This window comes from Sylvia atricapilla, chromosome 4 (assembly GCF_009819655.1).
Source record: "Sylvia atricapilla isolate bSylAtr1 chromosome 4, bSylAtr1.pri, whole genome shotgun sequence".
Taxonomy (NCBI): domain Eukaryota; kingdom Metazoa; phylum Chordata; class Aves; order Passeriformes; family Sylviidae; genus Sylvia; species Sylvia atricapilla.
In genome coordinates, this window is record NC_089143.1 from 56,657,718 (window position 1) to 56,718,665 (window position 60,948).

The 60,948-nt window shown below is 42.4% G+C and overlaps 1 protein-coding gene across 1 annotated transcript; it reads left to right on the top strand.

The window, feature by feature from the left end:
* Positions 1-33,256: 33,256 nt before the first annotated feature.
* On the top strand, positions 33,257-59,667 carry RASGEF1B (RasGEF domain family member 1B). Its single transcript, XM_066317962.1, has 14 exons — positions 33,257-33,341; positions 44,673-44,855; positions 46,316-46,438; positions 47,202-47,339; positions 49,899-50,114; positions 50,214-50,288; positions 52,084-52,179; positions 52,732-52,834; positions 53,533-53,612; positions 54,004-54,099; positions 55,522-55,617; positions 56,829-56,952; positions 57,592-57,664; positions 58,465-59,667. Exons 2-14 carry the CDS (start codon positions 44,679-44,681, stop codon positions 58,487-58,489), a joined length of 1,422 nt encoding a protein of 473 aa, XP_066174059.1. The 5' UTR covers positions 33,257-33,341; positions 44,673-44,678; the 3' UTR covers positions 58,490-59,667.
* The last annotated feature ends 1,281 nt before the right edge of the window (positions 59,668-60,948 follow it).

The following is a 60,948-nucleotide window of genomic DNA, read 5'->3' on the forward strand; positions in this document are numbered from 1 at the left end:
AAGATGCTTATAGAGTAGGAATATTACAATCCTCTGCAGGTAAAAGTATGTATTCCAACCAAATGCGTGGTTACAATAATTACATATGGATCATAAAAGCTGGAGTAGAGTGATGCAAAAAAAAAAAAAAAAAAAAAAAAAAAAGACTTCACAGTGGTCCTAAGCCTTTGTGGTTTTCCAGATTGTCTACTGAGAGCTAGCTGTGCTCAACATATTGAGGGGAAATAAAGCAGAAGATTTTTAATTACACTCTTACTTAACATATTCATATCAGAAACAATTAGTTTCGTGACAATGCTTCATGATTTTTAATCCAGGCCACAGTGACACTGTGGCATCTTTCCAGAAACAGCTCTAGACATGTGAATTTTCTTTAGATTTCTTAAGGTAGTAGCATTGCTGTTGTGTTGTTTCCTCACATGAATACCTTTAGTCTTTTGTCTTTCAAGACTCTTTGCAGGCTTATGTCTGTTAGTTATAGCAACTTCTTGCTGCTTGCTAGAATACTCAGAAAACCTTTAGCAAGGCTGAGACTTTTCTATTTTAAGGAGTAGCTTTGAATTTTTGTTTATGTGCCCAGTTTCACCCTCTCAGAATCTGTTTAATCAACAGATAGAGGATTTTTTTTCCTGAATGTAAACAGTTTGAACCACATGAATAAACATTCTTAAACGGGTACTTTCATTAGTTTTAATATACCTAAGAACTTCAAGTATATTTAGTTTAAAACAAACATGCTGCAGTGCATCATCCTATAAAAAGATGTTGTTCAATGAAAATCACAGAAGTTTATCCTTCTCCTCCCAGAGCCATCCCCAAGGTTGTGCTTTTCCAGTATTCATCCTAGTTGCAAGAAACAGGGTTCTGGAAAATGCACACAAGAAATAAAGTACCTATTACAGCTGCCTTTCTTCTTTTTCTGTGATGGGATGGACACTGCAAGAGAGACCTTTTCTCTTTCAAAGGTGAATTAAACACTTCCTTCATATATTTGTCTTAGGCTCTCTTTCAAGGAACGTTTGGGGAGGCAAATAAGAAAGAAATAAACTAGCACAAACCAAAGTGTGATCTTTCAGGGTGTCATTGTCATTTAGGGATTGGCTTAGATAGTTTGTGAGAAAGATGGAGCTTTTTAGTGCTGTGGGGTCCCAAGATCCTGGAGGGTCTCAAGCTGTAAACCCATTTTCATTTCACTGATAACTGTCTAACTAGGTTTTTATCACCTATTTAGAGCCAAAGAAGAATGCTGGGGCTATTTGTAGATCAATTGGTTAATGGTTGATTAATTGATTTGTTTTATTTTAAACTGTCGTAACTGCTCTCTTTGAGCAAGTATCTGACCAAGGATTTAATATATTAATTCTGAGAATCCTGAAATCCCAGGAAAGGCCCAAACCCAGAACAGTTTCTACTTTTTCTGCAATTCTGTCTTGTGTTCTGCAGTTCTGCAATTCTCTCTTCTGACTTGTGTTTTCCTCCAGACCTGTATGATTAATGGTTGGAAGAGCTACTTTTTTAATGTGTAATGCCAAAGCTGCCTTTGCCTTGTTTTTTGCACTCTCTGCAGTGAGTGCCTCCACTTTGCAGTATTTACTTAGAGCAGTGTTGAAAAGCAGATCATCTGGAGCTGATATAAACTGAAGCACTCCGAGGGCACAAAATGTGTGGGCAGCTTCTTCTGCAAGGAAATAATTCTCCCCATCTGTGGTTTTGTTTACAAGAGGATTCTAAATATACTCTCATCTCCTGTTGATGATAGGAATAAGCCTTTTCCTGCATTATGGAGTTAGAAATCTGTTTTTGCGGAGTACACTGGGAGCAGGGTCACAGTCAGACTCAGGCTACCCATTTAATAATGATCTGATGCTATCACTGAGATCCTGAGAAGAAGAGTTGTAGTAAATGAAGTTACTCCCTTCTGGGTAGGATATAATGTGGCTTCCACAAGGAGACACAATTGTTAGGGATCAATCAACCCCAAAACCTCTGTTTACTCTGCCATGGGTTCAGCCACATTACCCTGAGAGAAATTAGTTATTCTTTTTGCCTCTGTAGTCTTTCTGCAAGATTTCGTTCAAGTTGATTTCTGCAGATTTGGAGCAAGGGTCAGCAGACCCCATATTTCTCCAGTGCCAGGATCTTTATCAGCACATAAAATAGGCAGATCTCATTCTATTGCTTACTGAAGTGTCTTTTAGGATGCAACGATCAGAGGGTTCTGTGTCAGCTCAATGCGTTTGAAATGTATATTCTACATTTCCTTAGTGGAACAGTAGGAAATCCACAGAAGAGGAGATTTAGTTCCCAGGATCACAGATGGGTAAAATTGCAAAGGAACACTGGAGGACATCTAGTCCAATGTCCCTGGTCAAGCAGGGTCCCCTCGAGTGTGTGACTTGGGATTGTGTCCGGAAGGATTTTGAATATTTTCAGGGAAGGAGACTCCACAACCTTTCTGGGCAGCCTGTTCCAGTGCTCAATCACCCTCACAGTAAAGTTCTTCCTCATAGTCAGATCTACTTTCTGAAGTAAAAAATGGAGAAAAAGAATGTGATAGAGACTAGGAACAGATTTTTAGAAACTCTAAACCTGCAACACAGGCAGGGGAAGGTACAAGTATTTGAGGAGAAACTGCCGAACAAGCAGGAAAAAAGGAGGGTTTCCTCTCTGCAAAGTATTTCAAAGTACATTTCACACTCTCCTTGCCCAGGTCTCAACAGCTATACCAGAAGATTCTGAGTAAAAAAGGACAGGAGGAATATTGCATGTGATAGCAGAATTCGAGAAGCTATTTTCTACTACTTTCACGTGGTTTTAATCATCAAGTTTTGTCACCATTTTTCTGTTCTACCATTTGGAGTGGAAGAGGTTTATGTTATCTTAGTGCAAGACAACTCAGTGCCAAACCTTATTAAAAACAGCATGTTGGGTTAGAGTAATGAAAGAGAAAAGACTTCCCAAATATCAGATGAAAAGCAGTAAGCTGGATCTGGAGATGCTTTAGTGAGGAAAAGAGGAACAAACTAGTGGCATCAAAACAGAGAATTTTGGCTTACATAAGTATATTTTGGTATGATGGACCAAATAAAAGGAGAACCAGATGATAAAGAAGCAGCAACTAGAATGGTGTTAAATAAAATTCAATGGAGATATTTTCAAATTGCAGAACAAATTTTTCATGCGTAAGAAAAAGAGAAATTACTTTGGCCAAACAGAAATGAGTTCAGTTTTCAAATGTCATGGTTTGACTTTGCTTCTTATATAACATTTCCTCACATATTGCGTTTCAAAAGATTTTATTGAAGTAATAGGTGAAGTGTTCTATAGACGATTTTCTCCTGTGTTTACAAAGGGACAGAAGAGTTCATCTGCTATTATTAATTTATATTACTGAGTTATACTGAAGGTTTTGAACCAAAATGCAATTAAAGCTGCAGAAGAAGCTGAGGTGGCTGTTTGTGTGGTAGCCAGAAGACATTAATGTCCTCATTGATTTTTTTTTTATTCTTTTAGTTTTGAATTGTAGCAAGTTTTCTTTTTTTATGGTGTTATGTAAGATGAATGTGTCACTTTGTCTGTTTTCCAGTCTGCATGCGGTGCGACTCATTTTTAGGACTGTTCTCAGACATAAATATCCCAGTGCTGGTTAATCCTTTTTTATAGGGTGGCAAGGATGTCGCTGGTCCAAATCACAGTGTCTTCAATGAGGTGGATATTTTTCCTCTGCCTGTTTTGGTTCTGGATTTTAACACACATCTGTTTCCAGGGTGCTTTCCCAGATCCCCCGTGCAGCAAAGATAAACAGAGGCTCTCCATCATGTGTGTGTAGTGCTGTGGAAGTGCACAGCTGCTCCACAGACCCCCTGTCTGACACTGTCCATTTAGGAACCTGCTTGATTGTCAGGGGCTGTAAAGGCAGTTTGCTCCTTATTATCAAGCAATTAAAACTCAGCTTTTATGTTAGAGGGTTAATGCTTTTGACTTCTCTGAACTGATGTGGGACACAAATTGATCAGGTGAACGAGTGAAGCCAGTGTAACTGGCTGGTTTGCATGTGACCCTTAGAGAAAATAAGACAGCTTTTAATTCTAAGGGCATGAGGGAAGTCTCTCTCTGTCCTGGGAATTTAATAGCATATATCCTAAAAGGAGTTAATAATCTGTAATTCAGGAGGATACTGGCACAGCCTAATGATAAACTGGACAGACTGGTGGGCATTCAGTATTTCTGCTTTAGCAAGAAAGGTGTGAATTTTGTTATTCTACTAATAGCAAGGCAAAATGGACTTGAGTCTCAGCCAGCATTTCTCTTCTGCCTACCATTTATCCTCCTGTAGAAGTAACTGCTCCATCATTCCACAACCCAGGCAGAGGGAGGCAAGCAGGCTCCTCTGTGCTACTCAGCCAAGAACAGCCTGACCTTGAGAGGCTGGAGAAGTCAAATATCACTGCAGTGTCAAAGCTAACATGTCATTTGACCTTGGGTGTCAACTTGATGCAAAAGAAATGTGACTGGAGTGACCCTGGAGCAGTAGTTGGCTGTCACTGATGCAAATGTGCTGGTCCCCTTGAGAGCTGCAGCCTGGAAGAACTGCTAATTTAGAGAGTATTATGGGCAGCTCTCAGGCTAGGACTGAAGTCTTGCCCAACTGTGGTTAAAAAAAAGGGCAAATTATCAGAAAAACTCCCGTGTTCCTCATATGATTGCTGAGATGAACCGGTGAATAGAAACACCATTCAGCAGGAAAAAAAAAGGCCCATGGAGAGTTATCCTTTGTTTTTCCATAAAAAGGGCATCTGCATTCAGCAGAAAGTCACTTACGCAACAAAAAAGAGTTAGAATAAATTTGTCTCCATCCACTGGAAAATGAAGAAATAATGGGGGAAAGTTGTGGAGAAAACTCTGTCATACAGAGACAGAAAAATTCCCATTTACAAAAACAGGGTGGCTTTCTTCTTGCCAGGGGATTGTCCAGCCCCACTGTCCTGTAAGGTCCATTGCTTCTCTTGGCTCATTAATCTCAAAAGGAAACTATTAGTTACTAATTTTCAGAGATTCCACTTCCTTTTCTCAGTTTTGTGTGGCTCCTGTGTGTCAATATCCTCATTAGTATCAGCCTTAGCCCTTTCTAGAGATGTTTTTTCTCTCTCTTCACTTCTGTGCCCCTCAGGCTTGGTGGTGGAGGTGGCATTGTTCAGAATTTGTGTTGTGAAGCATCTGGTACCAGGCACCCACACCACGCTCTTTAAAGACTGAGAAGATGGTGTGCTTCAACAAAATAATATTTTTGGTACATGAGGCAAAGAATGACAAATCTGTGCATTATTCTCCCTGTTTTGTTGGTCAGGAGTTAAGTCAGTGGGGTGAAATTTGCTGAGAATTCACTGCAGGTGCTCTCATTTCACAAGCAGATTGGTGACTGCAGGGCCGACCTTCCTAACATCCCCTCAGATCCACCTGAGGGAAAAAAAAGCCCCCAAACTTATTAGACCTTTTCAAGAAGTCTCTCTATTTCAGCTCCCAGGCAGGAGGCTCTGTCACCATAGGAGGGGGACTAACATGGCAGAATATCACAGCAGTCTCAGAAAAAAATTGACTTGAAAAACAAAATGGTAAAAATACCATACAAAGCTCTCAGGATGCAGCCCAAATGGGACTGTCAGCACTAATTTCATTTTGCCCTCCAATTTCTTTATTCTGAATGTGCTCCAAGCAAGCAGCTTTGGTGAAGTTACTGCACCCATTTGGCTCCACTTAGATGATTTTTTTTTTAAATTCTCAGTAGAAAAACTTCAGGTTTCCTGAGAGCAAAAGTATCTGTTGTGGTGTTGTCTTTGAGTATTAACTCCTCCGTCTTCTTTATCATCTTGTTGTTCTGTGCTAAGTATAAAGTCAAATCAAAGCACATCCGCAATGCCTTCATGGCATTACACGTTTCATGAATGGGGTGGTACCCAGCAGGAACAGAGCTGCTTCTGAAATAGACTGCTCCTGAGCAGCCACCTGGGAAAAGCCACATCAGCCCCCTGGCCTAAAGGGCTGCTCTTTCTTGGCCAAAGACAGGATTTGGCGGTTAGATGAGGAACTGGCCCTGCTGGCAAATCTTGCTCCCTGATGGTGCTACCAGGAAAATGTCTTTAGTGTTACTGATTATTGATATTGGGCAACCCTTGTCCTTTTGAGCACTGGCAGATATGGAAACACAGCCACAGTGTAGGAATAAAATAAGAAAAAAATAATTCTCATCTGATTAGGTAAGCTTTCAGACTAATTACACAAACTGTGTGCCTTTAGGTAAAGATAGGACCATGTCAAAATTCCCTTGACACCAGAAATGTGAATCCCCCTGGCCCAGAAGGGTAAGTTTTGGTTGGGTGATTTTGTTTTCTGAGTTAAGGGTGGCACAGCTACTCAGCTGATTGAGCTGAGGAGGTACAGTGTATTTACAGCATGTCTACTGGAAAAGAATGACATTTCTGGGTTTTCTTCCTTTCTTTTCTCTGTAGGTCTTTCTGCAGATAGGATAATAACTATCATTTCTTCTGAGAAATCCCCTTCCCATAATTTTTACTATTATTTTTGCAATTATTTCTCGGGTGTTCAGAGATTTTCCAAACAACCTGGTTTGGCTCATTGAAGTGAGGGGCAAAGCTCCAGCCTGCTCTGGAGGAAATGTCCCCTTCTGAGCCACCCTGGCGATGTGTCTGGGTGGTCTGGCAGGGTCCTTCCGGCCCTGGAAGTGCCCTGGGCAACCCAGCTTGTGTTCAGCCTTCCCATGGCACAGTGCAGTCTTTTATCCCACTCATTTGAGGCTGGAACCTACAGGGAGATGATTTAGCTCTATAACCTTGCAGTTGTTACTGTGAGTTTATTAACCTGGCATGGAACCTCCTGATAAGAGCTGCCTTACAGTCAATAAACAGCAAATTGACCAAGACTCTGAAGGAGAATTCTGAATTTTGTTCAGAAATTATGGTATTTAATGACACAGGTAGAAGAAGCTGCAAAGTCTCCTGAGTGCTCAATGTCAGGATGTGCTTTTAACTCCTCAGATTTTGGTAATACCATTTAAATTGACTTCTAGCATATGTCATTCTCTCTGAAAGGTCTCTGAAAATTTTGACTTGAAGAGCCCAAAGCCTAATGTGTTTCTAAATAACTCCTTCAGGGATTAAAGAAGCATGGGGTCTTCCTGATAATTTTTTTTTTTTTTAATAATAGTTCCTGGTGCCTGCTTAGTGAAAAATGCTATAATGCAGCAAGCAGCTCTGAATACTGGCACAGCTGGTGCCTGGTTTCTGTTTTTCCACAGCATGAGGCTGTTACAGCCTCTTGTGAGTAAACTTAAGTGCACTGGCTGTATCAGTTGGTTGTATTATTAGCCAAGGGCTACTCTTTGCCCTGGATACTTACAGAGCCAAGTAAATACATTGCAAAAGGAGGCATTGCCCAGAACTCCTAATGGAAGTGCATTTGCAATGTGCTTTTTCACTGAACAAATGCTGTTGTAACAGGATTTTAGAGCACCTTCACTCAGCACACTGGAGTGACATAAGATGCACAAAGGGCAGTGGTGTTTGAGGAGGAGGAGATGAGCATTGGAGTATTTGCCAGTTTGTTCTGCTACAGAAACAGGTCCCAGGGGACCTCTGTGTCTCAGCTTGAATCTCTGTAAGAACTTGTATGTGACTCAAGGAGTGCATGGCATCTAAATTTTAAGGTGATCCCTGCTATGGATAGGGACACCACATGATGTTGAGGAAATAAGAGAAATGCTGCAAACAGGCTGGGGCAACTCAGCTCGTGCTGGAATAGCGAGCAGGGGGATGTTCACCTCCTAAGGCAAACTCCATACAGCACATTGTATATTGCCAAAGAATTCCTTTGGGCCTCAGGATTTCAGCACACCTCTGAAGGCTTGGCTGCCTCTGTGGAAGCATTTTTCTTTGTGTGTCTCCAGCAGTACCAGCTACCCACCAGGGCTGTGCTGTTGCCACGATGCCGTGTCCAGCTATTCCTTAACTGTTCTGAAATGCAGAATTTCAGGAGCTTTCAGGCAGCCTAACACACAGATTTAATTCAGAGCTTTACCCTCGAGTGCTGTTTTGATGTCAGCAGTAACCTTGCAATGATGTCTATTCAAACTGGCACAAATAAAACTCAAAAGTGTTTTCTGCCTTTACTTAGGATCAGGAATATTGATTATTATGACATTGGCTTGTTGATTCCCTGTTTTCAATTTTAAACTTAAAAAAACCAACACTCCATTGCAAACCAGACATCTGTGGGGTATTAAAATACCCAAACAAGACATACAAGCAAAAATATACAAACTCAGAGCTGTGTTCCTTCAACATAATCCCTCAGTGGAAAGATTGATGTTTGAGGTAGATCTGAGCTTTCATGTACAATCTTGGAAAAAGCAGCATAGAAAACAGAGTAGCAATAATTGCCACTTAGGAACACTTAAAAGGAAGTAGGAGCACAGTGGCAAATGTTCCTCTTCATTTCTCAGGGACTTTGTGGAGGTTTTATTTCTGAGTTTGCATCATGTGAATTCCCAGTAACTGGGCTTCATTCTGCAAACCCTTTCAAAACAAAGCTCAGCTGAAACTTCTTATTTTCATCCTTTTTGTGGTTTGATCATATGAAGTTAACATATTTCCCACGGTTTCTGGCCAAAAACATTGATCTAAGGTTCATCTGAAACTCAGTGAAAGTTCACATGTAATTGGGGGTGGATTTTGAGGTGATTGCATTCAATCTGTACTGAATTTTGAGGTTACAACAGAAGTACAGTGTATAGTGGAAAACACCTTTTTTTTTTTTTTTTTTTTTTTTTTTTTTTAGTTTATTAAATTCCCTGTCTAGTTCCTAGGCGTTTAATTTGACATTTAACTGGAATTTTCTGCTTGGAAATAATAACGAAATACTATTGTGGTACCATCTCCTATCATCCCTTGAGTAAGAAGAAGGAAAGGGGAAACCAAAATCTTGTTCCACAAGTATTCCTTCTCTCTGAGTAGTGACAAAGGGCATCTCAATTTTACTACTCAACTTCTCTGCCTGATTCCACGGCTTTGGCTCTGGTGCTCATCTAATCCTTTAAACAGCTCGTTCACTCTGCTTGGGTTCTTTTTTTTTTTTTTTTTTTTTTTTTTAAGGAAAAACAAAGTGAAAAAGTGGAGTTTGAGAGAGTAAGAGGTAGAAATTTCTGGGTAAGTAAACACTGTCAGCCTGCAATTTAACAGACTCAGTGTAAATGTCCTAATTGAATAAATGCTTTTAGCTGAAGGCTGTGTTTTGACTGAAACCAAATGAAATTGGAACTGATTGCTTTAAGATGACAAAGGGTTTAAGAAGACTGACCCGCCTCTAGTGATCTTTTCAGGATCTTGATTACCTCTAATTCAGGAATGCCTGTAGTAGTCATGTTACTTTTCACTTCTAATCAGACCCTGAAGACCAGAATGTGCCTTTGGTTCATTGTCAGTTGCATGCTTCTGGTAAGGAACTACTGAAAAAAAATGGAAAAAGGAAAAGTTTCTGGGATGATAGATACTGCTAAAAGTTTCCTCTATGTACAGACAAGCAGAACATATGTGTGATCTACCTCTTCATAACAGCTTTGCATCCTCCAAAATTACAGCTCTTCAGCCTTGGGCCAGCACATGCAGCAGAGTTGCCTGTAGAGAGACTTTCTGTCTGTATTATGTCCTCAAAATAAACTGACGATGTGAAAGGCTTCTCAAATCACAGTTGTCTCCCAGTGGGAATGAACCTACCAGTTCCTCATGACACAGCTTATGGTTTTGAGAGAAGAATCCTGGTCCTGCTGGAATTGTGCACAGTGCATGAATTGGGAATTTAACAAAAGGACTTTGATAAGACTGGTACGTTCACAGCAAGCGAATCTGTGATTTGAACAAATTCTGTCCACTTCATCCTGTGCCAGTGTAGTCTGTGCTGCCAAAACTCATCTTCTGCCAGTGTAACTGTGCCTAAATAAAGGTTTCTCCCTGGCTGAGTGAGGATGTCAGCACCACACAGCCTTGGCAGTCTGGCTGTCCTGGCAGAGACATGTACAGCAGCCATCTGTACCAGGATGCTGGCCAGACTCTAGGGACATGGGAACAGCAGTTTGCAGCTTATGGGGTATCAAAGAGAACATGCTCAGAACAGTTTGTCCCCACATCCATGGCAGTATTTGAAGTAGAACCCAACGCTTTAATTTTAAACCCACACTTAGGCAGCTAACTGAAATTATCGTGGCTGTGCACGCTGCTGCCAAAAGGAACGTAGCTCTGGAGCTCCAGGGGCTCTGCCAGCTGAGGTGGCTTCAGGGCTGAGGAATACACAGTGCCAGTGGCCCGGGGAGCAGCTGCAGTGGGAGCTGCAGGTTGATGCTGGGTGGAGGAAAGGCTGGAGCCCCAGGTGAGGGACCATGAGGTGCCAACCAGCCCTTTCCACCACAAAGGGCATGGGGACCTGCAGCTCCAGCCAGGTGATCAGCCACTCAATCCAACAGGAGCCAGATGCTCACCAGGAAGACCCCAGACTATGGCACACTTAGATTGTGAGGGGACAAAAGCCCAGGGATTCCTTTTTTCTGTGTCCCTCCTCAGAGGTCCCAGCAGGAGCTGTTTGTGTCCAGCTGTTACTGCAGCACGATTAAATAGTGTGAAGGATGCTGACATCTGGGACTCTGCTGTGGGAATTGTGGGCTCCAGCCAGTGAGGGAAACCTGTGTGAGGTGTGTGGGGAGTCAAGTGGGGCACCCACTGGGTCACTGGAACTCCCCTGCCAAGGGACATCAGTCCCAACAGTGAGTGCCTGGGTGCTGGGAGTGTGACTGCCAGAGTGGTCAGACAGGAAACTTTCTGTAACGTTAGGCTAGGTTTTCATCTTTAATTGTGACAGTAGTTAGTGAGATAAAAGGGTGAAATGAATTGGCAGACTGACACAGAATTGTTCCTGTCAGTCTTGTCCGTGTCCAAGCTGTACTGGTGCAGCTGCAGGCCAAGGGTGAGCTGGGAATGAGCAATTTAGGGAATTTTTTTTCTTTCTTTCTTTTTTTTTCTTTTTTTTTTTTTTTTTTCCACTGAGAAAACTGACCACAGCAGCACAGAGTTTGGATATTTCAAGAATTTCAAGACAGGTTCTTTCTGGTCCACGTGCAAGGCTGCTCATTACACTGTTTACAGCATTTCTGTGCTGACCTTGTCTGAATGAGCGTGGATTTGTTGTCATGTGTGCAAGTGCATGATCAAACAGCCATCACAAATGTAATACCAAATGTCAAGAAGATTTAATCATATGAGCTGAAACATCTCCCACTAATGATACAACCTAATCACAGGATGCTGTTTTGCATGCATCACTGTCAAATGCTTTAATAGTTTTAGTCAGAAGGTATTTCAGTGATTGCAAGCTGCTTGTGATTAAAATTAGTACAATTTCACTAATGAAATAGGATTTGTGTAGTTGCCCAAAGGCACATTTTGCAAAATAGAACTAAATTTCTTGTGTAAACGATAAAACAAACCTAAGACAAAGTTTATTTGAAGGTTTGTGTCAGCACTGGTCCTAGTGACCCACATGTTTTCTCTGCCAGTTTGTTTGCTTTTTTTTTTAACATTGTCAAAGAAATTCCTTCCCTTTGAAATACAGATAAACTTCCAAACATAAAAATAGCATGTCTGCCAAAAAGAAAAAAATAAATTTTATTGGTGAAAATAAGCAAAGAATGATATGTAGCAGATATGTGCATTTTTTCCTGCTCTATTAGTGAGCACGTGTGTTTATGTTATTTTTTTCTGGGAAAAGCAGAAAAACTTCAATAGTTTTTTCCCAACATGCTTCCTGAAAATTGGCAGATTAATAGAGTGTGAACTGATTCAGACTAAGGCTACAGAGTTTAAGGGGCAGTGTGATTCTGTGTTAGCTCCTGCCTAACTGACACTCTCCTGCCCAAATTCTGGTGGCTTTATTAGGTAGGAACGCCTGTCAGCAGCAGCAAATTGATTTTTGTAAGCCTTGCCCACCTGATGTGAGGCAAGAAGTCTTTATAAGAGCTTTGTCTGGTGTTTTTATTAGTGCCAGTTTGTCCTGTGTGTTTATCTGAGCACCAGAACAGCAGGATGGGGAGGGGTACAGAGGGAATGTCTGAGGGAGGAGATGGTTGGGGCAGCTCAAGGGATGAATCTCCTAAAGAGCCTGGTGGAATGGAGGAGAGCTGCTGCAGGAATGGAGACACCTGGGGCTGTGTCAGAGGGAGCTGTGCACAGAGCAGAGCTCTCACACTGCCTGTGTCTGGAGAAGGTCCATCTGTAGGGTTTGCAGGATAAGCAAAATGAGCAGCCTGTATATCCTCACTCAGGGCAGCTGAAGGCAAATAATTGGGAGCTGCTTTGTCAGGTAATCGGGGACATAATGGGGAGGAACAGATTTTCATCCTCTGAGATTCCACTTTAAAAGGCAAAGTGCACAGCTCCTGGCTTCAGTCCTTTGCCTTGCTGTTAAGGCAATGCAAGTTCTTTTGACTTCAGTTTGAATTTGCTTTACTTGTTGGTTTTGTTTTTCTGAGGCAGGAAAGACCTGCTCTCCAAACTAGCAGCTAGAAAGCCTCAAAACCACAAAGATTACTGGACACATTTTTTTAAAAGTGATTAGTAACTAAAGGAAATAAGACTTTTTTTCTCCAATCGGGTTCCAACTTCTGCATCTTGGGAATCCTCATTATTATTTTTGACTTGTTAAAAGGAGAAATGTTGTTTTAGTTGTAGCTGTCTTGCATTGAGGACCATCTAGTCTGGTTTCAGCTCTCTTTCTCTAAAGCAGATGGCATTGCTGTTTCACAAAGAGTTTGTCATAGGTTTCAACCCGTGATGCTTTTTCACTTACCAGAATCTGCTTTTCTTTTCAGTTTTGTTTTAACTCACTGGGGATTTGTCAGAACAGTCTTAGCTGATTGCAAAACTGTTAGGAAATCAGCTGAAAGACCTCTTTCCCAAAAAACATTTTGTAGGATTATGAGCTGTTTGATAGGAGATTCTGAGGTCCAGGCATGTTTTTGTGGCCAAGAGAGTGTGACTGGGAAGTTGAGATGCAGGGCAGGGGTGTAGGCAGTTCTGTTTTGATTTAATAATCTTCATAAGTTTTGCATTTTTTGGTAAATCATATACATGGAATAGTAATTAGAACTTTTCCATTGAATTTCACAAATTTCTGTGAATTTAAACTAGCTGAAAACATGCCTCAATGACTGGAAAGTGAAACTGAGCTTATTTAGCTGCTGCAAAAATAACTCTTGAATAATCACCTGTTATATTAGCTGCTTGAGGGGTTTGTGATTGGTTTTGTTTATTGCTTGGAGGGTTGGTTTGTTTGTTTTGACTATGAGTTCTCAGAAATCCTTCATCCAAGTTATACCATACATAAAGTTCAGTGCTCAGATTATAATAGTTGAGTGGGATATGTTTTGGGATAGACAGCAGTGCTCCTGAAAACCTTTCTGGTCCAACTGTCTGTGAAATTCACGGCATCTCATTTGGTTAAAGGTTCTGTAAGCGCAAGTGCCACCATGACATTTTGCAATTGCACTTTTCTTAGGAGAGCAGATGTCCTCGGTGTCCTGGGACTTATATGCTTGCATGGGCTGTGCCCAGGGGGATTGGAGCCTGGTGGATCAGGGGAAAAGGGATAAAGCACTCTAATCCTCAAGCTTTGGATTTGGAGCAGAAGGTAAAGCAACCTGGGGATTGCTGTTATTTAAGGCAGTGACTCCATTGCAAGTAAATATTCTCAGTGTACTCAGTATATCTCACACTTTATCCAGGGCAGTTGTTTAGCAGGGGAAAGGCCTCTAGAATGTTCTGCTGCTGACACATCTGCAAAAACTCAAGATCATGAGCAATCCATTGCAAAGATCTATCAAAAAAATCTATTATTAGTGTGACCTAACCAGAAGGACTTTTTTTTAATACTTGATGATAGAATCAATAAGACAAGGAAGGGTTTTCTTCCCCTAGGAAGACACACAGTTACTCCATATCATGGCAGTAGCTCTTCAGTGGAATGAGCACAGCACTCAGGATCCATCAATTATTTCAGCAGTAGTTCAAGAATTTTTTATTAGTATTTTGCCTAACATAGAGCAAAATCACAACTTTACCAACTTATAAAATGAAAAATTAGTGCTGCTTGGATGTGTAGAAAGTTGTTGTAGTCAAAATGCAGAACAAATCAGCAAATAGAAGTTTGATGGTTGAAGCAATATGTCAGAAACCATTTAAACATTGTCTTTGCTGCATGACAGAATTGTCTATGACATGAGGGATACCCATTTTTAGAAATGTTTAGCTGCTGGACAGCCCATGGAAGTCTTTATTTCCAGCCACACAGAAGCCTTCATTTTTTGTAATTTCTTGTATTGCTTCAGATTTCTTTAGGTAAAGCTGCTGTTATTGTTATTAAGCAGAACCTTATTTTTTTGCATTTCTATGTATCACAGCTTGTGACATGACAGTGCTTAGCACCATATGAGCATAAAACAACAACAAAATTCTTGTATCATAAGGGAATCTATTATCTGAATTGCTGAAGGGTAAACTGATATGCCCAGAAAAAAGAAGTATCAGGATTTGGAGCAACCAATACCAGTCAGTGCCAGCTGTGAGAGTCTGGGCTTGTCAGGGCACATCGGTGGCCTGTTCACTTTGGAATTTCCTTTACTAATCACTACAAAGAAGAGTTTTGAGATGACTTTAAAGAAGGGTAATATATCACTTCCAAAGGAGCTTTTTCCATGCCTGAATTAAAGCTCATGAAAGAACCTGTCTCTGTGATAATAAAGGCAAAAGGAAAGAGATGGAGGTGGGCTGGGCACTGACCTGGAGAAACAGGATGGCACCAAGTCAGCTTTCTTTAATGAAAATAATTTTTGCCTGTTTAGGAGTAAATAATTATAATGGTTTATCATCATTTGCTTTCATGTTGTAAGTCGTCATATTTTCAGTGCATAATACAGAAACTCCTCTGCCTCACCTACCTGAGGGAAAAAAAAGATCCTGGGAGTTTGTAGGAGTGTGACAGAGTCAATCTGCCAGACCTCCTCATATTTATATTTCAGCCATCCCCTCATAAAAAAAAAAAAACCAAAAAAAAAAAAAAACACAACTCCATAAGCCTGGCTAGGAAAATGCATTAGCAATATCAGTTGTGGCAATAAAAAAGGAGTGCCTCTCAGATTCAGGGTTTGAGCTGCAGGACCTACTCATGATCAGTATTACTGAGCTAACTTTAGCTTTTGATCCTCCAAGAATTTTTCCAAACCTGGGGGGTTTTTGTGCAAACACTCTTGTTCCTAAATTCTGGTCTCCAAAATCTCCCAAGCATGTGGTGTGTTGTAAAGCTGCTTACTTTTTGGCCACAAGCAATATTGTGAAACAACTGGAGAACTCTGCAGGCTGTTTAACTCAGTGCTCCATTTCCCTCAAGCATGCATGAGAGTTTGTATTCCAAGGATGTTGCTCTGAGCAATCTGCAGATTGCTTGATAGAGGTTCTTTATCTCTTGCAATACAGTTCTAGATGTTATCACATTCAAAACATATTTGAACTTTTTGGTAAACATGCAGCATCTCTTTGAAGCAAAAAGACATGTCATGGCCCAGTTCCATGAGAGCTGGCAACAGTGGTTTCAGCTGCTTTGGGGCAAATCCATGTGGGAACACTCTGATGCCTTTGGAATATTCTCCTTCATTTCAGCCACAGAAAAGGGCCTGCTAAATTCTAACCTTAGAGACTAAAATTAATAAAATCTTATAGAGAAATTCAGTAACAGATATTCCAATAGTCAAGTGAAGAGTTGTAACTCTGGTGGTGCACTGAAAGGTAAAGGCTATACTATTAAACCAGGTGGGTGACTTCTTTTTCCATTTAAAAGTGTCAGAAATGTGAATAACTGACAAAACATTTCCAGTGCCTTGATTCTTAAATGTTCTGCTCTGAGGTTTCCCCACCATCAGCATCAGGTTCAGTGGTTATGAAGTGAGGTGACTTACAAGACCTTAAAAATCTGAATACCAGACTTGACTGGAAGCAGAGAACATCACCCTTTTCCATGTGGCAGTGTTTTTCAGGGACACCCTCAATACAGAATTTGTGAGTCTCATCTACCCCCAGACTGATAGACTGATTGATCAACTCCATGTTTAGGCAAAAGGATCAAAATGGCAAAAAATGCTTTAAATTAATACCATTCTGAATTTTCTCTCTGCTGATTTTCAGTGGCAGAACTGAAAGGAGACTTTAGGTGACAGGAGTTCATTATCCTGTCTCTGCACCTACTTGCAGCAAAAGCAAGAGCAACATTTTTTCCTCCCCTGTGTTCAAGTTGTGACTCACAGTTCAGCAGCTAAGTGGGACATACACTGCAAGATCTAGGCTATGAAATTACTTGCAAGCCTGACATTTCCAAAGCAATGTCACTGAATGATCTTGTGCCAGCTCGTGTCTTGGGGTGCATCAAGCACAACACATCACCAGCTGGCTGGAGGAGGTGACTGTCTCGCTCTACTTTGCACTGGTGCAGCCTCACTAAAGCAGTTTGGGGCACCACAACACAAGAAAGACAGGAAGGTGTGAGGGTGTCCAAAGGAGGGCTAGAAATAGGGTAAAGGCTCCAGAGTGGAAGCCTTAAAAGGGGCAGCTGAGGTCACCTGGTCTGTTCAGCCTGGAGGAGACTGATGGCAGAACTCTGGTGTGGAGCCATGTATTAGTAGACTGGGTCTGTCTCTTTCTTCCAGTGTCCACAAAGAAGAAAAATAAAAAAATTTTCTCTGCTCCAGATTTGCTTACCAACCATCCCAGGGCCATGAAGTATTATTTAATTGTCCTTGGACTACTCTTCACAGCTTTATTACCACCCATATGAAGAGAAACCATGGGTAATACTCCAAGGGCGCTTGGACCAGGCTGAGAAGTTTCCTAGCAATGTCCCTAAACCAGACCCCAGGGAGGCAGCAGAGTTCCTGAAAAGGAGGGTCTGTCTGTCTGGCATGTAGGACTCTCTGCTCCCCTCAGAGGGGAGGCACCTACAACTATAACCCACTTTTCCTTCCTCGTGGGAGTGATCTTGATACAGAGGGCAGGCTTCACAACACCTCTGGTGTAGGTGGACCATCATCCACTGAGTGGGCTTCCACATCCAGAGCCTCATTCCTGTTGTACACAGGCACTGAGGAAGGTGAGGGAAGGCAAGGAAGGGCTTCTCCTGCCACCTCTGACATGTGAACACAGACCCACAGTGACTCTATCTGCCAGGAGTTCTTTTCTTGGGAGGTTCGTCTTGACTTGCAGTTCCCTTCCACTCATGAGTAAGACGTTTTCATCCTAAGCTGTAATCAGTGATATGAGCCAGAGTTAAAGTTCCTTCGGTGCTGTCTTTTATGTGGTTGTTCACTGTACAGCAGACGACAGACAGGACTTTTACCCCTGAAATTCCTGGAGTGGACTCACTCTGATGAGCTTTCTGATCACTGTACTGACCTGATTCTACTCAAGAAGGAAAATATGAACAGCAAGGGGCTGAATACATAGAGAAGCTCTCTGATGAATATGGTAACAGAAAGAATGTCAGCATCTAAGGCATGAGAAAAAGGCAAAAATATGCCTGTGGTTAAGGATGTAACATGTAAATTTTTTTAAGTTACACAACTTAGTTTATTTGAGAATTTAGACCTCTCAGTTTAAGTTTAATTTTCTGATAAATTTTGCATTATTTCCAGTCAATTTAGTGGTCGCTGCTTGGAGGCAAGAAAAACAAGTCTAACATCTCTTTTCCATCCGAAGGCAGGAAAAGAGGTACCTGCCTTTGGAATAACATACAGATGAAAAAGCCTACCTGCCCAGCAGATGTGCTAGGAAGGGGAGTCTGGGAACCACAAGCAGGTGTATAGCAGCAATGAGAACTAAAGTATAATCTTTCCAGGCTCTGTATGCTTAATTTTATCCCTGGATTTGCATAGCTGCAAGCTAGATGGATCTACCAGGATCAGATAGTCTGCAGGCCTGAGTTTCATTCATCAGGTTGCTCTCCCGCAGTTTGAAATTCTTTGGAAGGCGAGAATACATAATCCAAGTGACATCAGTTCACACCCGATTTAGACGCTTATGCATGCTTTTGCTAAATCCAATTAGCTGTCAGAGTTGAACTCTGAGAAACTAGGTGAGGAGTAAAGGGTGTGGGTACCGGCTGTTGTACTTCAGTCCCTAAGAGCACTGGAGAGTTTTGGGTGTATGCAAAGCAGTTAACTCCTGAATTTACTGTTTGTGGAGTAAGAATCTCAGGCATACACGAGCCTGCACCAACGCCAAAATCGGAGCTCTAATCTGCACTGTGGTACTTACTGTCACCACGGGAGCGGCAGCACAGAACAAAGGGAACTCGAGAGCTGGCACAGATGGGTTTCCCTACAGCGTTTGACCAGACAGAGCTAGGAGAGCGAGATCTGAAAACCCTGCTGGATTTTCTCTGAAGTCCATATGTTACTTGAAAGGGCATTACAAAGACGCACCTGTTCCTAGCTGGAGAACTTGCTAAAACACCTTAAGCCTACACATGACAATCTGCAGCCAGCCCATATGTTGGCAGATGCAGCTTTAAGTTCACATGGGGAAATGAGGTTGTCGGGATGGGGGAGACTCGTTGCTCAGTAAAATGAAGATAGTTGCCTTTTCGCTGTCTAGTAAATATTTCCACTGCTTTCTACGGAATGAATGCATTTTGTTATTAGTGCAGCATTTCACCACTTCCCCTTTCTGCTGTGCACAGCAGTAGCAGTTACTTGTGGTGAAGGCAGCTGGCATGGGACTTACAGGGGTTATTGGGAGGCAATCCCCGATGGAAGACTGAAAAGAAACTGAGTCAGGACCTCAGGGGAAAGCACAGTTCATCTGAGTGCTGACATATGTGCGCTGTGACTAAGAAAGCAGCTTGCCATGTCCACCCCAAGCAGGGCTGGAAGCTGTGAAGACTGCAAAACACAACCCCTCTGAGCTCACAGCTCTGACTACAAAAGCACGTTCTTGTCCCAAAGGTTGCTCCTTTTCCTGCTTGTCCAGATTGGCCTTTGTCACTACAGAACAAACCAGCCTTAGCTGCAGTACTAAGGTCAAGTGTAGAGTCTGGAAAGCATTAATGGACTTAGAGCTATTAAGCCTCGCCCTGTCTCACATCCTCAGAGCTAATCAAAGTTGCAGCATGGCTGTGGCAAAGAGAGGGTGCTGTTCGGACCAGGGTTGCAGGAGTAACCTTTGCGCCCAGAACACAGATTAGGAAGAAGTTTTTTACAAGAAAGGGTAATAAAGTATTGGAATGGTCTGTCTGGGGAGGTGGTGGATTCATCATCTCAGGATGTGTTTAAGAAAAGACTGGATGTGGCACTTGGTGCCATGGTTTAGTTGAGGTTAGGGCTGGGTTGGACTTGATGATCCTGGAGGTCTCTTCCAACCTTGTGATTCTGTGAAATTTGGGAGCTATTAAACTGAAGGAAGTGAGTGACAGAGAGGGAGGCAGGCTTTCAAAGGAAGAGCGTGGTGGGGTGGTAAAGCTCAAGCAAAGCAAGTATGTGATACCGAGAAGGGAAGAGGACACTTATTGGATCCACATGTCACAACAAAGAGCAACAGAAAGAAATCTGCTGAAACGTGGGCAGATAGAGCATTGGGGGATCCAGCATGTCTTTCACACAAATCCTCAGCCCCCCGAAGCAGGAATTCAGCTCTGTCTCTCTAGGACCACCCTCTAAGTGCTCTGAAGCCTTCATATAATCCCTTAGCCAGAGGCCTCCCCCAGTGTGCTCTGTAGACTAAAAGCCACTTTAGCTGGGGAAAGATAACTGATCACAGAATGTAGCCTCACTTCTAGTCAGGAGTCAGCTACTTCCTATGGTTACTTCTACAGGGATACTCATGGTCTCGGGAAATGGCTGGAGGGCGTGATCCTGTTAGAAGCAGAGAAATCACCTTTTCTGTTCCATGCTTCAGTTGTAGGCAAGAATTCCAGAGTTCCCTCCTTGCACACTGGGTACAGCTGTATTTGAAGGACTCAGTGTCCTGTGGCAGAGTACCTTATAGTTTTATAAGATGATCTAACTTTTTGAGAAAGCTTCAGAACACTGATCCCCGATTTTTTTTTTTTTTTTGTGCTTAAGGAATGGTTGGTTTGTCTGCTTTGTAAAAGGCATGAGACAGTAAAGGGCTGACACTCTGTTCTCCCTGTGGAGCCTTCTCAGAAAATGTTACCTAACTCATTTTGTTGATACTTGGTGGATCAGTGGCCAAATTTCACCAATATTTTATATTAATAATATTAATTGAATATTTTATATTAATAAAAATTACATACTAAAGAACACTTCATTTTACAAGCCCCTGCACATCTCTTTGCCTCCTTGCATCTACTACAGGAAACCAGTTAGCTCCACTTAGAGCTACGGAAAAATACCACAAAGAAAAAGACTGCAGTTTTCAAAGTTACTTCTGTTATTCTTGAGCAATCAGAATAGCATAATTTCTTCCAGCGCTGCATGATTTTGAACTCAGAAACATCTATAAAACTTGAAATTTCATTGCCCTTAATATCATTTTCACCAAGAAAAATTACCGCAAATGAAACTGTTCAAGGGTACAGACAGTTAAAGAAACCTTTGAAAAATGAGTTGGCAGGTAATTTTTTAAACATATTTTTTAAAAAAAAGTTGATTTTGAATGAAGTATTATGTTTCAATTAATAACTCGATAGGAACTCCACCACATTATAGCTCAGTGTATTTTCTGCAGAATAATGAGATTTTTCCTGTTTCTGAAACAGCAGCTGAGCAATAGCTATTCCAGAGCTCTGCAGTACGAACACAAAGTGGTGAAGGAAGGAGGGACAGGGAAGTGTATGCAGAGAATCCTGTTATCCCAGACAGTGTGGTAAACTCTCATAGGGACACAAGCCAGAAGGATGTGGAAGCCACAGGCTTCATTCCCCCATGGATTATTACGTTCTGACTGTTAACAGTGAGCTGTAGTCTCTAAAGAGTGTTTGGAGAAGTGGTGATCTGATCAATGTGCTGGATTAAACTAAATAACTTTATCAGCCTTTTCACATTATTTGAGTAGGACAATTTTGGAAATTATGTCCCTCTGCTTCACACAGGCTGGAATACCTCTACTTTAAAACAGATCAATTTGACAGCTCCAGAGGGGTACAAAAAGAATGTTTGTAAGGCCTTGACCAGAAGGGAGCTATTTGCATACGAGTACAGGACATGATTTATATATTTGCTGGTAAAGATTTGTGCTTTGTTGACATGAATATGAGTAGCAGTGCCCCTTTGGGTGAATACAGCAAAACCTCTAAACCTTTCTGGGTTACTTCTGCTGGGTCTGATCATTAAGTCCAAAGCTCATTGCTGCCTGATTTGACAGAGTTGGGCGGACTGGAAAGATGCTCCTGAGCTGTAAAGTGATGGAAAGGCCATCTCTGTAATGGGTGGTGATGGGAGCTTTTCCTTGCTCAATTTAGCTAGAATCAGGCACAGATCTTTGCTGAGATGTGGAAAATGGTTTTGGTTTCTCTGCCTTCCAAGGAAGAACACACAAGAAATCTCATGGCAACTAGGACCAATTGCTGGAGTCATGCATTTTTATGAAGGGATTTCTGGCAACCACATTAAATAATGCCTTTAGCCAACATGCTGGCTCTCCGAACTAATTTTTGTCATCAGCACTGCAGATGGGTGATTTGTTGCAGCACTGGCTGACAGTTAAAGTTATGAGCTCCTACAAGAAAAAAATCTTCTACTGGACAATGTTTTCAGGTTTGCAGTTTCCTTTCCACTCAGGGCAGTGGTAGTACATAGAACTATGGAAGGGAGATAAGGAAAGAATATTCTTTCACCTCCCAGGACCCAGTTGTTATATCAGTTTTAACACCACTTGAACTTCTTGACATCTTACTACAGGTTCTACCTTACGAGATACTGGAGTTCTTCACACCTGTGGTTTCTTTAAAATGAGACAGGAGTTCACCCTTTAGTGACTGATTGATATCTCACTCCTAATTAGCTCATATTATGTCATTCAGCAATACTAGAACTGTTTCCCTGTATACTCATTATCTGTAAGATGTCAAGACTGAGGATAAGAAAACTGTCAGTGTTGTAGCAGAGGACATGTGCAGGTAGATGAGGACAGAATCTATTCTGTACAGTGCAGGAAAGACTTGTTGGTAAACACTTCTGAAAAGAAATGCCATGGAAATCAAGCCAGTAGTTTTGTTTTATTACAGTCATTCTTCTGCATGATGTTCATTGCAATAGGAATTGTGTGATTTTCACCTCAAACTCCATGGCATTGAGGACTGCCAGAATCCAGAGTAAGGCCCTTCTTCATCCTGTTTAAAACTATCTGCATGACTATTCACTGATGATATAACCACCACAGCCCTTTGCCAGCATTGTTTTTATTTCAGGAGCTTGTCTCCTGCTGGTGCTCCGCATTCTCATTTGACGCAGTGAAGTGTGGTGGCTGCATTTGTAAAGGATGCTAATGAATGTTCAGCTAACTGTTAAAAACTGGCTCAGGAGGTGTTTTTGATTTCTGGTTCTGTATTTGAAAGCACACCCAACTCTGTGTGCATGATGATGCTCCTTACTTTGGCATTGCAGATTGTCCAGCTGCATAGAAATAAGCTGATTTTGCACTGAAAGGCTTGTTTTGGGGGAAACTGAAAAAGGGAAATGGGCATGAAAGGGAAATGATGCACACAGAGCTATAGAAAGCGTCATGATCAGGGAGAGGGCTGCCTGCCCTGCTCTGGTTGATCAGGATGCATTGGCAACACTGTCTCCAAGGTTTCCTGAAGCATCTTTTCCTTTGACCATGTTTTCTGACAGACATACACCATGTGGTTGTGGTTTTCTACATTTCTGTTTTCTTATCTTCTGCAGAGTGGACAAAGCTTGTGGAAAAAACCTGAAATCCACTAATCTGTTATATACTTTTGGAAAACAGGATGTTATCATCTACCTGCCTGTCCTTTTGAAGCTGCTCAGTTCAGGCTTGGTCTTTTTCCATGTGGGTGACCCAAAGAGTTTTAGCCGCTTTTCAATCACATGGATTTCACACTGTTCCTTGCTGGTGCTCCTCCTGTTTCATTACAGCACGGCTCTACAGAGCTTAAACTGCAATAAAACAGTTCAGTGAAAATCGTACATAGTGATCTCTGATTTCCTCTAGGGAATTACAATCCTCTTTAATTATTCTCTGCACCCTGGAGTTTGGTTGTTACTTTTGTGGTTGGGACTTCTCTTTTAGCCAGTCCCCCTTGTTTATCCAAATGCCCTCCCTCCTTCCCTTTTTGGACACATAATATTTGAGGGCATTTCTTAAGCAGTGGAAACCTCCTTGGAGCCTTGTGCTGCCTTAGTCAGAACACTTTTAAGGACAACCTCTGATCTGTGTGACTGAATGAGCAACTGAAGGCCCACATGTCCCAAGGGAAGGAAACCTTGGAAATGGGAGCCAGAGTCGAGTGTTCAGCAAATAACAAAAAACCCTTTTGACTTTGTTCACATCAAACATTTGTGTTTGCCAAGAGAGGGAGAAACTTCTGCGTGACTACTTAGAATGCCACCTGCTCATTTAGCATTATGAATTGCATCTAAGCCTACTCTTAAATTAATCCTGTCCTCAAAGAATGGTTAGTAATTTTGAAGGAGGAAATAAATACTCTCTTGCAGAGATTGTCCTCAGCAATCTGGACATATTTCTTAACTTCTTATTTCTCCTCTGTGCTGGAAAAGGGAAGGTATAGACCAGGCTCTAGATCAATGCAATAAGCAATGCTTATTCTTCATAAACAGAGAGCTATGCTGATATATAATTGGTTATTTGACTAATGGGTAAAAAAAATCAATGTTGTATTAAACCTCTCTAGCTGGAATCAAATGGAAATTGTTTTGTCAAAATATTTCATTTTCTTTAAAATATGAAATAGAAATTGCTTTAAAAAATAATAATAAAAAAATCTTTTTCCTAAACCATCCAAAAAAACAGAGCAGATGTGTTTTGCCAACTGAGCTTTCCTATGCCTAGAACAAGGCCCACTGTATAGATTGTGAGGAGGGTGAAATGGAAAACACCTAGAATCTCTGCCGCCAAATTCTCAATTTGTCAAAAAATTGACAAATGAGCCAGAATACCTTGATGTAAAAATAGGATTATTTTATGTGCCTTTTTGAGCTTTAAATATATATTTTGGTCGTATATACAGCCTTCTTTCAATAACCATGAAACTTAGGCAAAACCAAATGAAGGAAATGTTAAATTTTTTGCTTGATAAAATTTCTTTCAATGCAAGGAAGCAAAAATTTTCAAGCTACAACCTTTCTGACAAAACCCTTGGGGCTGGGAAATTGCTGAAAAATGGAGGAACAATTCTAGCTTTTGTTGCATTATGAAAGGTGTGAAAAACTGAGCACAGTGTTATCCCAGAACTTGAGCAAACTGGAAAATGTGGCACTGCTGATTTCTGGAGGCTTGTTTTCAAATGCTTTCATAAATGCTTCCTGCATTTAACTTTTATTGTGTTTCTGAATTCTGACACCATGGTTGTATTATTGTTTGAGTACAAGAAAGAGGTAGGAATTGATTTTTTAAAAATAATAATAATTAGATTCAGAGACTCTCTTGTTTTAAAATTAGTCTTCTGATGCCCTTGCCTCTTGTGCAGTGATGTTCATCCCAACAATTAAGTCAGAAGTGACAAGGAACATCTGACTTGGCTGAGGTTATGCTCTTATCAAGTAGCACAGCTCTGCTAAGTAGACATGACAACAAAGCAATAATATTTAAGCACTACTGTAAATCTCAGGAAGAAATGGCAGTTTTTAGCATAAACTTCCTTCTTTTCAGCCTGTGTCCTACTTACCTGTATTTTATGGGCTCCATTTGAAGCATTGTGTAAATGTTTAGTGGTACACTGTCTCAGGTCAGCTCTTATTAATGTTGAGTGTGTTTGCAGGATCTGAATCTTGGTTTCTGGCAGAGCGCCTTTCCTTTCTATTATGCTGGAAGAGGGGGAAAAGCAAACTGCCAGGGAAAAGTAGTGACTGACAGCAGAGAGCTGCAGCCTGTAACGGGTGTAAAAGCATCCCAAACAATATTTAGACAAGAACTGAAGCAGTCACTATTTATTCTGTTTCAAGAATGGCTGTTTTGAAGCCATTTCTGTTACATGAAGCAGCATGTGAACAGTTTTCAAATTTCTGTTGCTTGCTTAATAGAATAAAAAACTGAAGAGTCAAGTGTCAGTGAAGCTGTTAAGCCTCTGTTGTTTCCTTCCAGACTTTTGCTGTCCATCAAAAGTATTGACTCAATGCAAGTCTTTGCATTTACCGAGAATAACAGCAAAAAAAGCAACAATAAGTTTCTATATTCTCCCCCACCACTGTCGGGTTTATTTGTTCAGGAAAGGAAAGTCTGAGCAGATTAGTGCAGGGGGAGACGTCTACCCAGACAGATACACCGCCAGTGCTTCTGCCTGTAGCTGGAGAAGGTTCAGTTTTGCCTCGCTTTGTGTTCTGCCTCGGGTGTCCTGCCTGCTGGACAGTCACCTTGCAGCCTGGTCCTCCAGCTCAGGAAGTGCAGCTCCCAGCTTGCTGGGATACACACACCATGCTAAACAAAGGAGGTGGGAGGCTGAGTGCCAGCTATTTTTCTTGCTTTGGGAGTAGTAGCTGCTCTGTTGGGGGCAGGGGGGCAGCTCCAGGAAGGTTTTATTCTTCAGAGCTTTGTAATCCCCCTCTTCACTGGAAGCTGGAAGGGGACAGCTGGGGACACAGCAGGCAACCTTTCAATTAAGTGAAAGGAGTAGGAAATTTTCCACTGACAGATTTTTCTCCTCTTGACTAGACAAATTTACAAAACTGAACACTGCTATTAAAAAAAAAAAAAAAAAAAAAAAAAAAAAAAGGTGGTTCTTGCAAAAACAAGCTGATAACCTCCTTTTGTGGAGAGAACTGAAAAAGATTTGAGCTTCTTTTCTTCTACTTAGTTATGTCTGAATATTAAAAAGTAGGGATGTTTTTTTCCAAGCCGACCATTTTTTTGCACATGTTTAAGTAAGATATTAAATAATACTACATTTCTAACCTTAAATTTACACATTTAAAAACTGGATAAATAAAAATTTCAGTCTGAAATAGGTTCAGGATTGTTGGCTCATGAACATGAGTTTTTTGGGGTGATTTCAAACTTATGTTCTGATTTGGGAGGAATTTTCAGCATCTTACAAATACTTATGGAATACAAAAGCCATTCCCCACACAGCTGCTAGATGCTGTGGTGAGAGTTTGGAAAATATGAATCCATTCCCTGCACTTGACAGAGGTTACCCACCAAATTCCTTTCATTTAGACTGTCAAATTGCTTTCATTAGGAATAAATCCTCCTTTTTCTGCACTGCCCAGCAACTGAACTAACACCTTAAATGTAATCAAGTCTTAATTTTCTGTGTTTTTCTTCCACATCTTTTTCGTTGAAGCGTAAGAGTCTATTTTGTCGCACAAAAGGGTGGAAAACATCCCAGCTTCCCTGACCAAACAGCATGCCCAGGGAAATGTGTGAGCATACTTTATCCATACTTCAAAACAAAAGCTGTGGTTTACGAAGTCTTTGAATCCTTTGTGCACTGGTTGTGGGTAGAGATGATTGAACCCTAGCCAAAGATTTTGAGAGGGCACTGCTAAGTTTATTAAACATCTGGGAGGCAGACCAGGTTCCCTGCAAGTCATTTGGTACAGAAGCTTCTTGCTTCTAACCAGGGCTTTGAGGTTTGCAATTACAGTTCCCAAGAGCCGTGGCTGTCGCAAGTTGAAAGAATTCATTTCCTCCATGACTTACTGTGCCGTGGTTGGGATGGCTGGAAGTGACAGGAGAGAATGTCTTTCAAGCCAATAGATCATCCTTTATAGCAGAGTCCCAGACTGGCTGCACGCCAGGCAGACACACAAGAGAAACAAGCCCAGTGCTAGTACAAACTTAAAACAAACAGAGTGGGTTCACTTTCTCCGTTTGATAATCCTCTGAAGTGGACCCTGTGCAGTCCTCATGACACTTGCAGCACAAGACTGCACTCCAAAAGCAGTTCGGGGCCCTTCAGTGCTAGAGCAGCTCAGCGATGGTTTACAAACATTCCAAAATTCAGAGGTTTTGGCTATGGGAGGAGGCACTTTATTTGTTTTAATTTGAGGTTTGCTTTTTGAGCGATAGGGGATAGTGTTGTTGGTTTGGTTTTGTTTTGGTTTGTTTTGAGGGGTTTTTTCTGCAGACCTCCTTTTCTCTTCTTTGCTCTTTCCTGTTGCTTTCCTAAACCAGTGAGTCTGTTTCTTATAGCCCAGATCCCAATACTGCAGCACCGGCCAAGATGTTCAAAGCTTCACTGGCCAGAGACGAGGCCCCGCTGCCTGGAATGGCAAAGTGTGGCTGCTCATCCATGCGGGTAATCTCTTGCTGCAGCCACTCCTCCAGCAAGCCTTTCCCAGCTCCCACAATGGCAAACCTTAGTGCAAAGGAGGGGTTTTTGGCTGCCTGTATGAGAGTGGTGAGTCTGCAGGACATTATTATTATTCAAACCCTTGAACCTCTGTCAGGTTGTTAATGTCTTAATGTTTATTCAGGGGTCAGAGACTGCTGGCAGGTGTCACAGTAAATGGGAGACTGTCAATAAGCAAATGACTTGCCATTCACAGTGTGATTGCTGTCAGCATGTGACAGGATGTCGGACTGAAAGAGGAGAGGATGGGGAGGCAGGAGAAACTGGAAATGTTTCCATGTCTTGAGGAAGCAGGGAGAAGCCTCCAGCAATAGCTATGGCAAATCAGCAGTTAAACTGCAAAAAAGATCCCAACATCCAGCTTTGGGATAACGCTACTAAAGGAGCCGTTCAGGTCTTCTAAAGCTTCGGGCAGATGGCATTGACACATTTGGAAGCATTTACACTTCTCCGTCAGTAAAGAAGACGGATTATATTTACTGGTACACCCATTTCTCCTATATTAGTACATCGTGTGTATAAAAAGAGACGAGGTCCTAAACGAGTGGCTTTATCCATAATTAAAGACAGTGATTGTGCAAAGTATGTTAGTTCTTTTAGATAATCTGCTTTTAGGCAGACTTCCCAGACCATAAGGTTCTGACCTACCAAGCCACAGAGGGCTCAGGGATCAGGATTCTGCTCTCGTTGTTTGGAGTTCACATGCTGCATCATCTGCCTCTGAAAATGCCTCCATTTCTTTGTCTGTAAGACAAGCTGGAACGTTGTTCAAATTTGCAAAGACTCATAAATTACGATACTTTAAGGAAGTTTTATAGTAATAAAAAGGGAGACTTAATTATTTCATCCTGGACAGTTTATTCCTTTGGGACAATTAAATAGAGGTCGTTGATGATATAAGTGATTGTAATGAAAAAAACCAACATCTTTTAGTGATAAAACCAGGGATTAATCCATACTGAGTCAGAATCAACTTTTCACACTATCTTGGTGCTAACATGGAGGGCACAGAGAATATAAAATAGTCTCTCCATCTTCTCAACTCTGGTGCCCACTGCTCTAAAGTGGATCACTGAAGTGCAAGTCCAACTCAGTCCCTAAAGCCTGTGGCTGATTTTGTCCATCATGAAAAGGTCTGTGAGAACCATGCTGACAAATTCTCCCATGTGCTTACAGGGCAGGAACAGAGCTTGTCTGAATTTGGGCAGTTCTTGTATTAAAGGTAAAACATTCAAGGCAAATTAGAGGGAATGTATTCTTTCAATTTTCAAGACTCTGTCCAAGGCTTTGCACAGAAGATTCTCCTTCAGGAGGTAACAGGAAGAAATAAGAAAGCTGTAGTCAATACAACAATAGGAGCAATAGCAATAGATTTTTGCCCACCTTTTTAGAAGAGCATAAATAATATTTTCTGCATTTTGTCCTAGCCTGAAGCAGAAACCTGTCACCAACACTTTGAGCTCTAATTGCTTAAATTCTGACAAAGCTGTAAACAGCTAAAATCAAAGTCTCATTACAACAGATCTGCTACAGGAACTACTGTATGCCTACCATTCAAGTGCCCTGAGTGCTTTTACATCTCCAATGTCCACACACAACCCCTGCACTGCCACGCTACTGCATCAAAACACTGAACACTGTTGCCTGAACTCCTCTGTCAAATCACTGAAGTACTCACTTCATTTCAAACTTGACACCAAGGCAAAGTTTAAGTGATCCGATGGACTGATTCATCTAATCTACATGTTTACACTGTGAATTAAATTTGAAGCAGTTTCTCAAAAATTCAGAGTGGTCAAGAGCTTTGGTATCTGGTTCTGCAACAAATTCAACAGATGTGGATGTGTCAAATTCTGCAGGTGTCCCAATGATTGCAGCAGTTCTGTGCACAGGTTTAAACATGTCCTAGTATTGCCAGACTTCTGAATTTCAGACAATTGACTTCACATTCTAAATCCTTCCCTCCCATCCATTTGCACAAGAGTATCCTTTGTGTATGGAGTTCTGCTGAGTACTTTTTGAAATGCCAGATCTGTTGTGCACATTTTAGGTAGCACGACTTCTCCACAGTGACTTAAATGCTACTTTTCATTTACTCTGGCTTGCATCTCATTTAAAACCACAGGCTAGTTTTGGCAAGCATTAAGAGCTCTTAAATGGTTTGTAATCTGTTTTTAATATGATCCTTTTTCAAGTTCAAGCTGAATAAACATAGGGCTAAAATGAACCCTGATGTCTTTCTGCTTTATGCAGGGAACTGCTACAAACCACAGGATAACGGCTGATTTATTTGCACAGCAACAAGTCCTAAAATGAAAAAAAGAGGGAAAAAAAAGGGGGGGGGGAGGGGAAAATAAAAAGGTGGGTGCTGGCTGTTTTCTCTCAATTATTATTCTTTCCAACCTTTGGAGTTACAGGAGGCAGAAAGCAGCTAGTTTAGCCAATTGTTTTACATTGCTCTGATGGAGAACTGTCCAGACAGTTACTTGCTGAAACAAGAGAGAATGTTCTCTCTTCATGTTTAAAATTCACCATCATTTAACTGTTTTATCACGTTTGCTTGGCCAGCAAATGATTGCTGGATAAACTGAAGGAAATGCTTTCTGATTTATCACTTGGATGATCAGTATTAGGCTGGGGCACGTAATACAAGCTGTCCTACATGAGGTCAGGGTAAACCTGGAGATGGTGAGGGGTTTTTAGGTTGTTTTATCAGTATGTGGATTTTCAACCACAAAACAGAAGTTAGGCCACGACACAAGTTGCATAGAGTTAACAACTCTGTTTTCACTATGTCCAGGCTTGGTGAGTTTTCTAAAGGTTCATTTCTTCAAGTTGTCTGATACCATTAAATTGGCTTTCACCCTACCCTCCATTTCTTTATAACTTCTAACTCTTGTGTGTGAGAGAGAGTTGGAATAGTCTGAACATGCTGATTTAAAGTATATTAACCCACTTACTAGTCACCAAAAAAAGTAAACAGAAATATCTTGAAAAAATGCATTTTCATTCTTTGAAGGTACTGAAAATTTAAAGCTCTCATTCCTTCAGCAGATGATATTGGCATTGATGTCAATCTCACCTTTTCTGGAGCAGGTCTAAAAACCCAGGTTACAATTAGTCAGAATTGTAGTTTGTTTGCCCAGGGATTTTCTATGTCTATGGCCCAGAGGAATAATCTTCTCTCCTAAAATCCATTTTGTTTTGAAGTAACTTGCTCTGTTCTCAGATGCTGAAATTTTATAGTAATAATAGAGATAAGATGACATTTTCCACAGCCCAAAGACAAAGCAGAGGCCTGGTTTGCAGTCCAAACCTGCAGCCCATATTTCTGCCAGCATGGATTGTCTCACGTTAAAGCCCAGCCTAGATGCTGGGTTTTATGCTAGCAGATCCACAAGGACTAGACCTGGATTTTAGGAGAACTTGTCTGGCAAGAATTGGTTTAATCATCCCCTGTGTAGCTTTTTCAGACTTTGTTTGTGCTTAACTCCCTTAAATCTGCATTGCTGTTGTGAGGACTACCGTATCAAAGTGGGAACAATAAACCAGCAAAACATCTGAGCAGCACAAAGCAGGCATGTTCTGTGCTTGCAGTGTTGACTCATAACTGTAATTCTTCGCCTCCTTCCAAGTTTTGATCTCCTCTCAACTCTGGCCAAGTGACTCATAACCACCTGCACTATGCAAAGGAGGCCTGAGCAGCACACTGAGTCTGTTCAGTGCATCACCTGTCACTTCCCTGGGATATTCCTCCCTGCCAGGGAGCCCACAGGCTGCCTTCACTCTTGTCAGCCTGCGCCAAAACAAACCAGAATAAATGTGCCTGGACTTGTAAGTACTTCAGTAAAATATTTCTGCTTTAACCAAAGGTGTTGTCTGAGAACACAGGAGACAAGAGGCGGGAAAAGCAGTGTTTGCCCTTGAATCTGAGAAAGGCCAAAAAAAAAAAAAAAAAAAAACAAAAACAAAAAACCAAAGGAAGCCTCTGATGAAGTCCAAGTCTTTTTTTCCAGTAGATTTCTTGCATGTATAGAAACAAGGGTTGTGTGATCAAGGGAATTGTAGGGGTAAACAGGAATCAAGAAAGCCAGGTAGTCTATTGCATTGAGAAATCTACTAGAGAACAGAGCCTGAAGAAAATAGCACCATCATCTGACATATTCCCAAATGGGTAAAGTACCAGGATATGTGTGTAAGTGCTGGGGCCCATGACTTGAGAGTATGTCATCTTCCTTCGGAAACAGTATTGCGATGTCATTTTGTTATATTTCACATTATATGTGACACTGTCCAAAGCGACTGAGCAGGCTTCTGTGTGAATCCAGAACCTGAAGACTTGCAAGTAATTTCTATAATCCACAGTGAGACCATAGAGTTGTGTGCACAAAGGCCCTTCGTGTTGGGGTTCCTTTTACTATTAGTTACATTGACAGCACAATTACTTTAAAACTAGTTTTTATAAGTATTTCTTTTTATATCCTCTATTTAAAGAAATGGGAAGGCAGGTAGGCAGGATTATGTGACTGCCTCCAAAATCATCCTGGCCACAGGGTGTGAGGTTTATTCAAGCTCCTTCCATGCTTGACTCTAGAAATAGTAGTTAGAGGCACCTGTCTTTCAAGGCTTCATCTGCCAGGGACAATTTTTCTTCATTTAGTGGAAGATCTCATGCACTTAGTTAGCCTCACTTTTAAAGCACAGGTTCTGACCTGGCTGCTGCCACTCCACAGGAAGACCTTGGGTGGATGTTCTGAGGGGTCAAAAAAAGGAAATTAAGCATAGATCCCTAAATGTTAGGAGGGGACAGAGAGCAGGGAAAGTTGGATTTATTGAGTTCATAAATCTGAGTTCAATTGCACCTTGAACTGTGCCTATGCAGCTCCACTTCCCTCATCTGAGAAGGTTTAGAGGTAGTGCAAAGGCACTGATGGAGGATAACAAGGCTGGTCCGAGATTTGGACCCTGTTTATAGGGTGACTGGACTTTTCACCCTGGAAAAGTGCTGACTGAGAGTGCCGTGCAAGAAGTGGAGAACACTCAGAGCGCTCTGGAGAGAGCACACAGCAGCCAAGCGTTTGTCACCCCGCCCAAGAGCAGCGGGGCACCGATCCGAGCTGGTAAGCCTGAGCTGCAGAGGAAACAGGAGGCGCCTGAGGAGCTGCTGTGGATCTCTGCAAGACCTTTTTGAGGATTACTGTGCCTGAGCTGCACGGGGAACCGGACGAGAAGCGGGAAGAGAGCAGAAACAGCACCGGGCTGAGGAAACACAACCTGGGAGAGACTCAAAGGAGGCACAGCGTGTGTGCGCGTCCCGTCCCTGCCCGTCCGTGAGAACGATTCTCTTCCGACCGCGGCCAGCGGGATGGTGCCGGGGCAGCGGCACAGGGGCTGAGGCCATGCCCGGCGGCACCACGGCCCACACCGACCCTCCGGAGACCCTCCGGAGAGCCGCAGCGCCGCGCTCTTTGGGCGGCCGGGCCGCTCCGCCCCCGCCGGCGCCCGGCGCTGCAGCGGGCCGAGGGCGGCGCTTCCCTCCGGCCCCGCCCGCCGCCGGCACCGCCGTGGGGAGCCGAGCCGTGCCGAGCTGGGCTCTCCTGTGCTCTCCTGTGCTGTGCTCTCCTGTGCTCTCCTGTCCTGCGCTCTCCTGTCCTGTGCTGGGTCGTGGGTGATGAGTGCGTGAGATCCAAAGAGCAGCGTCTGCGCCCGGGAGCGCCTGCGGCCACTTCCAGGTACAGTCCGGTGAGTCTGCGGTGCGTCTTGCCAGTCCGTCCCTCCATCCATCCATCTCTGTCTTCTTTGCCAGCCCCGGCAGGACAGTCTCATTCCTCCTGGTGCTTAATTTTCATTCTAGCTACTCAGTTCTGTACAGACAGTGCTGCTTTTTTGGGGGACATCAGCATATTGGGGAAGGGAGAGACTTCAACCCAGCAGTGGCGGTGCAGTGATTGGGTCCTTCTCCTTTTCCCCTTCCCCGTAGTAGGATAGAACAGGGTCCTACAGCTGTACAGTGTGATTTTTTTTTTCCCCCCGTGGCTATAATCCCTGGAGAAGCTTTCCCTGCTTTTCATAACCCCCGTCAGTTCAACTGATTGCTGGCTTTTTTGGATGGGAAGGATAAAAAAGCTGATTGCCCAGGTTGTGTTTGTAGGGCTGAGTAAATGGGTATGTGGGCGGGATGTGTGTGTGTGTGTCTTTGGCTGGGTATCTGCTGAGTGTGAGTGTGGTAAAACTTCAGGCTCCTTGCGCCGTGTGAGGTGACAGCAGTTCTGGGGTACGAGTAGAGTAAGGACTGTTAAATGACCCTAAATCAGTGTTGAATGACCCAAAATCAGTGTTGAATGACCCAAGACCGGTGCGTCAGCTACATCTACTATGATGTGCTCAGTGCAGACTGTAAACCAAGGCAGCCCTAACAAGCAGTGTCTCCAGTCTGCCTGTGTGTAAGGCTAAATATAAAATAGAACACAAAGGGATGAGGAACTCTTCCAGAGGAGTTCTCCTGAACAGAGCGGAGGAGGGCTGACTCCTCTCAAAGGGCAAAGAATGGCCTGAAAAATCAAAAGAGCCGGGAACAAAGAGGTGCTCTGTACCTCGGGCAGCTATGTCTAAGCCAGGAATGTTGAGGGGGTTCCTCTCAGTGGGATTACCGCCTTGGTGGGCTGAGATGTCGTGCCATCTGTGGGAAATTGGGACTTGGGCAGGCAGGACTAGGTCTCTTTATTTTGAAAGCTGAGAAGAGCTTTTTGAGGTACGGCTTCCTCAGGCTTATCTTACGGCTTTCCAAATGAGATGCCTTGGAGAGAAGCTGTTAATCAGCTGAAAATCAATGCTAAATATACTCAAGGCAAGTAGCTAACTGAGCTGTACTGGAGGGAACTAATAGCTGAGAGCAAGCCCTGATTTTGGATAAGCAGTGGGGATATCACTCCTTTGAACAGCAGGACTGAAACAGGCTACTGTAGGATTTGTTAAATCTTTGTAAAAGAGGAAAGAAATTACCGAGTTAGCAGGGGTTAAGCTCACAGCTGTGCCACGCACTGAGTAAAATGGGGTTTTTTTGTATGGTGCACTGAATCCCTGTTGGTTTACATTCTTTGTGGTTTCTTTCTGCGGAGGTTTTGAGGGCCGGCACTGTGTGTTGTTGCCTGTGCCTCGGCTGTGTGGGTTACCTGGACAGTCCGTGGGGAGTGCAGGGTCACCGTGCCTGCCCTGGGCTGTGGGGTGAGCTGCTGCCACACTGTCACACAGAAGTGACGGGCCAGTTCAACCCTGGAGCGTGATCAGTGAAGGGGTATGAACTGGGAAAGCTGGCAACGTGGGGCTTTACTTTTGTCACTGGGCAGTTGAAAAACGAGGTTTTCTTGCGATGAAGACAGGAAGGGGCTGTGTGTGGGTTATCATATTGCCAGTGTGTGCTGTACGTGGCTGTAAGGGTCTGCTGACACCTACTAGGTTGGGATAGATTGCCAGCATTGCAGAGGAGGAGGCACAATTTGGGATTGCACATACTTAAGCATTTTTTTTTCAAATGTTAGTAAACACACAGGTGTACTCTGCAAGCGCTGACAAGCACTTTACCCATGCCTTTGCTTGGCATGGGTATGAGGGACTGAGCCACATCATCTAATAAACACTTTGATAGAGAATGAGCTTGTAAACAAAGCTTCCAGAGAGCGTTTTGCAGCCACAGCAAGAGAATATATAATTTACAAACAGGAGGCAAAGACTCCAGCTGAAAGCTGTTGCTAATTTCTCCTCTGTTCTAGCTGCTCTATGAGGTATTAAAAAACCTAAATCGCTACTGGGAGGAGCCTGAATGGGTGATATTCGGTATGGCTGTATTTTTAAATGGAAAATGTGCAGGATCATGACAACAATCCAGCTCACTCTCCCTAGGCGGCTCCAGAATGGCACTGAATGACTCAGATCCATGCATTCTGACTATTTTGGGCTTGATTCATCAAAAGGCATCTTCTCCCCAGAATAGAATGTTCCCCAGGTCACCTGCCCCTCCCATGGGGTCAGGTATTCAGCTTGTTTCTTGTCACACAGGGCCAGAAAAGCCAGGTAACACACCTGCGGAGAGCAGCCCGGGAGCTGTGAGGTGGCATCAGCCAGCACAGTGAGACGCTTGGATTCATCAGGAGTAAGACAGAGGATAAAAAAAGCTTGAGTCAGACTGGGGAGTGGGGTATTCTCGGAGATAATTGCTCTCATTGATACAAGGCCAGGTGCTTTCTGCATGAATGTAGCGTGCTGAACCGACAGTACTTGTCCATCAGGACTAGAGCTGATCCTCCCTTAAACATCCTACGAGGAATCAGACACAGGTATTAGGCCACGTTTGTAATGATCTTTTCACAGCCCAGCGTGGTGTACATTTGCCCAATGCCATACCTCCTGGGCGGTGATTTAATAGGTGTGATTGTTCCGGGGCCAGGAGCGTTTGCCCGTCGATTGCCGGGCGCAGGGGTCCACCCTCAGTCGGGCCCGGGAAGTGCTGCTGGCTCTCCCAGGCTGACACCAACCTGCAGAGGCAGCCTATGGCCCTGCCCGGACCGGGGAGAAAGACCTTTTCGGTAATTTTGGCTGTAGTTGATTTCCCGAGGAGTCGGGCAAGCTGATTGCAGGCAGCAGTTTTACAAGTCCTCTGCACCTCGGACCCAGCTGTGTTGTAGAAGCCGCTGGCTGATACCCAGCCTGGATATAAATGGGTGCGAGGCAAGGGTAACTATGCTGATACAGAGCTGTACTTCATTTCTGAACTGCAGAGTGGAACCATCCACTGTTATCTTCAACCTAGACATTGGAAAGTGTATTTTTGTTGTTGTTGCTGTGGTGGGGGTGGTTAACTGAAGTATTTCTGTTGCAGAAAGTGTAAACTGCTTTCAACCTGCTGGATAATGAACTGTCAGTAAAATTCCAAACTGTTTATGGAAACATGAGGACTAAGTGACTGGGGGAAAAAAAAAGATCATATGAATTGTTTGCCTTAAAACCAGCAGTTTTTCTACATCATCTAAACGGCAGAGACTTTTGGCAATGAGATTTTAGATAGAAACAGTTAAATGAAATTGAGTACTGTTATTTAACACTACTACAGCTTGCTGTTGCAAATTATAACTTGGCTGCCTATTATGATTACAAAAGGGAAAGGTGTTTTCTTTTGAAGTGTACTGTAGGTTGCCCAAAAGGCCAAGCAAAGAGAACAGTTTTGGGATTCAGACGGTATCTTGCTTTGATGAGGTTGAAGAAGGAAGCATATCAAGAGAGCTTCATGCTTAAGGCTAGTACTGTGCTCCTGGCAGTAATATATGATACACCTTTTGAAAAAAGATCTTAGTGCTTAATGAAAGGAAATAACCCCATACTTATCCCTCTCTGTACTGTCAAGCAGAGGAATGCAGTAATGAGAAACTGAGTGACTTGACTAAGGCCACGTGAGGAGCTTGTAGCAGAGTCAGGAGCAGATCCAAACTTCCACCTGCCAGGTCTAAGCACTGAACTAATGCCACTGCTGTTTTCTGTGGGTGGATGTGTGAACAGCCCTTGACAAAGCCGGTTATCACTCTGAAATGGTCCAGAACCACACTTAGCTACCATCCACCTGCTGACCATGCAGATAGAGAAGGTGGATCTTTTGGCTTTGATCACCTGGGTTGGGTTAGGATTACATCCCTGTCACATAGAATGGATCACACTCCCCAAGGTTAGTGAAAGTCTAATACCAAAACGATACTCTTCTGGTGATAGTGTAGGGGGAACAGCTCCCATCTCTGCTGAAGACATCAAATTTTGGTTTTGTCAGTTTGAAGTATGCAGGAGGCACAAAGCATACTGCAGAAATGATGCAGAGTGCAGAACTCTGTAGATACAGAGCTACAGGACTCATCTCAGAGTTCTGATTCACTAGTGGGGGGTAGCACGGCATGGATGGCATCACAGGCCCCATCTGTCCACCCCACCCCACACCCCATTCCTGGACATCTCAGCCGCCGTGAATCAGCTGCTGAATCACTCATTTTGCAGGGTGATGTTTTGGAATAAAACATCACTGCTGTTCGCTTGCCTTCAAACTCCTGACCTCAGAACTGCAGCAGCCCGTCAGCTGACTGAGGAGCAGCATCCCAGCTGCTGCCCAGCAGTGTGGAGATGGGCTGGTGAACTCCTCCAGGCTGTGGAGCTCTGCATCTTGCTGGTGGATGGCAGCCCTGACAAACCAGTCTGCAGCTGGCTGAGTAGAGAGGTGGGATTTTAGTCTTTTAAGGCTGTAATGTTTAAGAACAAATAGAGCAAATGACAGAACTGTTCTAACTGTGCTTCGCTGGGTCCAGTAAGGGGAATGCTTTGCTTCTAAAATCCCCACCCTGCTTCAGTAATGTAGAGAACTGGAAGGCTTTAGCAGCCTTCTTGCTTTCAGTCCAGCTGTCTGCTCAGAAATCTTGGTGGAAAAGAGTAGCTATATGTGTTGTTTGTTTTTTTTAAGATGGGAGGTGTGTTTCATTGAATCCTTTGGCTGGCCTGAGGCTCTTGTGCATCTTTTTCCATTTCATTCAGTCAGTAAATCTCTCAAGTTTTAAAGAGTCACTATGGAGCATGCAATGGACTGAACGTTTCTGTAATCTCTGGTACCTTCTGACATTTAATTACTGCTGTGCTAATCCATCATGTCACTTACAATGTGTACTTATCCTGTTTATTCATGTTTTAAACTTCTCTTCTGAAACTGGGATTAGCAAAAATATGTACAAAGTACAAACCCCTCACACGTGTATGAGGAAAGCCTTATTTTGCATTCAAATGCTGAAAGGACACCATCCAGATGAAGAAATTACCCATAAAATTAAAAATGAGCTTAACAAAAAGATTAATCAGTCAGTGATGGAGCATGCTTCATATCTTTTTAAATAATTGTGGCCTTTTCGGTTTTGACCTACAGACAGAAATCTCATCAGCATTGTGGTCATGGTAAGAGACAAGTGCTTTAAGAAATTATAGGTGTGGTATCCTTTTAGTGTCATGCCTTTGGAGGCTGTTGCTTTTGTGTGTCCAGCAACGCAGGCAAATTGTATCATGTGTTTTGTTTGGGAGGAACATATGTCCTGTCCTCGCCCTGGCCTGAGTAATTTTCCTGCAGCTGGGATTTTTGCTGCGATGCAGTCTGCCTGCATGTGCTTGTGTGGCACTGCAGCAATGCTGTCACAGCCACCTTCAGCATCATTAGACTCTCCCTCTCTTCCCGCCTCACTGAGGAAGAGGATGGGAGAGGATAGAAGGGGAGCTGAGTTGTGGGCATTAAGCAGGGAGTATGGATTAACAGCACATCAGCAACAAAGAGGAACTTGTTTGTTTCCTTCCCTTTTTCTGCACTTGCAGATTTGGAGAAATTCAAGGCATTCTTAAATGCTCCACAATGTTCCTAATGCTCCCAAGTAAACACACAAATGTATTCATACCCATCACACCTTTGCTGTTCAGTATCCAAGGGCTTTAATTTTGAGCGTTCAGGGTTCACTTAATTTCTGTGCCAAAGTTCTCACAGGTGAATGATCAGACAGCAGTGCTGCATCTGACCTTCCCAAATCATCAGCTAGGTCTATTAATAGACCCAAGAAAAATGCACATTCAAGAGGAAAATGCCTCTGCTTGAAATTCGGTTCCTGTTTTATTCTTTGCTTACTAGCGTGTTTCATTTTCCTTTGCAGTTTATTGTTGCCCGGGTGATTTTTGGAAAACTTTACAAAATCATTCATCCTCTGCTGTTTTAGCAAAAACCAAAATGTACTACTTTAAGACTCAGTTGGGTTTCTTATGTCTACCTCAGGTCTTTCCTTGCCCCACCAGCGACTGTGCAAGTTGTATTTTGTACTGTAGGACACTGTCCAGAATGGATAGTTTTGGTCCTCTTCCTCTAGGATGGATTCCTTATGAGAGGTTCTTAATCTTCCTCTTGATTTCAGTCTGGAAGCAGCTGATATCACTCCCCTTTTCATCTCCCGTGTGAGTATGATAAAACATTCTGTACTCTGCTTCTTAAAAGATACACTTAATAAGTAATTCTAGGAAGGAACTGTAACTCAGAGTCGGTGCTGAAGTCACGGTCTGAGAATTGTATGGCAAATTATCACATAGAGTGGAAACAAGAAGGCTTTTGAGCTGGGATAGTTCTGTGATCTTAATTTCTGCGAGTAAGACACATGAAACACCCATCTGGGAGTTTTTCGGGTTTCTTATCTTCTCTGTAGCTTGAGCTGTAAAGTTTCCCTTTACCTTTCAGTGGGGAAAAAAATCTTGGTGAGCAAAGCCCGCACGCCAGGAGGAGCGGTGTGGAATGCGCTGGAATGCGATGGGCGGTCTGTGTCTGGGGTGCTTTTGTTTTGGGCAGCCTGGGTGGATGCCCCGAGCACTGCGAAAGCATTCCAGCTGCTCCAGCCTGACAGTCAGCTTTATCAAGGCAGGGCCTGGCTCAGATGTCTCTACACAAACACACACAGTCTGGGGAACAAACAGGAAGAATTAGAGACATGCACATGCCGGGATGGATGTGATACCACTGGCATCACACAGACGTGCTGGAGTGGCTCCTGCGGCTGGAGCATGGGAAGGGAAGGTTGTTGGCTTTTGTGAAAGACAGGCTAGGGAGAGGAGGAGGGGAGTGAGTCTGGAGGAATACGGGGAAAAGGTACAGAAAACTAGGGATGAGGTTAAGAAAGCTAAGGGCCAGTTAGAATTGACTCTGAGAGATGTCAGAGACAACAGGAAAGGCTTCTGTAGGCATGCTGCTGAGGAAGGAAAGAGTAGAGATAGTGGGAACTCAGCTCCTGCAGGTAGTCAGTCTTTTGTTTTGCCGTACCTCAGTTTTATGATGGCATCCTTAATAACAATGATAGACACTAATCACCTGCTAAATGGGGTTAAGGGTTTCTGATTGTGTAGGGAACAGCTCTGAGGGGATGGAATTGCGTTTCTGAAGTTTGCATCTTTTGAGGGGAGGTGTGCCTTGGGACTCACACCGTTCCTCTGCCTGAGGGAAAGTTTGGGAGAAAACCGTACCTGAAAATGTTTGGCAGTTGCATTTAAAGGCACCTTTCATGGCTACTACTGAACTTCTTTGTGGTGCTTCTATGAAGGATACCAGCTGTCCATGTTGTTGGCTTTGTTTTATGAATCTGATGTGTAGCCTGAGATCTTTAGTATAAATTAAAACAAACCAATGCAACCTTCCACTGTTTGTAGTAGAAAACAGATGTTTTTGAACGTAAAGGTTTGGAAAAGCTCTTGGCAGCTAAGTCTGATTCTTTCACTTTTGCCAAACTGAAACTTGGCTCTCGCAGGAGATGGTGGGGGTTTGGGCACGTCATCTTTGGCTCTGTCTTCCTATTTACAGTGCTGTTACTGGGAAGCTCGAGGCTTGTTTCTTGTCAGAGGCTGTTCACAGCCAGAACATGGACCTCAGTGCCCAAGGTCTCATATTCTCCACAATGATACTAAATGCAGGAAAAAAAATGTTGTATTCCTCTTTCCACAATGCAGATTTTTAACTTCTCTCTGTCACAGGAGAGCAACACTGGTAAAGCCAGGAAATTATTTCACTGCTCTTTCCTTCAAGTTGGATCTTTAATGAAAAAAAAAAAAAAAACCACCAACAAAAAAACCCCACTCTTTTCATTCTTGGAAAATCAAAACAGAAACAGAGAAGAGATAAATGGATTTCCATGTGATTGCTAGCCAAATGTTTCCAAAGCCCCGTTAAAAAGTTCCAGTTTTTAACTCCCAGAACAGTTTTCACTGGAATAATATTTCTTGACTTTTTCCCCAATTCCTGCTCGTCGGAACTTGCCCTGCTGTGCTTTGTCAACATTTTTAGGTCCCAAGCTACCTCTGCTTTGTATGCCACGGATTTGTGGACCATTATCTGCTCTGTAACCAAATTTCAGTTCCACGCAGGTTATTCCGAAGGCAGGGTTTGGCTGAAGCTTTAGCTAAGGAAGCTTCTAATTAGAATTAAGCATGCTGCTTTGTGTCTCCACCTCCAAATAAAATACAGCAGAGGGTTCAAGGTCAAGATAATAAAGGAGTCATGCTGGAAAAGCACATGTGTTGTGTGAATCATCCCGTTGGCTAGGCTATATTTATCTCTGTCACACTTTGATACCATCCCTTTTCATCCCTTGGAGAGCATGTCCTGTGTCCTGTTCACTTCCCAGTGAAACCCACTCTGACCACCCAGGACATCACCATTACTTGGTGTCTCACTGAAGCAAGACTGAGCCCTCTCTGTCAAGCAGCTTCCAGAAACAACTAGCCAACAAGTGAGACAATATGTACCCTTTGGGACAGACTGCTGAGAATTTTATTTTATGGTTTCAAATCAGTGCATGTATTAATGGCCTGATGATTTTTTTCTTTCCTGCTGATGAGGCTCTAGGTGACTGTGTCTCCAGCCTGTCTGATTTTTGCTATGAGGATTGTATGAAATCAGAACTAACTACTGGCTACTGTGGCTAAATCCCCTGCAGATTCCAGTCTCACCCTGAATTAGGCTGTTTTGGTTAACATGAGATCTGGGTTGAAACAGCTGCTCGCCTTGGTTTTGTGCAAGTGCTAATATTGATGTCAAGTTGTTTGTAATTTACAGATGCAGACGAGCCTTTCGCACTTCCCGGGGGAGTATAACCTTGGAGCCACAGTGCTGCAAATGTTTGGTGGGTTGCAGTGTTTAAACACTGTTCACTACCACTTGCATTTTGACTGAATAAACTGTGCTACAGTAGCTGAAAAAAAAATCTGAGTTTTGGTGCAAATAGGACATTTTTCAGTGTCTGGGCTGAAGAATATTTTGGAGTTGGTTCAAGTCTGTGGCTTTACATACACGATATGAAAACCTAGAAAATGCTGCAGAAGGTTCCTGTCAGCTCCTCAGTAAAGTTTTGTTCCTTGAACTGGGTTGGCCTTGCAAAGAGCCTGAAGGACCAGGAGTCTTTGTGCATCAGGATGCTTTATCAGTGCACTGCATGGCTGTGGTAGGGTTGCACCTCACCTGCCCAGTAATTTGAACTCCTTGTACAGGAACCCTGTTTAGTTCAGTCCTGCACTTCACCCTCTTACGCTGAGGCATGTGCATTTGCCTTATTCTTCTCCCAGTTCATTGGGCTGAATGGACTTGAATCGCTGGTAGAACAGCTGCAGCGTGTCTGATGTCTCTTCCCAGACACTGAGATTTCTTCCCATTTTAATGCAGATATCTTTTGGCACCTCTCAAGGTGGAATTTGCACAGGTCATGTAGGCCAGGAGGCTCTCTCCACTGTCCTTCTCTTTGGCTTTCTCTTGCTGTTTATTTACTGAACCACTCAGGCTTGTGCTGGTTTGAATGTCTGCATTGTCTGGACACACTGCCAGCAGCAGCAGCAGCAAGTCTGTGTGGTGCTTCAGGTCCAAGCTAAGGAATCTGGCTAATAACTTAATAGCTTCTCATCTCCACCGAGCTCACTCTGAAAAGTGCTTTATTGTGGGCTGGGGAGCACACAGATGGCAGCACTCTATTTGTCTCCAGGCTGTCACATCGCTAGTTGTTTTCAAAACGGGGTGCCTTCACAGGCTGGTGTTTGCTGAGGTCTGTGGCTTTAAAGAGCTTTTTCTCCAATAGGATTTGATACAATGGAGAGAAAAGAAACAGCATCTGCACTTACAATGATGGCTCAGAGGCATTAATGCTTTTCTCAGGCACACACACATGCTTGGTTGACACATGAGCACAGCAGCCTGTGGATATTGCCCTCTCAGTTTGATCTCCCTTGCCTTGAAGTTGTAGGGAGGATTGGAAACAAAGTGCCCTCCCCTTCTGCAGTTTATCTGTCTGTCCCTGAATGTCCATCAGCAGCCGCAGCCCAGTAACTGCTGCATTGGAGCCAAAACCAGCACGTTTTGGTTAAAACTGGGCACAAACTTAGCTTCCCACCCAGGCTGTAAAACCTAAGTTCCTTAAACTGACAAGAACTGCTGCTCCCAGAAAGCAGGGAAGGAGGGAGAAGGAAGGAGTTTATAACTCAACACTCAAGCAGTCAGAGAGATTTTATCTTTTGGCATTTTCAGCTCCTGGGTGGTCATGGCCCCCTTGCTGCCCACCCACTGCTCTGAGTGACTAAACAGCCTGCAGCACTGACTGATCTTTTCCTTGGAAAGACATTTTGATTCCGCAGGCACTAAGATGCAGACTGATGAGCAATGGTTTTATTTTTCCTAAAGCTGGAAAATACAGAACTGGATTTTTTCACATTTTCACAGGATTTGAGGAAAAGATTTAACAAAACTCTAAATCTGGTCTCATCTTTGATATCATTGGTGAACTTGGACAACAGTGGTAAGCAACTATGCCCAGGCAAGTTTTTCCAAATCTCTGTACAGCCACTCAGAGAGCAGGTGGAGGCAGATGCACTGAAGCATCAGGCTTTAGCCTGGGTCACACCTGTCACAGTTATTGGGAAAACCAAGCACCAATTTACCAGGGTGGAGTTGGGAAATGGGAGTTTTGGGATTGCAGTTACATGGCTGTCACGTTGCACAAAGGAGACTGTCCTCTCACATAACCTTTTCAGTCTCTCTCCTGCACTGGCTGGGGATGTGTCAGCCTGGGACAGCCTGAACACACTTCCCCATCAGAATGCTGCTCTTAGGGAGCTACTTTCAGGATTTGACCAAAGTGAACACTATGCCACATTCCCAAAAGCTTTACAGATAAAGTCTGAATTCCCAGAGCCTGTCAGGATTTTTGTACCTTCTTCTAACTCTTAGCCTGGATACCTTATCTGTCATTTAATAAAGAAACAGCAAGATATAAAAGAAGCAGCTGCTGATTGTGACAGGCAGTGGTGAAAGCTTGTGTTGGCCCTTTCCTGAGAAGTCTGCACAGGCTTGAGAGCAGTTCAGTCTTTGTGTCCAAGTAACCCCTGGTGTGACACTGACTTTTGCTTTCTAGTGCGGTATTATCTCTGCAGATAGAAAACGCCTTACCTTGTACCTTCTGTGAATTATCCCTTCTCTCTTTTGTGTGTCTCCTCAGGGAAAGATGCCACAGACACCTCCCTTTGCAGCCATGTTTGACAGCAGCAGCTACAACAGGAACCTCTATCAGACAAAAGAAGACAACTGTGGGGGGCTTTATTACCACGACAACAATCTGCTGTCGGGGTCTCTGGAAGCTCTGATCCAGCACTTAGTACCCAATGTGGATTATTATCCTGATGTAAGTTACACACCCAGCTAAGGGTATGGCCAGGCCTGCTGTGTCTCCTGCAGGGGAACTTGTGCAGCAAAAGCAGAATTTGTCACATCCATGGCTAGGGAAGGGCTGCAGGTGGCTGACCAGCAGTGATAATAGCATGTGCTCTACCTGAGTGCAGCATGCAATAACTCACCTAACCTAGGAAGTGCAGTGCTTTATTGCTCCTGTTGCAGGGTGAGCAACCCTGGTGACTCATTTTTAAAGCACACACCTAGACTGGCTTATTGCTTGATGGATTGTGTGTACCATTGACCCTCAAAAAGCTGCCAGGCAGGCTGAAGAGAAAGGCATGACCACCGTTGTGACAGAATGAAAGTATTTGTCGCAAAACCAAGCAGTTTTAAATGCATATTTCCCATTGCTCATCTGAGGTCCACGTGTGTCTTGCAATAAGCAACTAAAATGTTGAACTAGCACCACACTATTCAGGATCAGCAGAGGCTGGATGTGACAACAGGAAGTTTGTCATCTGAGAATTCTTGACCAATGCACATCCATGCACTGAGACATTTTCTGTAACTCTTAGAAAAGAGGGTAAAAAAGAAGGGTATCAAAAGGTGGCACGAAAGGGCAGTTGGGGATAACTGGTGGATGATGAAACTGCAGCTCTACTTCTCAGCATGCTCCTGCTGAAGACATAACTCTGCTTATGTGTGGCTTCTGTTATTGTCATAGATCTCTTCACATTTCCAAGACAAGATCTTTTTTAACTTGGGTCAGAATTAACAGCAGCACAAGACTGTACTTAAGCTAGTGCTGATCCATTAATGCTTAGCGTAACTTCAAATGTATAGCACTTTAGACACTGGTTGGTCAAGCATGATGATTTATTCCAAGTTTCTAGAGCCAAAACATTTTAGTCTTTGTAGAGTGGGTGCCACAGATACTTAACTACTGGCAAAGTGAAAAGTGGAATGGGTATTCTGAGTATCTGTCTCATAACGAGTTCAAATTATGATACATGGAAAAACAAAGCAAAATTAGGAGCCACTTCTTCTAACCTCAGAATCAGTTACTGATTTTTATTCTATAAAATTAAGTAGTTCCCTCCACTTTCACCCAGGAGACAAAAGTTTACTGTAGAGCAAGAGAAGATGAGTTGAAATTGTATTCTGAGTAATTTCAGCTAATGAGCTTGCAATAAGGCTGTGTGCAATAGGAGAGCTAAGCCACATCTGCCCTGCCTTGTTTTGGTTTAATCTTGAATAACATGGCTCGAGCACAAACATATAATACTGGTTCTGGAGCAATGATAAGTGTTAAATGCTTACCTCTGTAGTAATTGCTTTTGGCACAGCCACGTGTAAAGTTTTCTTATGCAGACAGTAAAGTATGAGGAGCAGATTTTTCAGGAAGGCATTTGAGAAAATATAAAAAAAGCTGGTAATTGATGCCTTTCTCTGTCTTCCTCTTGTTCACAGAGGACATACATCTTCACCTTCCTTCTCAGCTCCCGTCTCTTCATGCACCCATACGAGCTCATGGCCAAAGTCTGCCACCTGTGCATTGAGCAGCAGAGACTCAGTGAGCCTGGCCTGGACAAGGTAAGATCCCACACTCTCAGGGACTCCCCAGTGCCCCTCTTCAAGAGAGTCCTCAGAGTGATTGAACAGATTGAAAACCTGATGCAAGCAACTAGAATTTGACCCTTTATTCACTGAGAGCCATGGGGAAATTCCACACTGCTCAGCCTGTCCTCCATGAGGGCTGCTGCTTCTGCTGCATCATTTGTTTTACCAAGAGAATCTCTGAACCAGGGTCCTGAACAGGTCATAATCTGCCCTCTGAAAGTCCAAGGCCGAGGTTTTGTTGGCCTTTCTCCTTACTTCACCGAGAATCAAAAACCATTTTGTGGTCACTGTGCCCAAGGCAGCCTCTGACCACCACATCTCCCCAGCAGCCTCTCTCAGTCTGTACACAGGTTTCTCCCTATAAGGTGTAGTGCATGCACCGGTCTTGGCACAACTGAAATTTACCACTTTTTTTTTTCATGGTTAGTCACAAGTTATGGAAACACTAATCAATGCCTTGCACTGAGGCACTCCTGATAATGAGGGGAGTCATTTCCACCCACCTGAGGCATAATTTCCAGGTCAGCTAAGACAATGAGAGTCTCTTCATTGGCTTCCATGGCCATTGGCTCTGGCCTGTAATCCAAAGCTGAATAAAGTTAAGATAAAAATTTACCTGACATTCATACCCTTATGCTGCACAGTATCCTACAGAACAGAATTCCACTTCCTTTGAGCTGGATATTTCCTGCGTTGCTCTTACATTGTTACATTCCTCACTACTGTTTCCAAATAGAACTGGACCCAGAAAATTGCACCAAAAATCCTGCAGTTGTTGACGGAGTGGACAGAGACTTTTCCTTATGATTTCCGAGATGAAAGAATGATGAGGAACTTAAAGGAGTTGGCACAAAGAATAGCCAGTGGGGATGAGGTAAGTTGTCTGCACATAAAGTTATTGGATAAAAAGGCATTCCTATTACTGCTTTGATATTGCTGTTAATAACATGGTGTGGCTCGGGGTGCTTAAGAAAACGTATTATGAAAGGTGCTGATAAGGCAAAAAGTTCTGTCTGGCACCTAAGCCTAGGGTGAAACCACACGGGATAAACAGATCTTCTCCAAAGCATGGGCAAGGTTCTCTCCACCTCTAAGCCCATAACATAATCCCATTTTGTGCAGACAGGTACAGTTTGGTGGATGTTAGTATTTACCATTTTAGTGATTCTCCTTGGAAAAGGCTACCTAGGACAATAGCTGGGAAATCCCTATCAGTGTCGATCATTTCTTGAGTAAGGTGCACTGGAATTGGGCCTTTGACCTGTAGGTCAATGGAAAGTTATAGCAGGTTTGGGGACAAATTTCCAAAAGAGGACTGGACCAGGAAAAGTTGTCTTGAGCCTGAAGTATCAACTCAAGAGAAAGTCTGTCATATTCCTTCCTATGGATGGGGCAAATCACCTGACCTTTTTCTAAATCCCACTTTTCAGATGGAAGTAAAGTTCCACGTGGGTATTATGAAATATTTTGATGCTTAACTGGTGCTTGTCTTTTAAGTACTGAAATAAACTCAGCCAAAAGCCAAGGGTTATTTACTTAGTGGAAGGGAATTAACAAGGTTTCAGTGAGCAAATCCTGTGTAGCTGCAATAATACTGCGATTGCAAAAGACACTGGAGTGGCATTTGGAAGAACTATAAACACAAATAGGAATTGCTAAATGGCATTGTGTTTCCAGTGCTCCTCAGGGATCAGTGCTCCTTATATAAGCTTTTAGGTGATGATATGGATGAGGGAGCAAACAGCACATTGACAGGCGTGGAGGTAAGCTGGACTGAGAGAAGCTGAGAGTGCTGCCAAAGGCCTGGAAGGATCTTGAGAGGCTGTACACAAGCGTGGAAAAGAGCAAACCTAAACTGACCTTGGAAGCTGAGATGTATTTTGATGTTGTTAAAGTGGGGAGGGATGAAAGAAGATGGGACAAGATGGTGAGATGTGGTGTGAAAAACAAATGAGAAAGAGACCCAATTTGATGTGCAAGCTGGAGGTTCAAGATAGCTCCAGGGAGCTTTGGACTGGCAAGAGCTGTGCCCTCACTCCAGGGCTGTCAGGTTGCTTTGTTTCTAGATACTCTTCATAGCAAGGAAGGAAATTGAAGTTCAGTTCCAGGCAAAGTGATTATAATTGAGGCTCACACCCACTTAAAAAATACTCACTGGCACAAAAAAAGGAACTGCTTAGCCTGGAGAAAGTTGAGTTGGTGGATGGAAGAATTAAATGAGAAGAGGGAAGGGTTGTCTGCAACAAAGTTTCTGGCACTACAGATAGTTTAAACAGTCAAATTGTCTATTGAAGGGAAAGGCAGATGTACAAAGCTGCTAGAAAATGTGCAAAGGAAGAAATCTTACTCTGCAGAGAACTATAAATCCTTTCTAGCTGTAGCTTTGAGGTTTTTTTGACTTTGAGGTTTCTTTAGAAAGACAAAGTGAAAGCCAACACTGCAGTAAATTGACTTGTTTTATTGTGAACTGCTTGGAACAGTAAATGGTAACTTCCTTGACCTTGCTTTTCTTTAGATCACTTGGATTTTTGTGACTCCTTACCTTAAAGGATAAAGAGAAGCAGTTTCCTACTCCTGTTCGCTAGTTTTACTTATAGCTTCTTATTCCACTTCCTGAATTATTGTACTCCAGTTCTTTTAAGAGCTGTCAGTAAGAGTACAACCAAAACCTCTCACCACACTAACATATCACTCCTTCAAGACAACGTATTTGGAAAAAGCTTTAGAGGAAAGGACAAATTTATTGGAATAAAGGAAATATTGCTGCCTTGGATTGATTATACTATAGTGTGCAGACAATAGTTTTTGGATAATCCTTTTTGAAGCCACTTAGGATTTGCTTTAATGGATTTAGGATTATATGTGGAATCTGGAAGAGTAACCACCTTGGTTACACAGATCTATCTACTCGAGAGCCAGGTTCTGCTCCTACTTCCTGGTAATTGAAATCACTGCATGGAAAGGCCTGCAGAGGAGAAAGAAGAGAGGTGGTTTTATTATCTTCTCTTTTTCTTCAGATTCACTGCAAGTTTGAGCTCTGGTGAAACTGGTCTTGGTTTGCTGCAGACAGAAGCGGGCCCTTTGTTTATCCCTGAATGGCCACATATTTGTTTCTTTCATATTGTGGAGCAGGAGAAGATGGAGTATTTTCATTTCTTGTATTTCCCCCAGTGGTGGTTAGTACTTTTCAGGAAATGGATTGAACACATCTTTTCTTTGAGCTAACTTGGTCAATATTGAACCTGTGAGACAATCACTGCTTAAACCGCTGGATTCCTTTTGGCCTGATGAAATATTACAAATTCACATAATAGAGCTTATCTTAAGCTGACAACAGATAGCATCAGCATCCATCTGTGGCGCTGTCATGCAGACTTTAATGCTGTCTTCTCCCATTTTGGAAGTGTTCTCTGATGGTTTGATGTTCACACAGATGTACAGGAAGAACGTGCAGCAGCTGCTCCAGAACCTGATTCGGAAGCTGGCCGCGGTTTCCCAGTACGAGGAGGTGCTGGCCAAGATCGATGCCACCACATCCACAGATCGCCTCACGCTCCTGAAGACCAAGCCCCAGTCCATCCAGAGGGACATCATCACCGTCTGCAATGATCCCTACGTGTTGGCTCAGCAGCTGACGCACATAGAGCTTGTGAGTTGTTACGCTCCCAGGGATGACTCCATCCTTCCCCTCTTTTGGAAGTGCAGGTTAACAGGGGATATGACTTGGCTGCTTCTGTGCTTTATTTAGGAGAGACTCAATTACATCGGACCAGAGGAATTTATCCAGGCGTTTGTGCAAAAGGATCCTTTGAATAATGACAAGGTAATGGGAGCAGATCTGGAGCAGCTCTAAAATGCATCATTTACCACCAGGTGTACCATGAGCTGGAAGTGAGGTCCAGCAATAAATGAGAACCAGTAGAAAACAAGCTTTAGTACTCTTGATAGCATAGGGTTAAAATGTTTCTAAAATTACGGGAACTGTATACAATAGGTTCAGGGGAGGTGGAAAAAAGGTTGGGCCTGGATAGGCCTGGGAAGGGAACAAAATTACACAGGCCCTGGAAACAAAGGTTAGGTTTTGTCTTTAGGAGATTGTGTGCAGAAGAAACTGCACCTGCATAATCGTCATATGATCAGTGATATGATTGTTAATTGTAGTGGTTGATTTGTGATGGAATATGATTATTATCTTAAAGAAGAATCATGAGAAATTATATTTGGGGGGCCTGATGAAAACTTCCAAGTTCATACAATAGAATATGGGTTTAATAATTAATATGTAGCTACACAATGAAAGGGTATAAAAACACGTCCATTTTGAATCCACGTCAGAGTCAGATTTGGGTTTGCATCCTCTACCCCTGATTCCCAGAGCTCTTCAATAAAAGCACCTACATATAATCGTTCTGTGATTATGTGTTTCAGTGCTAACACTCTCATTAAACATTTTGTTAATGTTTTTTTCTTTCTGGAGTACAACTCCTGAAGCTCCAGAACTCAGCCAACAAATTGAATTAAATGAACACATTTCTTGGGTTTTCTGACTTAAGCTAAGGGAGAACTTAATCCTATGAATGTTTTCCCCAGGCCATCTATTCAGTTTACAGCTGGAAGAGGCTGAGTTTAACTTTGCCTTCTGCATTATTCATTTTTGACCTCTGTTCTTCCTTTTTAGTAAACTGAACTCTGTTCAGCCAAGTGGCACATGGGGGAATTTGCAGGTAGAGCAGACATAACAAAAAGAGTGCAGAGGGCTCTAGATCTGTGTGAGATGGAGGGCAAATATGCAATGTTTTTAACCAGCCAAGATGGAGTTGTCATCTCTTTGAGTGCTGTTTTCAAAATGACTTCATTTTTTACATTTCTCAAGATGACTTAACCTCTGTAAATAAACTGTGACAAAACCAGTCCATTAAAATTTAAATTAACTTAAAACTGGCACACAGAATAGAATGACGCAAGTTTACAACTTGATGTTCAGTCAGATGGTCTCTGAAATTGTTTTTCCACATGGAGATCACTGAAACTGCTGTCTACCCCTTTTTAGGCTACCCTGAGATGTGGTGTAAGAATAATTCCAAGATGGTACAGCCTAGCACTGCTCAGGAAAGGGATAATCCCATCAAAATGGTAGAGCTGATCTCCCAAAGTTAGGATGTAGTATGTCCATTTGTCATCAGCAGCTAAAATGTTCCTGACCTGTGTTTTCCTGCTGCACTTGCAGAGAGCTTAATGTTGTATCTAATTCTATCAGAGGGACAGGAGTAAGGACTGAAACAGTGTGCATATTCAAGGGAGCTTTATGCAGATCTTTAGCCCTGATTGTTTGCATGAGTCTGTTCTAGGTCCTTAAAGCATCCCAGTAGAACTTAAAGCATGGAGTGGATTCCACATGCCTGCTGGAGTGCTTTACTGGGCCGACAGCTCACAAGGAGGTTACACATGCTTGAACGCTACCACTGCTGCTTTCCCTCTAAGCTTCTGTCACTTTGGGTAATTTGAGGTATTCCTGGTTACTTGACAATGTTTGGGAATGGCAAGGCAGGAAGCCAGAAGATCTCACAGGGAAAAGATAAAAATTGTGCTAAAAGTTGCTATTTTATTTCTGTCTGTAGAGCTGCTACGGAGATCGAAAGAAGACTCGGAACCTTGAAGCCTATGTGGAGTGGTTTAACAGGCTCAGTTACTTGGTTGCAACAGAAATCTGTATGGTGAGCAAGGACTTTCTGTGTTGAAAGGTTTAGTTTTTCTAAAACTGTGAAGCCTTTTCAGGTTTTGTGCCTTTTGGACTTGTCATTCGCTTGGTTCTGTAATTGTTCACGTTTGGATGCAGTCAGAGCACGTCTGAAGAGGAAATAAGTTCCGTGTTTTTAGCATTATAGAGTGTCTCGGCCTTGTTCATGTGACAGTGATGATTTATTCTGGGTTAGCCCTTCTTGGTACGTTAGTGTGTCTGGTCTGCTGTTCTCTTCTCTGAAAGCCCTTTGTGAATTGAGGCACATTCTCTCCTCTGGCTGACCCTTTACTCTCCTCTGCTGTTCTTCATACCCTTCTTCCTGGCAGAGCCTCTTTGCCTGCCCAGGATGTGGTTTGTCTTTGCTGTCCTGAATGCTTTTGGACACAATAATGTCCAAAACATGTAAAGGATAGTGTGAAGCTGTGGTGCATAGGGAAAAGGCTTTTAATGAGGGTGTTATTTCTTTGGGGACATGTCTGAGTGCTGTTTCCTGCTGAGCATAACCCTACAAATGCATCTCTCGCAGCCTGTGAAGAAGAAGCACAGAGCAAGAGTGATAGAATATTTCATCGATGTGGCACGGGAATGTTTTAACATTGGCAACTTCAATTCCTTAATGGCCATTATTTGTAAGTATGTGTACTGAGATTGTATTTTATCCCTGATTAAATGTGGATAAAGGAAGCAGAGTGCTTCACACAGAAGCTTAGCTTGGTCAGCAGCATGAAGTTGCTCAACACTGTTGTAGTGTTATGTGTGTAGTATAAAGCTGGTATAAACCAAAGTTTTCATTGCAACTCTTCAGAGACCTAAATCCCCACTTTTTTAAACCAACTTCATTGCTAAATAGGAATAGTAGCTTTCCCTAGAATATGGAGAATTGATGTCTCCCATCATTTCTATCACATCCTAGTGGTTTAAAAATTGCTCACCTCTTTATATCTGGTAGGAAAATACGTGGAATATTTTCTTTTCATTTCAAATGTGAAAACTTCCATAGTTATGTGTAGTTTTCAATGAATTATGTAAGAGACAGTGTTCAGAACACTCATTTGAGCTTTTCCACTGTGTACACATGTTTATCAAATCCACCTGAAATAGTGGCATAGCACTTTTTAGAGCATTCATTCTTTAAGAGATGAAGATTTGGTTTCCAAGGTTACTTTGGAATTTAAAGAAAACAATTACTCTGATTTCTTGATTAGCTCCACTGAAAATACTTGTTATTGGTAATAGATCCTTTGCTTTACAAATACTTAATAGTCCAAACCACCTGAAAAGATACTTTTTTTAAAATACTCCAACAATCTCTTTCTCTTCTATCAAGCTGGCATGAACATGAGTCCTGTGTCTCGATTAAAGAAAACCTGGGCAAAAGTGAAGACAGCCAAATTTGATATTCTTGAGGTAAGTTTGGGTAATATTTGGACAGCAGGCTGTTAATGCCATTTTGTTTTTAACTGCTCTAAAATGTGAGTTTGGCTTCATTATGACATTTATTTTAGTATATTTGTGCTCTTAATGGATATTGTCCAACTGACCTTTGTCAAAGATCAGGCAGGTGCAGCACTACATGAGTTTGTGATTTATCCAAGAAAATGGATTGGATCCCTTCTTATGCTGAATGGACATTTTTAAAAATAATGTTCCCTTCTGATCAAACAGACAGAGCAATACCACAGTCCTCTACAAAGCTGCTTTTGTGGGGCTGTTCAGAAGATCTTATTCTATTTAGGAGTTGCTCAGTTGAAAAAGGATTGTGTGTACCTCATTATTTGCATCTTTTCATGGCTTGCAGCATCAGATGGACCCTTCCAGCAATTTTTATAATTACCGAACTGCTCTGCGTGGAGCCACCCAGAGGTCCCTGACAGCTCACAGCAACAGAGAGAAGGTGAGTTTGCAAATGACTTGGCAGTGGGCAAAAGGGAAATGTGCTTGTTAAGTTGCATGGTAAACCTTTATCCTGGAGCTCTGATTCTCAGCAGCTCTACCCCTGGTGGGCTTATATAAAGCTGCCAGATCAGTTTGGTGCTGACTGAAAGTCCAAATATTAAATGATAATTTTGATTATTTAAGTAAAATAAGTACATTGCCTCAGTTCATTTCTGTTTGACAGACACCTACATCTCACAAACCCTTACCACAAACAGAAAGGCTGAGGACTGGCATGAGGTTGCTAGTAATTTGTTCTTATAGCTGCTATTTGTGGTAAACTTTCAGTAATTCTTGGCTTAAGGTGGAAAGACATTAAAACTTAATCATAAAAGGTATTCTAAACCTCCAATCTAGACGGAGCTGTAGCATTCCCTTCCTGTGTATAGTCTTCAGCTGCAGAATCATAGTGGTGGTTCTTGTGGAAAAGAATCAAATAGCTTCCTAGCTGCTCTCCACTTGGAAGCAGTTGCTCATCAGCTCCTTAGGATGTTCAGACTTCATGCTGTGTTTAATAAACGTGATCTTGGAGTTCATGGAATAAAGTACCAGGCAGATGAAGCAAATCCACGTGCAGTCTGCTGATCTATACTGTTATACATGGAATGTCTTTCTGAGTCCTAAGGATCTGTTCAAATATCATTCAAAGTAACAGAAATTTAAATTTAAGAGGCTTACTTCTTTTCAGAGAAAAGTCAGTTTTAAGACTTCAAAGAAAGAACTTAAAAATATTGAAATACGGTGTGGTGAAGTTTCCATGGAAACTATAAGTGGTATTTGTTTTATCCCCAGTTGTAACAAGGATGTGTTGCTGTGAAAACTTCCGCAGGATGAAAATTAAAATAGAACCATTTTAAGAAAGTAAAATTCTCCAACATTCTCCAAATAAAGTGCTTTGTTCAGTTGGCAGGAAATGCTTAATTTTAAGCCAGTCAGTACCAAGGTTCCATGACTTGCATGAGCTCAGGGAATTGTAGCTCAAAAACCATTAGTGCTGCTACCCCAATATTCCCTGCTGTGCTTCAGTGTGCATCTCCCCTCATTTACCAAGCAAGTCTTGTCAAGAGGGAAAGCTACACTATGAGATATCCTGCAGGAATTTCATGTAAGAAATAGGTGCTTCTGACCATTTGTTTTCTGGAATCTGCAAGGAAGAAGGAAAAAATGTAAACAAGGACATGACATAGAAATGGTGGACTTGGTGGAGAGACTCGTATTTTAAAATGCAGTGAATGCACAGTTTTTGTTTAAAGATGTAGAATCCTTCGTCCTTCAGTATTTTGCTTACCTTTTGTATCACCTGACTTCCTTTCATTTTTCTCTGTAGACCATTGTGTCTTGATTCAGGACCAGACTGACAATAATGCTGTTCTCTCCCTAGATTGTGATCCCTTTCTTCAGCCTCTTGATCAAAGATATTTACTTCCTTAATGAGGGTTGTGCCAATCGCCTTCCAAATGGTCACGTCAATTTTGAGGTGAGAAGAGCACTGAGTGGGGTTTTAATGCAGGGTCAGCCCCTTTAACAGAAAACTGAAGCAGATCACAGTCCCATTTCCAATGGATTCTGAGAGAGCAAACATAGACTGGAATTTGAGTGTTATCTGTTACTTCTCAGGGGAGCTGGGAGCAGGAAAAAGCAATTTTATCAAAGATGGAGTGTTTTTATAGAAACCTTCAATATTCCCAGTTTTTTAAGTGGGTGGAAGTCAGAACTTCTTCCCAGTGTTCTAATTCATCTCAATATTTCAATTCACAGGTTTGTTACAGTTAATGACAAAATGTTTAAATTAGTATTTTAGGGCTTATCTTTTAATTCCTCCAGTAAAAAACCAAGTTTCTCCTTTATCAAGATACATAGGCAGCATTTTCATGCATGTAAGTCTCAGATTGTCTCTGAAAAAAATATGTGATAGAGCAGTGAGGGAGTTTGGACTCTCTTGTCTTCCAGTAGTTCTTCTGGCTCTGATTTCATGCTTTTTATCTGACACAGGCTGACTTACCCAATGATTTGTTTCCTGCTACTTTCAGTTTTCAAGAAGCCTGGGTCATTCACACAAAAGTGCAGTATACATTTCAGTTGTAGTCACAGGCCTGAATTAGCCCAAAGGTTCTAAAACTAGGCTGTGCAATCACCTGGAATGTCCTTTTGCTCAAGGGATCCATGTGCACTTGAGGCATGTTAAACTTTAATTGGAAGAATTTATCAATTAATGGCATCAGCACCCTACATGGGGAATGTTTATTTTTGGCATAAATTTCCAGCAATAAAATAGCACATTTCATATGTGCTAACTGACAGGAAGCATCTGCATTTTGAAATGTCAGTATTAAGCATCTGATGTGAAAATCGCTACGTATTTAATTGCAAAACAGAAAGTGTGAGCATCATCAAAGTTAAAATTTGGGCATGAGGAGTGTTACCAGCTTCTTGAAAAAAACTATATTTGTATTCACAACAGCAATTTTAACAAGGTGAAGGAGTGGAAAGTTTCCATAGCTTGAAACAAGAACACAAAAGTTAGAAGCTGAATTGTTGTGTCAGATCATGTTCAATTCTATCTTAAAAAACCAAAGACTATTGAAGCCTTGGTCTCCAAGCCAAGATCATTCCCTCTTTCTAAAAAAATGTTCAGGATAAGCAAGGCGGTTCAATATATAGCACCTCTTCTGCTTTGTATTCTGACAGAAATTTTGGGAGTTGGCAAAACAAGTCAGCGAATTTATGACATGGAAGCAAGTGGAGTGTCCTTTTGAAAGGGATTGGAAGATTCTGCAGTACTTGCTCTCTGTCCCAGTCTTCAGTGATGATGGTAAGGAGCTCTGGACTTCTTGCAGGGATGTCACTGGCTACTGCTTAATCTCTTTCTGTGTTAATTTGTGGCTTCCTCACAGTAAGGAAACTGTCCTGAGACATCTCTGTCTGGCAAGTGAAAAATGCTCCTCCCTTACAAATGACAGAGAAGATAAGATTTTTCTTTTATGTGCATATAGTCTGTGAGAATCAACATTGCTTCTGAAACAGAAGCAACTCAATTGATGCGGTCCCTCTAAATGTCACATCAAATGTATTTATGTGGACATCCAGGATACTTTGTACTAAAGGGTGCTGCATAAGGAAGAAAACAGGGACTTCACTGGCTGCTTACAAAGCACCATGTCCCTGGGCTCATTTTATTTTCTCTTGAGTGCTTTCTTCTCCTCGTGTTTTTGAGTTTCCGCTGGTTGGTTTTTCCCCCCCTCAGGGCAGTCTTTGTTCTCATGCACACTTTGTTAGCATTGTCTGGGTGCAATTATAAGCTACGCTATACTTCCTAATGGGATTCTGAAGCCCTAAACTGAGGAATGGATAATACATGCCTGCTTCATTTAACTCATTCTGCTCTGCAGGGGGGAGAGCAAGTTTTAAAACGCCAGTAGGCCTAACATAATGTATTTGCTTCTGATTGCAGCACTTTACTTGGCTTCCTATGAAAGCGAAGGTCCCGAGAACCACGTCGAAAAGGACAGATGGAAGACACTGAGGTTTGTGTCAGAGGTTACCCGGATCAATAAATAAATAGAATGGGATACAGAGCAAGCATCAAGCAGTTAAAACCAAATGGCATGTTACATGTTTCAACAGATGGGGCACAGCATGGTTGTAAATTCCCTCCTCCAATCTGGGACTGTTGGAAAAAACAGAACAATCAGTCCTTATCTTACACCCTCTTGGTCCTTCTTTGCCTTAGGAAATGGGAATTAGAATAAGTAACTTTGTATTTTAATTTCTTGTGTTACTCAGTGAAGGAAGAAAGTAGTTTCTGAACAAGAAATCCCCACTTCCTTGCAGAGCACTCTGGATTCCACACAGAGGTTTCCACAGCTACTGCATCCCTTTCTGCACCAGCCTTTCAGGCAGGGCTGAGGTTTTCATAAAGATCATTCTGGGGCAAATGCATTAATGAAAGCAGTTAGCAATTTAGAGTTCAGGCTGGGGAAAAATATTCAGCAAAATCATATTTTTGGCTTTTCTTCTACTGGTATTAGAATGCAACCTCCTCAGCTCTTTGATTTTACTAATTGTGGCAGGATACCTGAACCATTAAGGCAGGGGGATGTAACAATTCCATCTAATTGATTCCACTGATTTTGAGGAGGAGACAGAAAGAGAGCTACTCACATCAGGGCACAGACACTCCACATTACACAGGGTGACAAGATGAGAATCTGTAATAACACGAATCTCAGTTTCACAGCTTCCTTACCATAGTCACACTGTCTGAGAAGATTTTCATCATTCTAATGGTTGTCTTTACCCATTTCCATTTCCCTCTGCCTTTCAGGTCAACGCTTCTGGGCAGAGTCTAGAGCACAGGGTGTCTGCTGCTGCTGTGTTTACGTGGATTGCCAAGGGGCATGGCTGGGTTTGTTTTCCTGTGCTCTGAGTGCGCTCAGGACGATGAAAGACATGCAGTCAGTTGTGGTATCGTGGCAGCAAAGATGAAAGAAGTTAATTCAAGAACAAACAGGCTGCTTCTTCCATCTGACAGATTAGATAAAATCACAGCCCACTCAGCTGGGAATCAGGCTGAGGTATTGATTGAGAATCCTTTGAAGATCTCTGATGCTGCCTATGAATCATTTCACACCTGGATGGAATCTTTCCTTTCCTTTTGCTGCAGCTTGCTGCTACAAGGACTCTGCAGAGCTGCTACAAGGACTCACAGGAGGTTATTGGGGGAAGTGTTCACCATTCCTCTCAGTGAAACCCAAGTCTGGATTGAAGAGCTCTTATTCCTAATAAGCTGAATATATCCCAGAAGTTTGGGATTGCTAAGAAGGGAAAGGACGACACAACAAATTGGCTGCTGAGGAGAATTTCTCCCTACCACTGTAATGGTGGCTGGGTTTTTGGTTTTTTTTTCCTTTTTCCAATGTGTTTTTTGAGTTGGCTGCTGGCGGGCAAACTCGTTATTATTTTAAGTTATTTAAAAAATACAAAGTAATAAAAATCAAGGCTGTGGTAGAAAATACACCTGCTATAAAAAGATAGCTATGTAACTCTACAGCTTTTAGGGAGACTTTTTCTTTTGTTAACTTCTTTACAACTAACCACTACATGCTACAGGCATTCTTATTTTTACTGTGAGGTTTTGTTACTCTTGATTTTCCATACTTGACCGTCTTCTTATATTAGGTTGAACAAGCAGACTTTTCTAGAATAGTCTTTGAGAAAATGGCATAAAAACTGTGTTGAAATATGAGAGTATGTTTTTATTAAGTAATTTTTATAACTGCTTTTTTTTTTGAAAGGGTAACAGTGGAGAACACAATCCACTTTGTTTGAAATAGCAAGATGCCAAAAAGAAAAAAAGAGGCTTCTTCTTATCTCCAGCTATGAACAAAACAGTCTTCCTGTGTGTTTGCTTTAGGGATTATGTTTATGACTGTGAAGTAGTTCACTGTGTTACACATCTAGTAAGTTTTTAGTAGCTCTGAATACTTAGTCACTCTATCTACCTAGGAGGAACCTGATTGAAAGAAAATCCAAAACCAAGCTGTAGCTGTAGATCACCCCGGATGCAAAAATCAATAAGCAAAGTACATACTTGGCAAAAAAAGAAAACCCTGTTGGCAATTATTCTGCTACTGTTGTTTAAAAAAAGGAAAAAAAGTAAGAATAAATATATTTATTTGTTGCACTGCATCTCCTGAGTTTTCGGGCAAGGTGATTTTTGTACTCTGTCTGTACCTTTTCAAGCAAATATTTTAATTTTGAATTCCATAGTAACACATTGAGGTAGCCTTTGTTAATGGGGATACTGTCCTTAACTACAGCTTCTGTTTGCTGGTACAAGATACTGGAAGTCTCTGAGTTATATATTCCACAAAGAGCAGCACCAAGGCCTCAAATCCTGACAGAAGATTTCCTCTCCTCCTTTCCCACTCCCTGTGTTGGGGTAAAGGAGAAAGAAGAGGTCAGCTCTTGGAAAGGAGAAAACTGTTTCTGCTGTGCACAGACTAGCCTCCTAGCTTTCATCAGGTGAGGTCTTTCCCATCCTCCCCTCTACATCCTTCCCCTGTTGTTGAGGCTTATGCCTGGTGCTTGAAAGGAGAATGCAGATCCCAAACCTCTGGCAAGCCAGAGCTGCTCCTTCAGCCATTATTTAACTCAGTGTTTGATGTTAGAGCTTTGCCACGCTCTGTGCCCTCTGCTCCGTCATTTGGTGCGGCCAAACTGAGCTGGGCTTTAATTTTGAACATCCCAAGCTATGTCAGGCTGTTGAACCACTGATGTGAAAAGAGCTGTTCACACCTGTCCATAGCAAATGGGAGAGAAAAGGACTGATTCTTCCACGGTCCAGCAGCTCCCAAAGGAAACATCACAGACTCTCAGAAATGAGGAGTTACAAGAACTCATTAACTCTACAAGCTGAGTGTTCAGGCAGGACTGAAAATCCCAGCTCAGTGCTGACAGATGCTCAGTGCTTAATGGGGGCAGAGGCAACAACTATGTCTCCTGTACAAATGGCTCAAACATTACTTATTTCTTTGTGGAGCACTTTCTTCTTGTGGTACAGAGACAAAAACTCTGCCTCTTACAGAGCCATGTGAACGAACTTGTTCAAAAGAGTCTATAGATCTCTGGCTAAGCCCACAAGAACAATACCTGTCCTTACCATCCAGCTATTTCCCTGCTCTCCTATTTGGGAAAATCCTCATGGTATCATCATGAAAAGAACAGTCAGATGAATGCAAAAATGTGCAAGAGCCTATTTACAGCTGTCACGTCTAAACAAGTAGGAACCTTTAGATCCACGTGATTA

What these genes read in the sequence shown, in the direction of transcription:
- RASGEF1B (XM_066317962.1), top strand. Translation starts at nt 44,679, where the DNA reads ATGCCACAGACACCTCCCTTTGCAGCCATGTTTGACAGCAGCAGCTAC. An exon ending in ATGTGGATTATTATCCTGAT is followed by an intron (nt 44,856 to 46,315) that starts GTAAGTTACACA and finishes TCTTGTTCACAG; the next exon opens with AGGACATACATCTTCACCTT. An exon ending in CCAAATTTGATATTCTTGAG is followed by an intron (nt 53,613 to 54,003) that starts GTAAGTTTGGGT and finishes CATGGCTTGCAG; the next exon opens with CATCAGATGGACCCTTCCAG.